Here is a 70915-nt window from a genome sequence, read left to right as displayed (position 1 = left end):
GCTGCAGCATCTGCCCCCTGCGCAGATCTTCAACTGGGACGACCTGGTCAAAGCCTTCGCCGGCGACTTCCAGGGCACATACGTGCGCCCTGGGAACTCCTGGGATCTCCAAAGCTGCCGCCAGCAGCCGAGAGAGTCCCTGCGGGACTACATCCGGCGATTTTCGAAGCAGCGCACCGAGCTGCCCAACATCACCGACTCGAATGTCATCGACGCGTTCCTCGCCGGCACCACTTGCCGCGACCTGGTGAGCAAGCTGGGTCGCAAGACTCCCACCAGGGCAAGCGAGCTGATGGACATCGCCACCAAGTTCGCCTCTAGTCAGGAGGCGGTCGAGGCCATCTTCCGGAAGGACAAGCAGCCTCAGGGGCGCCGGCCGGAAGACGTCCCCGAGGCATCCGCTCAGCGCGGCACCAAGAAGAAGGGCAAGAAGAAGTCGCAAGCGAAACGCGACGCCACCGACGCAGACCTTGTCGCCGCCGCCGAGCACAGGAACCCTCGGAAGCCTCCCGGAGGCGCCAACCTGTTCGACAAGATCCTCAAGGAGTCGTGCCTCTATCATCAGGGTCCCGTCAAGCACACCCTTCAGAAGTGCGTCATGCTTCGGCGCTACTTCCACAAGGCCGGGCCACCGGCGGAAGGTGGCAGAGCCCACAACAACGACAAGAAGGAGGATCACAAGGCAGAGGAGTTCCCCGAGGTCCACGACTGCTTCATGATCTACGGTGGGCAAGTAGCGAACGCCTCGGCTCGGCACCGCAAGCAAGAGCGCCGGAAGGTCTGCTCGGTAAAGGTGGCGGCGCCAATCTACCTAGACTGGTCCGACAAGCCCATCACCTTCGACCAGGGCGACCACCCCGACCGCGTGCCGAGCCCAGGAAAGTACCCACTCGTTGTCGATCCCGTCATCGGCAACATCAGGCTTACCAAGGTCCTCATGGACGGAGGCAGCAGCCTCAACATCTTCTACGCCGAGACCCTCGGGCTCCTGCAATCGATCTGTCCTCGATCCGGGCCGGCACAACGCCTTTTCACGGGATCATCCCCGGGAAACGCGTCCAACCCCTCGGACAACTCGATCTGCCCGTCTGCTTCGGGACTCCCTCCAACTTCTGAAAGGAAACCCTCACGTTCGAGGTGGTCGGGTTCCGAGGAACCTACCACGCAGTGCTGGGTAGGCCATGCTACGCCAAGTTCATGGCCGTCCCCAACTACACCTACCTCAAGCTCAAGATGTCGGGCCCCAACGGGGTCATCACCGTCGGCTCCATGTACCGACACGCGTACGAATGCGACGTGGAGTGCGTGGAGTACGCCGAGGCCCTCGCCGAATCTGAGGCCCTCATCGCCGACCTGGAGAGCCTCTCCAAGGAGGCGCCAGACGCGAAGCGCCACACGGGCAACTTCGAGCCAGCTGAGACGGTTAAGTCCGTCCCTCTCGACCCCAGCAACGATGCCTCCAAGCAGATCCGGATCGGCTCCGAGCTCGACCCCAAATAAGAAGCAGTGCTCGTCGACTTTCTCCGCGCGAACGCCGAGGTTTTTGCGTGGAGTCCCTCGGACATGCCTGGCATACCGAGGGATGTCGCCGAGCACTCGCTGGATATCGGAGCTGGAGCCTGACCCGTGAAGCAGCCTCTGCGCCGATTCGACGAAGAAAAGCGTAGAGCCATAGGCGAGGAGATCCACAAGCTGATGGCTGTCGGGTTCATCAAAGAGGTATTCCATCCCGAATGGCTTGCCAACCCTGTGCTTGTGAGAAAGAAAGGAGGGAAATGGCGGATGTGTGTAGACTACACTGGTCTAAACAAAGCATGTCCGAAAGTTCCCTACCCTCTGTCTTGCATCGATCAAATCGTGGATTCCACTGCTGGGTGCGAAACCCTGTCTTTCCTCGATGCCTACTCAGGGTATCACCAAATCAGGATGAAAGAGTCCGACCAGCTCACGACTTCTTTCATCACACCCTTTGGCATGTACTGCTACGTTACTATGCCATTCGGTTTGAGGAATGCGGGTGCGACATACCAAAGGTGCATGAACCACGTGTACAGAGAACACATTGGCCGAACGGTCGAGGCTTACGTCGATGACATCGTAGTCAAGACAAGGAAGGCCTCCGACCTCCTCTCCGACCTTGAAACGACATTCAAGTGTCTCAAGGCGAAAGGCATAAAACTCAATCCCGAGAAGTGTGTCTTTGGAGTCCCTCGAGGCATGCTCCTGGGGTTCGTCGTCTCCGAGCGGGGCATCGAGGCCAACCCGGAGAAAATCGCGGCCATCACCAACATGGGGCCCATCAAGGACTTGAAAGGAGTACAGAGGGTCATGGGATGCCTTGCGGCCCTGAGCCGTTTCATCTCGCACCTCGGCGAAAGAGGCCTACCTCTGTACCGCCTCTTAAGGAAGACCGAGCGCTTCACTTGGACCCCCGAGGCCGAGGAAGCCCTCGGGAACCTAAAGGCGCTCCTTACAAGCGCGCCCATCTTGGTGCCCCCCGCTGCCGGAGAAGCCCTCTTGATCTACGTCGCCGCTACCACTCAGGTGGTCAGCGCCGCGATCGTGGTTGAGAGACGAGAAGAGGGGCATGCATTGCCCGTCCAAGAGGCCGGTCTACTTCATCAGTGAAGTACTGTCCGAGACCAAAATTCGCTACCCACAAATCCAGAAGTTACTGTACACGGTAATTCTGACGCGGCGTAAGTTGCGACACTACTTCAAGTCTCATCCGGTGACTGTGGTGTCATCCTTCCCCCTGGGAGAGATCATCCAGTGCCGAGAGGCCTCGGGTAGGATTGCAAAGTGGGCAGTGGAGATCACGGGCGAGACAATCTCGTTCGCCCCTCAGAAGGCCATCAAGTCCCAAGTCTTGGCGGACTTTGTGGCTGAATGGGTCGACACCCAGCTTCCAGCAGCTCCGATCCAACCGGAACTCTGGACCATGTTTTTCGACGGGTCGTTGATGAAAACAGGAGCGGGCGCGGGCCTGCTCTTCATCTCACCCCTCGGGAAGCACCTCCGCTACGTGATGTGCCTCCATTTCCCGGTGTCCAACAATGTGGCCGAGTACGAGGCTCTGGTTAACGGGTTGCGCATCGCCATCGAGCTAGGGTCCGACGCCTCGACGCTCGTGGCGACTCGTAGCTTGTCATCGACCAAGTCATGAAGAACTCCCATTACCGCGACCCGAAGATGGAAGCCTACTGCGATGAGGTTCGGCGCTTGGAGGACAAGTTCTACTGGCTCGAGCTCAACCACATCGCCCGACGATACAACGAGACTGTGGACGAGCTGGCTAAGATAGCCTCGGGGCGGACAATGGTTCCCCTGGATGTCTTCTCCCGAGACCTACATCAACCCTCAGTCAAGACCGACGACACACCCGAGCCCGAGAAGGTCTCGGCCCTACCCGAGGCACCCTCGGCTCAGCCCGAGGCGCCCTCGGCTCAGCCCGAAGCACCCTCGGCCCCCGAGGGTGAGGCACTACGCGTCGAGGAAGAGCGGAATGGGGTCACGCCTAATCGAAACTGGCAGACCCCGTACCTGCAATATCTCCACCGAGGAGAGCTACCCCTCGACAGAGCCGAAGCTCGGCGACTGGCGCGGCGCGCCAAGTCGTTCGTCTTGCCGGGTGATGGAAAGGAGCTCTACCACCGCAGCCCCTCAGGCATCCTCCAGCGATGCATATCCATCGCCGAAGGTCAGGAGTTATTACAAGAAATACACTCAGGGGCTTGCGGTCACCATGCAGCACCTCGGGCCCTCGTTGGAAACGCCTTCCGACAAGGTTTCTACTGGCCAACCGCGGTGGCCGACGCCACTAGGATTGTACGCACCTGCCAAGGGTGTCAATTCTACACAAAGCAGACCCACCTGCCCGCTCAGGCTCTGCAGACTATACCCATCACCTGGTCGTTTGCTGTGTGGGGTCTAGACCTCGTCGGTCCCTTGCAGAAGGCATCCGGGGGCTACACGCACTTGCTGGTCGCCATCGACAAATTCTCCAAGTGGATCGAGGTCGGACCCCTAAACAGCATCAGGTCTGAACAGGCGGTGGCGTTCTTCACCAACATCATCCATCGCTTTGGGGTCCTGAACTCCATCATCACCGACAACGGCACCCAGTTCACCGGTAGAAAGTTCTTGGACTTCTGTGAGGATCACCACATCCGGGTGGACTAGGCCGCCGTAGCTCACCCCAAGACGAATGGGCAAGTAGAGCGTGCCAACGGCATGATTCTGCAAGGACTCAAGCCGCGGATCTACAACGACCTCAACAAGTTCGGCAGGCGGTGAATGAAGGAACTCCCCTCGGTGGTCTGAAGTCTGAGAACGACGCCAAGCCGAGCCACGGGCTTCACGCCGTTTTTTCTAGTCTATGGGGCCGAAGCTATCTTGCCCACAAACTTGGAATACGGATCCCCGAGGACGAGGGCGTACGACGATCGAAGCAATCGAACCAACCGAGAAGACTCACTGGACCAGCTGGAAGAGGCTCGGGACATGGCCTTACTACACTCGGCGCGGTACTAGCAGTCCCTGCGACGCTACCACGCCCGAGGGGTTCGGTCCCGAGACCTCCAAGTGGGCGACTTGGTGCTTCGGTTACGACAAGACGCCCGAGGGCGCCACAAGCTCACGCCTCCCTGGGAAGGGCCATTCATCATCGCCAAGATTCTGAAGCCCGGAACATACAAACTGGCCAACAGTCAAGGCGAGGTCTACAGCAACGCTTGGAACATCCGACAGCTACGTCGCTTCTACCCTTAAGATGTTTTCAAGTCGTTCATGTACCTCGTTTACATACACAAATAAAGTCTAACCATCAAGGAAGGGTCAGCCTTGCCTCGGCAAAGCCCGACCCTCCCTCGGGGGCTAGAAGGGGGGCACCCCCCTCTGCGTCAAAATTTTCCTCGGAAAAAGTCTTTCTGCCAGAACATCTTTCGTGCTTTTCGACTACTTCGAAAGTGGGATCCTGAAAACGACGGAGTACACGTAAGCAGGCAAGGCCGACCGAGCGGAGGGACTCCTATGCCTCCGGGATACGGATACCTCACTCATCACCTTCTGCGATAAGTAACTCACGCTCGGATAAGCGATTCCGCTGACCGAACAAGTCTTAAGGTTCGAAAGCTGTTCTGCCGAAACGATTTTTCGTGCCTTCTGGACTATATCGATAACAGAATCCAACAGACGAGTAAGAGTACACGTAAGCGGCAAGGCCAACCGAGTCGAGGGACTCCTACGCCTCTGGGATACGGATACCTCACTAATCACCTTCCGTGAAAAGTAACTCTCGCTCGGACAAATAATTCTGTTACCGACAAATAAGTCCAGATACTCGAAACAAGGGGAAAAGAATCGCAGCTTTACAACACGACGACGATATGTTTGGGCCTCGGCGGCCGCAAAAAACATACGCACACTACAGATAAACTGTTCCTGCAGGATCAGACATCAGTGGGGGAGCAGCAGCACCCTCGGCGTCGACTCCACCTTCGGCGAAATCCGACCCAGCCTCGGACGGCAACCTGGTCGGAGTATCTCCACCCCGAAGAAAGATGTCAACACCGCGCCTGGGCCATCGTCGCCGGGGTCTCCTCCAGGAACCCGGCCCGAGCAGACAGCTTGACCGGCCGCTCCGTAGCCTCAGCCAGCTGTCCCCCGAGGACATCAGCCCGGCTCGTGGCCTCGGCAACCCGACTCTGGCGTCGGTCCCGCCAGTGGACGGCCCGGCCAGGCTCCGGCCGACGAAGCTTCTTTTCAAGCCAACTCTGCCTCTATCCGTGCTGGCACCGCTGCCTCCGGCTCCAGCTCATCGCAGAGCGGCCGAGGGTTTCTTTAACTAAGCAAGAGAAGCCTCGGGCGGCAAGGCTGACCGAGCCGAGGGACTCCTACGCCTCCGGGATACGAATACCTCACTCGTCACCTTCCGCACGAGGCAACTCACACTTGGTTAAGCGGTTCAGCTAGCCGACGGGCGAGTCCTAGTGCTCGAAATGAGGAAGAAACACGGCTTTACGCCATAATACATACATGTTCAGGCCCCGACAGCCACAATGAACAGACACCGGCACTCAAGGTGCCATTACAGATGGAACTCCAGTTCCACTCCCGCAGGTACGAACAACCCCCCACATTGGAGGGCCTGCGGGACAACAAAATCCCAGGTGGCTCACCGCCGCCCGCTCCGGCAGCAGCGACAACGACCTCCGCTCCGGGCGGCCAAACAGCAGCAGCGATGACCTCAGGGCAGACGCTGCTGTGACAAGGCCCTCGCCCACGACCCCACTCGAGGGGCGAGGACAAGCTACCAAGGCCGTGGAGCCGGAGGTCAGACCACGGGAGGCACCGACTATCTCGTCGGCAGAGAAACCTCTTCCGGCTGCCTCGGTGGGAGGTGGCACCGGAAGCAGCGCCGAAGCCGCTCGGGCCGGAGAGCCAGGCACGTGGCAGCTGCTAGCGCCACGAACGACGAACGCCCTTCCCCCCGATCACTGAGGGAAGGAGCGGGCCGTTGCCTGTGCGGAGACAGACCCCAACTCGGCGCACTCCCCTCCGCCCCAGCAAGGATGATGAAGATCCTTGAAGTTGAGGGCGAGGCAGAGGCCGCAGCCCGGCTTGCTTCTCCCCACCATCGAACTGGTGGTCACCGTCTTGGGTGACCACCGGCGAGGGGATGCAGCCGGGCTGCGTAATGAAAATCCTTGAAGCCGAGCGATGGCTGAAAGGTACCAACTTCTGCGAAGTTGCATTCCTCCAACGACGACAAGACAAAAGCAACGCAGGCGCTCCCCATCCGGGGGCTCGGAAGGTGGAAGGGCGCGATGCATGAGGAGAGTGCGAAGACATGGTTGCCATCCAAGGGGGTCGCCCTCCTTTTAAAGGCGACTCTCCCCACTTGCATCCTCAGTCGTTGCAGACTGAGTCTTCACCAACATGCTCCAAGGTCCTCCCCCTACGACACGGGGGCTGGGTCCCACGCGTCATGCGAGCTGGCCCAGGACAGAAGGAGCCAAACCGCCGCGCGCGGAGCACACAACTGCCCAGCGGTTACAAGCACTCCTCCACTTTCGCCCAGACCGGTGGGTGAAAGGGCGGACCGCCATGCAGGCGGCATGCAACCGCACCAAGGGGGCGCACCCTTTCGACTCCGACGCGTCCAGCGTGGGGGCCCAGGCCCACACGTCATGTAACCGGTGCGGCGGTTACTACGTGCGGGAGACTGCACTGCCACTTGCGCCAGTACCGCGCCTTCTCGACTGCGGAACCGGTGCCGTGACTCAAGGCAACCCTGCGCATGGCCCAACAGTGCCAACCGAGCACATCGATCACGGGTCAGTCAGCCGCGGGAGAAGACGCGATGGTCGATATGGCCAAAAGTGGGCCGGCAGTAATGGCGGCGGCAGGCGGGCGGAAGCAGCGGTCAAGTCATCTGCAGGCTCACGTCCCCTCCTGGGACAGCGAGAGAGCCCTCTCCCACGGCGTGAAGACGACACGCCCGTGTCCTGTTCCTCGAACGGCTCGCGCACGCACAACGACTGCCCTGCGAACCACTCGTCCCGTCGCATTAACTCTGCGGCAGGACAGGCGGCACCTTTGGCAGGCCAAGCAGGCGACGCTTCACCTCCGCCATAATGACCGCGTCAAAAAAGGTGCGCCACGTCGTTCGATTTCGTATCCTTTTCCTCTTCCTCTTTCTCTCTCTTGCTACAGGGACCGGGAAAGGGGATACTCCGAAAGGGATCCTTCTCCGCGAAGGAAGCGGGCCCCGAGCCCTCCTACTGATCAGAGGTTCGAAGGCTGGCCCCTCAGAAGGGTTCGACAGCCGCCTCAGAGCACTCGGGCTCCGCGCCCACTACTGGTCAGAGGTTCGAAGGCTGGCCCCTCGGAAGGGTTCGACAGCCGCCTCTGGCCACTCGGGCTCCGCGCCCACTACTGATCAGGGGTTCGTAGGCTGGCCCCCGAAGGGTTCGACAGCCGCCTCAGAGCACGCAGAGCAAGGGATGACTCTGGGTACGTCCGATACATGGCCGAGGCTCGGGCTACGCTCCCGAGGTACCCTAGGACATTTCCGAGACCAGCAGGAGCGATTCTGTAACGGAATTCTATCAGAGGGAGGCATCGAGCGCTCGAACCCTATCAAACGGGACCGGGTCCGGCAAATCACCTGCAGGTACTTTTGGAGTGCGCCTCTGGGCCACTAGCCGACCCTTATCGAAAGGGGCACGAGCGTCCACTCGGATCACCCGTTAGCAACTCACTGGAGACACCATGTTCGGCGCCCTCCGAGGGCAACATGGCGCTTTCCCCCATCCTCCTTGCGGAAAGGCGACGCAGGGGCGTATGAAAAAAGCCGAGTCATTCCTTGATCGTCCTCTCGCTCTGTGCGGAGGCTCGGGGGCTGCTCTCGCAAACCTGGCTCCGGCCAAACCGTTGACAGCGTCAACATACCAGCCCGAGAACTTGGAACCTGACTATGCACCCGGGCTACGTCCAGTTCGCATGAGGGAACAACCAGACCGGCCTAAGCATCACGAAATGCGCTAAGACCTCGAAGGAGTCAAACCACTCCTCCGAGGCCTCGGGGGCTACACCCGGCGGGTGCGCTCGCGCCCACCCACAGGAATGAAACGCGACCGAGGAAGGCCGGTCCCCTTGCAAAAAAGTGCGACAAAAGCCTCCAATCGAGTATCAACACTCCCTTTGAGGCTCGGGGGCTACTGTCGGGGACCATAATTAGGGGTACCCCCAAGACTCCTAATCTAAGCTGGTAACCCCCATCAGCACAAAGCTGCAAAGGCCTTATGGGCGCGATTCAGGTCAAGGCTCCGTCCACTCAAGGGACACGGTCTCGCCTCGTCCGAGCCCAGCCTCGGGCAAAGGCAGCCGACCCAGGAGAATTCACGTCTCGCCCGAGGATCCCCTCAAGCAACGGACGCACCTTCGGCTCTCCCTAGGCCCAGGCTTCGCGGAGAAGCAACCTTGGCCAGATTGCCATGCCAACCGACTGTATCGCAGGAGCATTTAATGCAAGGATCGACTGACACCTTATCCTGGCGCGCGCTCCTCAGTCGACAGGGCCGAAGTGACCGCAGTCACTTCGCCGCTCCACTAACCGACCTGACAGGAAAACAGCGCCGCCTGCCTGCTCCGACTGCTGTGCCACTCGACAGAGTGAGGCTGACAGCAGCTAAGTCCAGCCTCGGACGCCATAGGAAGCTTCGCCTCGCCCGACCCTAGAGCTCGGGCTCAACCTTGACGCCGGACGACGGACTCTGCCTCGCCCGATCCCAGGGCTCGGACTCAGCCTCGACCTTGGACGACGGACTCCGCCTCGCCCGACCCCAGGGCTCGGACTCAGCCTCGACTCGGAAGACGGACTCCGCCTCGCCCGACCCCAGGGCTCGGACTCAGCCTCGACCTCAGACGACGGACTCCGCCTCGCCCGACCCCAGGGATCGGACTCAACCTCGACCTCGGACGACGATCTCCGCCTCGCCCGACCCCCGGGCTCGGACTCAACCTCGACCCCGGATGACGGTCTCTGCCTCGCCCGACCCCCGGGCTCGGACTCAACCTCGACCCCGAATGATGGTCTCCGCCTCGCCCGACCCCCGGGCCCGGACTCAGCCTCGACCTCGGAGGAGCCTCCACCTCGCCCGACCTCGGGCTCGGACCGACCATGTCACAGGGGGGGCATCATTACCCTACCACTAGCTAGCTCAGGCTATGGGGAACAAGACCGGCGTCCCATCCGGCTCGCCCCAGTAAACAAGTAATGATGACACCCCGCGTGCTCCATGACGACGGTGGCTCTTAGCCCCTTACGGAAGCGAGGAGACGTCAGCAAGGACCCGACAGCCCCGACAACTGTACTTCCACGGGGCTCAAGCGCTCCTCCGACGGCCACGACATCACATGAACAGGGCGCCAAAACCTCTCCGACAGCCACGACGGCACGTACATAGGGCTCTGGCTCCCTGTTGCTAGACACGTTAGCACATTGCTACACCCCCCATTGTACACCTGAGCCCTCTCCTTACACCTATAAAAGGAAGGTCCAGGGCTCTCGTACGAAAAGGTTGGCCACACGGGACAACGGGCTGGCGGACAGTCTCCCTCTTTCTCTCCCTCGCGAACGCTTGTAACCCCCTACTACAAGCGCATCCGCCCTGGGCGCAGGACAACACGAAGGCTGCGGTTTCCCCTTGCTGTTTTCCCCCCTTTGTGTTCCGTCTCGCGCCGACCCATCTGGGCTGGGACACACAGCGACAATTTACTCGTCGGTCCAGGGACCCCCGGGGTCGAAACACCGACACATGGAATCAAGAGACGTAACATTTTTGAGAATGAGTTTCCCATGAAGAATACACCTAGTGATACAAGTCATGAGACTATAATTCCCCATGAGCACGAACTGTCTATTCCTATTGATCATGCTGAGGATCTTCATGTGCACATCCCTGAGGAGGATGACATTATAGTCACTCGAAAGAGCAAGAGACAGAGGGTTGCAAAATCCTTTGGTAATGACTTTATAGTGTACCTTGTGGAAGACACACCAACTACCATTAGTGAAGCATATTCCTCTCCTGATGCTGACTTATGGAAGGAAGCAGTAAGGAGTGAGATGGAATCTATTATGTCTAATGGAACTTGGGAGGTCGTTGACCATCCTTATGGTTGTCAACCTATAGGCTGCAAATGGATCTTCAAGAAAAAGCTTAGGCCTGATGGTACAATTGAAAGGTACAAGGCAAGGCTTGTGGCCAAAGGATATACCCAAAAAGAGGGTGAAGATTTCTTTGATACCTACTCACCAGTGGCTCGATTGACTACAATTCGCACATTAATAGCTGTGGCAGCCTCTTATGGTCTTATCATTCATCAGATGGATGTTAAGACAACTTTCCTAAATGGAGAGTTGGATGAGGAGATCTACATGGATCAGCCAGAAGGGTTCATTGCGGATGGTCAAGAGAACAAGGTGTGCAGGTTGATAAAATCATTGTATGACCTAAAACAAGCACCTAAGCAATGGCATGAAAAGTTTGATAATACTCTTACAACTGCTGGTTTTGCTGTAAATGAATTTGACACGTGTGTGTATTATCGGTATGGTGGGGGTGAGTCTATTATGCTGTGCCTTTATGTTGACGACATCTTGATCTTTGAATCAAATCTCAATGTGATTGAGGAAGTTAAAAATCTTCTATCGAGCAATTTCGAAATGAAAGATTTGGGAGAAGCTGATGTCATTCTAAACATCAAGCTTGTTAGAGAAGGTGATGGTGGGGTAACTCTGTTACAATCTCACTATGTGGAAAAGGTATTGAGTCGCTTTGGTTTTAGTGACTGTGATCCTGCTCTAACACCTTATGACCCTAGCATGCTATTGAGAAAGAATCGGAGAATAGCAAGGGATCAATTGACATACTCTCAGATCATTGGCTCGCTCATGTACCTTGCAAGTGCAACAAGGCCAGACATCTCGTATGCTGTGAGTAAGCTGAGTCGGTTTGTGTCGAAACCAGGAGATGATCACTGGCGTGCTCTTGAGAGAGTGTTGCAGTATTTGAAAGGTACTATGACATACGATATTCATTATACTGGAAACCCAAAAGTGCTGGAAGGCTATTGTGATGCCAACTGAATTTCTGATGCTGATGAGCTTTATGCCACAAGCGGATATGTGTTTCTGTTTGGAGGTGGCGCTGTTTCCTGGAAGTCTTGCAAGCAGACTATCTTAACGAAGTCTACAATGGAAGCATAACTTGCAGCATTAGACACTGCTGGGGCTGAGGCCGAGTGGCTTCGTGATTTCCTATTGGATTTACCGGTAGTTGAAAAACCGATACCGGTTATTTCCATGAACTGTGACAACCAAACTGTGATTACAAAGGTTAACAGTTCTAGGAATAACATGAAGTCTTCAAGGCATATTAAGAGGAGATTGAAATCTGTCAGAAAGCTGAAAAACTCCGGATTTATAACGGTGGATTATGTCCACACATCTAATAATCTGGCAGATCAATTCACTAAGGGTCTGTCACGCAATGTGATAGAAAGTGCATCGAGAGAAATGGGTATGAGACCCATGTGAAATCTACTCTAGTGGTAACCTGCTCTATGTGATCGGAGATCCCGTGAAGTAGAGTGGAGAAACAAGCTAGGAGTAGGTTGTGAGGAAAGATCCCTTCCTTAACTCATTTCTGATGCACATCTTTCCTATCTGTAAGGCAGGATGGTTTTTACCTTAATGTATTCCAAGAGTCTTATAAAGGTGAGATGTCCTACATAACATCTTCTAAGGAATACACCTATATGAGTCAGACTGCTGGTCACAGTCTATGGGACTTGGGTAATCCCTAAATACTCATGAAAGGCACTGAAGTGTGACTTATATGCTTCTAAACAGCGGGGATGCCCTTTTGCAGCCTAGTATCAGCAAAGGATTTGAGTGAATCTCACTTCGCACAAAACTATCAATTCAAGGCTTAGTCCATTGTTCAGTTGTGAATGGGTGAAACTCTTATTCTAGATGGATGTTCAACTTAACAGTCTCCATCGAAACACTGGTATATCAAAGGATTGTGATTCTGATACTTCATCATTACAAACTCTAGAGTTTGGTGGGGATTGTTGGATCTTTTATGGGCTTGGCCCATTTATTGAATAAACTCTATGGTGTGTAATGGTGGAGAATACCAATAGTACCATATTGGAAGTCTAAGGGTCATTGGCTTGACTTATATGGTGGGAATTATTCCACTTAATTTGAGAAGTCAAGAAACGGACAAGGGCGTGCCACATGCGCGCGCGCCGCCGCCGGCCGGGGCGGGCGTGGCAGGCGGGCGGGCGGGCGGCGAGCGAGCGAGCGAGCGGGCGTGCGGGCGTGCGTGCATGGTGTGGTTGTGTTAATTTTTAGCACTCACTAACCGCGGGAGTTTCAACTCTTGGCGTGCCGCATGCGAGACCCTTACCCTTCAGCTGCCTGTCTCTTGGCGTGCCACATGCGACCCTTCTCCTTCAGCTTCCCTCCACGAGAGGTTAAGTAGGGGAGAACCCCTATCACTTGGTACATGAGAGCAGAACCATTTCAGAGTCACAACCCAACCGCAAGTGAGGGCATGTGCCTCCGAAGCCCTTGCCGTTCGAGACCTTGCACGGGAGATCAGCAATTAGGTTTTTGGGGAGCGTCTACACGACTGCCCAACGTCCGTCGTTGTCTTCATCACTGATTCCTGGCGTCATCATCACGTACGGATGACAAGAGAAGCTGTACAAGGATCAGGATCCTCGGAGCGCATAGGATGGTATGATCAATTCAGTTTCTTACTGTTTTACGTTCTGCAGTTTATATATGTTTCATATGTTCATCTCTGTTGTTTCGTATGTAGCCATAGAATTATCTAAACTGTCCTGTTATATTATATCATGACATGTCTTATGTCTATTCATGCTAGTAATATGTTATATATGTTTGTTTTAATTTTACAATCATGCTGTTTATGTTGCTATCTGTTTATTTTCAATTGTTCCGTCAGTTCACATGTTTATTATATTTATTTGATTTATATGATTCATATGCTTAATGTTCTCATGATCCATATTGTTATGGATATATTTGAGATCACGGTTTCTATGATTAATTATCTTTTATATGTCATCATCATAATGTTAATTTATGGAATTAAAATGATATGAAAAATGCCTATATTTCTAACAGAAACTTTCATTAGTAAGATTATAATCTAATTACATAATCAAGAGGCTGGTAAAATGTTAATTAAGAATTATTTATAGCTCGAGGAGAAATAATAAAAATCTCCCTTCCCACCTCCCCTTAAGGCCTTTTTTGATTGCAGAAATTTCAGAGGAATCATACAAGAATTTTATAGGAATCAGTTTATTTTCACAGAAAAAATGTAGAAAACAAGAAAAAAAATATGCAATCCAAAGAGGCCTAAATGGTAAATAATGGAGGGTGTGTAGGAATACACGCAAGAATAGTGTCCCTAATTGAATAGTCAAGAATAATGGTATAACAAAACTTTGGTTTTGAGTGTGCTCACCCGGAGAGCGGGGCAGTTGTATGCGATGACAAGGTATCTTTAAACTCGGTGCTGGTACATCACAAATAAAAAATCATGAGAACCTGTGGTTAAGATAGTTGGGCTATAAATAAAAGTTCTAGGCGGGAAATGGAAAAATTTAGTTCTAGGCGGGAACGTGAGAACCCGTGGCCAGCGTGCTACAGGTCTGTTCATGCCCTCTGCTCTCCCGTTTCAGTACCCTTATGTTCTCCTGATGCTCCTCGGCCCGTTCAATTAAGCTAGATCGCGCTAGATCATCGGGAACGCCTCTGTTCATCCATAGTTCGCGCTGTCACCGTGGACATTGTGATTAAGAGCTCAGATCGTGTAATTGATCGAGAGGAAACGATTATTAGGTGTTGAATTAGGAGTCAACCAAGTTAGAGCACTGGCCGTTGCGTATTCCGGCCAGAACGAGCTCGCCGGAGCTACTGCTCCGCCGCTCCACATCGTGGACCTGACTTTATGAAAGAATAGAAGGGGTGGGACCTTGATGCGAATGTCAGCGAGACAAAACAATAGAGTTGCGGACTCTTTATGGGTTATTTAAAAAGCCAGGGTCTTCTGTGCAAAGTCAACACCGCGGGCGCATTCCGTTGAGATTGGGCTGGATCAGTTGAATTAAGCCCAGTACTGTTGATACTTTTTCTTTTTCCTTTTCTACCAGACTTAGAAAATCCATAGAAAATTTTAGAAAAATGCTAAAAATGTGAGACCGATTTTGTTGGACCCCTAAATTTCTATAGTATTTAATAAAAATAGTTTTATGATTTTTAGTCCAAATAAGGAATTATGGAGTATTTAAAATAGCCAAAACTTATACTCCTAGAATTTTAGAAATTGATTAATAACGCCAAAAATCACTAAACTTTTTGGATAAGCTTAAAATGAAATTTAGAAGCCTTGGGTAAAGTTTGGTATGGTTTGGACAATGTTTGGTACCTAAACCCCAAAACCCTAAACTTCTAAGTAGTGCCTGCCCCATGAACTACAATACTGACTTCAAAAACCCTAGTTTTCTGGAGTCCCGTGAAGGAAAATTGTATTGAAGACCTAATATGATGTACTTTTATTACCATTGCATTTTCATAAGCATTACATGAGCATTCATGATTATATATGATATATAGAAAACGAAGAAGAAGTAGAAGTTGAAGAAGGAAGAGCTACACCACCACCTGAAGACCCACCTGCCGGGAACAGCTTTTATTTTGATATTTGTGGAGCAGAGCCCGACTCTCCTATAATACAAGGCAAGCCCCGGTGCATTTGCCACCTCCTTGCTATTTTAAAATCTTTCTCACTTGCTTGATGCATTAGGTGATAGAAGTTGTGTGCTAAACACTTGCTGCATTTCCTTCCTTGGAAGATTGACTACCTTTCCTTGATCACCTGTTTTATGAAAAGATTTTTCTGATGCTTAGTCTTGCTCTAGAAAAAAACAAAATGTTTTGTTTTAACAAAAGGATGATGCTTCAAGTGGGATGGGATGTTTTCAAAAATAAAACTTGATGATGGATCCATCATGGTCGTGATGGGTTCAACATCAGAAAAGATGTACCTCTGCCAGGTACCAAACATTGGGTTTGAAATGATAAAGCTGAGACCGGGCGGGTGACTTCCACGAGAAGAGTCTCGGTGTAGTGTCTCCTTCTGAGTCGATTAAGGACCGTCTCGATGTAGGCTTGATGATCGAGGACCTTTTAACTGGTCACATGCCTTATCATGGGTAAGTTTTGCCTCGGGCAGACTAATACCAGAATAAGATAACATGCAATGGGAGTGGAGAGATGGTGAGAGTAGCGTGTACCCTCCGTGGCAAGAGGCTGGATGGTGGTGTATCTGTGCTCTCGGTTGGCGTGAACCTGATCTGGTCTTAAGAACCCCAGTGGCGAGTTGACATATGCAAGGGTTAAGTGCTACATATGTCGTGTGATTGGAGATCCTCATCTGAGTATTAATCGATTCGGATCGCCGTTACTTCTCGGACATGAAGACTTGGTCACTGCCCTACACGTAGCAATCCAGTGAACTAAAGGGATGATGAAAAGACGGCTAGTATAGGCCAAGTGCGTGAACTAGGGTAGAAAGAACTCTAGATTCAGGTAATGACTTAACTTGCTAATAAAACTAGATTTTTAAGGATCCACTCTTAGTAAGCATTTTTGCAAACAGTGTCTTGATTCTTGATTAAGCCTTACCTTGACTCCCTCCAGCCAGCATATCCTTGAGAGTCTTTTATTTTGACGGGTAAGACTTGCGAAAGTACACTTCGTACTCAGGGTTTTCGAACCCATGTTGTTGTAGGTGAGGAAGCAGCAAACTTTTGTTGCTTTTGCTCTAAGGTGGTGTCGAAGGAAGAAGCTCAAGAATGAAGTCGCGGGAGGATGTTGTCCTCCCTTTTAAAAACACTTTACTGTCAAACGGGAGGGGTTTTTGCCTCCCGGGTTTGTAATAATATTACTTATGCACTCCTATATTACTGGTCTGTAATAACAATACTCTTCCTATATTTTAATGTAAATTAAGTTACTATAATTGCCTCCGCTTATTCGTTCCTTCGATGTGTTGTAATATCTGCGTGACGGGTGAAACGCTCTTGGGAAAGGTAAAGAATACAGATGCCAAACTTGTCAAGTGATCAGGTGCATCTATGGGGTTGTCTGAGGTCCGTTGGACAAGGACAACTGTAGGTGGGCCTAATAACTTGGGAAGTTCTGTCACATGCATCAAATCAAACAATAATTTAGGCTCAGCATGATGCAACATCTCATGACTCAAATAATTTTGACAAAATAAATAATTAATCCCTAACCTAATTAACTTAACTCTAAACAAAAAATGAGACATGAAGCCTAGAGAAAGAGACAAGTGGTAACACCTGAATTTTGTAGGCATTTAGAGAAGAAATTTTATACCCCCAAATTCAGGGTGTTACTTCTTCCTCCTTGTCTTCTTGTTCATGCGCTCCCCCTTGACCCATGTCATCGTATTGAGGTACATGTTCCTCATCTTGACTTAGAGGTTGCACCATCGTTGAGGAAAAAGGTTGATCTTGAACTTGTTCCTGCGGTCGCACATCGCCTATTGCCATAGTCCTCATGGCGGCCGTTGGAACCTCGTTCTCATCTATGTTATCAAGATCAAGTTGCTCTCTTGGAGAGCCATTAGTTTCATCAAATACAACGTCATTAGTTACTTCAACTAAACCAGATGATTTGTTGAAGACCCTATATGCCTTTGTATTTGAATCATAACCAAGTAAAAATCCATTGACATCTTTGGGAGCAAACTTTGAATGCCTATCTCTCTAAACCAAAATGTAGCATTTGCTCCCAAATACATGAAAGTAAGAAACATTAGGTTTGTTACTAGTTAGGAGCTCATATGTTGTCTTATTGAGGAGGCGATGAAGATAGAGGCGGTTTATGGCATGGCAAGCCGTATTCACGGCTTCTGACCAAAACCGCTCTTGCGTCTTGTACTCTCCCAACATAGTTCTTGCCATATCGATGAGTGTCCTATTCTTCATCTCCACTAGCCCATTTTGTTGTGGAGTGTAGGGGTAGAGAACTCATACTTGATGTCTTCCTCCTCAATGTACTCTTCTACTTGAAGGTTCTTGCATTCCGATCCGTTGTCACTTCTTATGATCTTCACCTTTAGCTCAAACTCATTTTGAGGTCGCCTTATGAAGCGCTTGAGAGTTCCTTGGGTTTCAAATTTATCCTGCAAAAAGAATACCCAAGTGAAGTGGGAATAGTCATCAACAATAACGAGACCGTACTTACTTCCCCCGATGCTAAGATAAGTAACAGGCCCGAAGAGATCCATATGTAGTAACTCCAGTGGTCTTAATGTCATCATTATGTTCTTGCTCGTATGACTTGTTCCACCTATTTTCCTGCTTGACATGCTGCACAATGTCTGTCTTTCTCAAAATAGACATTGGTTAGTCCTAACACATGTTCTCCCTTTAGAAGGATATAAAGGTTCTTCATCCCAACATGTGCTAGACGATGATGTCAGAGCCAGACCATGTTAGTCTTAGCAAGTAAACATGCATCTAGATCAACATTCTCTTTGGTAAAATCAACCAAGTAAAACTTGTCATCAGATATACCTTTAAATGCTAATGAACCATCACTCCTTCTAAAGACAATTACATCAACATTTGTAAATAAGCAATTATAACCCATATGACATAACTGACTTATAGAAAGCAAATTGTAACCAAGCGAATCTACCAAAAACACATTTGAAATGGAATGCTCGGTAGTAATTGCTATTTTACCTATCCCCTTTATCTTGCCTTGGTTCCCATCTCCAAAGATGACCGTGTCATGTGATTACTTATTCTTGACATAGGAAGTGAACATCTTCTTCTCCCCTGTCATATGGTTCGTGCATCCGCTATCAATAATCCAACTTGAACCCCTAGATGAATAAACCTGCAAGAATTTTAGGCTTGGGGTATAGGTCCCCAACTTGTGTTGGATCCTGTTAGGTTAGTTACATAGGATTTTGGAATCCAAATGCAAGTCTTACCTCTCTTGCATTTTGGTCTCACATTGGTAGCAACAATTCTATCATTCTTATGATAAATTACATAGGAAGCATCAAAAGTACGAAATAGAATAGAAGTACCATGAGATGCATTCCTATCCATAGGCGTGTGAGAAACAACATGAGATGTATGATGCCTAGGTATACTCCTACTATGAGCATAAGAACCACTAGATGAAGCAATTATAGTGCGAGGAGTAAAAAACAACACCATGACACTTTGGTAAAGCGGAACGATCATTACAAGTATCATGATGAACATTATTGGCATTTTCAACATGAGTATAAATATAAGCATGGTTCTTCTTATCATGAAAAGAATGCGAGCTACTAGCCATAGGAGCTTTCCCTTTTTCCATAGTGAAGCTGGGGGCCGTATGACTCTTTATGTTCTTGGCTTCCCCATGGAAACCAAGACCATCCTTAATGGAGGGATGTCTACCAATGATGAAGGCATCCCTAGCAAATTTAACTTTTTCTACTTCATTCTTGCAAGTTTCAAGTTGAACATTTAATTGAACAATTTCATCATTAAACTTTGCAATAGTAGAAGCATGATCAATACAAGCATAAAAATCATGATATTTACATTTAGTACAAATTGAAACAGGCTCCAAAGAAGAACCATTCAACTTTTATATTCTAGCATTTAAATCATCATTTATATTTTTGAGGCTAGAAATAGAAGCATGACATGAAGATAAATCACAAGCAAGCCTTTTATTCTTCTTCACTTCTAAAGCAAGGGATTTTTCAACTTCTACAACTTTATCATGTTCCTCATAAAGCAAATCCTCTTGCTTTTCTAGCAATCTATCCTTTTCATTAAGAGCATAAACTAATTCATTAATTTTGTCTACTTTAGATCTGCCCAAGCCCTTAAAAAGATCGCTATAATCTACATCATCATCGGATTCCTCATCACTAGAAGTGTACTTAGGAGTGTCACGTGTACGTACCTTATTTTCCTTAGCCATGAGGCATAAGTGTCGCTCGTTGGGGAAGAGAGAAGACTTGTTGAAGGCAGAGGCGGTAAGTCCTTCGTCGTTAGAGTCGGATGAAGAGCAGTCCGAGTCCTATTCCTTTTCGATGTGCGCCTCACCCTTCTTCTTTCTATAGATATTTTTCTCATTCTCCCCTTTCTTGTCTTCGTCCTGGTCATTTTCATTATCGGGACATTGAGCAATAAAATGATCGGACTTATCACACTTGAAGCATGAACACTTTCCTTTTGATTTGTTCATATTGGGGTATTCCTTGTGTCCCTTCAAAAAGGTCTTGAAACACTTGATCACAAGTGCCATTTTGTCCTCATTAAGGTCGGTTGCCTTAACTTGCGCCACCTTGTTGGGGAGCGCCTCCTTGTCGGTCGTCGCTTTGAGGGCAACAAGTTGTGGCTCGTAGTGACGAAGAGGTTCGTTAGCGATGTCATCGATGTACCTCGCCTCCTTTACCATCATGCGACCTCACAAATTTTCCAAGAATTTCTTTGGGCGACATTTTGGTGTACCTAGGGTTCTCACGAATAAGATTTACAAGATTAGGATCAATAACAGTAAATGATCTTAGCATTAGCCGCATGACGTCATGATCCGTCCATCTTGTGCTTCCATAGCTTCGGACTTATTCACCAGGGTCTTGAGCCTGTTGTACGTTTAGGTTGGCTCTTCACCCCTCTTCATGGCGAACCTCTCGAGCTCGCCTTCCACCAACTCCATCTTGGTGATCATTGTGATGTCGTTCCCTTCATGAGCAATTTTTAGGGTGCCCCATATCTCCTTGGTGTTGTCTAAGCCACCGACCTTGTTATATTCATCCCTGCATAGAGATGCTAAAAGCACAGTATTAGATTGAACATTTCTATGAATTTGCTCATGAATATGAATAGCATCATCATTGTTATCATAATGCATTCTATTTTCTACTATGTCCTAAATGCTAGGGTGGAGTGAAAATAAATGACTACGCATCTTATGACACCACCATGAATAGTCTTCCCTTTAAAGTGAGGAGGCTTGCCAAGCAGAATGGACAATAAATGAACATTTGAACCATAAGGATGCGAGAGTAATTAAAAGACGTCTTAGAGTAATTTTGTTTGATTGTCTTTTTCTTGATGTCGTCGTCGTTGTTCTTTAGTGAAGATGAAGAAGCATCGTTGTCGTAATACACTATCTTCTTGATGCGCTTCTTCTTCTTGTCCTTTTTGTTCTTGCTGGATCCGGAGTCGACAGTCTCTCCTCCCTTGGGTGTATCGCCGGAGAGGACTTCCTTCTCCTTCTCGTCGGTAATCTTCCCCTTGTCTTTAGGATCCATCTCTTCGGTCGATTAGTCCCTTGATGAAGAGAATGACTCCGATACCAATTGAGAGCACCTAGAGAGGGTAAATAGGTGATCTTGCAAAACTTGAATAAAACAACACAAACTTGGTCCAATTTATGGGGTAGAGATACTAAAAACCAATTTCGGATGAGAAGAGGATAGAAAGAAAGAATTTTCACTTGATTGCTCACTTGAGATGTGTATTAAACTAGGAGCAATATGTAAGTGAAGCTTATGCTCAAGGAAGATAGAAATCGCAATAAAGTAAATGGACAAGAGACACAACATTTTTTCCCGTGGTTCGTCCAAAGCCTACTCCACGTTGTGGTGACCTCCTTCGGTCAAGGGTTGCACTCAACCTCTCTCAAGTGATCCAAAGATCAAACTTGAGTGCCACATTATTCTTCCTTATATCAATCTCGTTTGTGAGAAATCTCCACAAATTGGATTCCCTCATGCCTTACACAAGTGATCAATATCAAAATCGGAGTAAGGGGAGAGTAAGAACACACACACAAGAGCGCAATCACAGCAACAACATGCACACAAGCGAAGAAAAGAGCGCAAGGACAAGAACGAGAGAGTTACAGGTTAGAAATGTGCTCAAATGTCTCAAACACTTCAAACAATGTGGTTGCAGAGTCTCAGAGTTGTAGTGTGCTCTTAGAATGCTTGTTTTTTGCTCTATGCGCCTAGGATTCCTTTTATAGCCCCAAGGGGCCTAGGAGCCGTTGGAGCTTCATTTGGAAGCTTCCAGCCTTCCCTGTCTGCGGGCGCATCGGACTATTCGGTGACGCATTGGACCATCCACAGTACAACGGTTAGAAGATCACTAATTGGACACTTTCCTTCTCAGACTGGCACCAGACTGTCTAGTGCGCCATATGACCCTTGGAGTCTACTGACATGGCTGATAGCCGTTAGCTGAATACCACATTGGACTGTCTGGCGCTCTATGCAGACCGTCCGGTGAATTATAGCTGAGGAGGCCCGGCTGAACCCGAGAGTGTCCTCTTCACCCGTACAATCGCCGGACTATCCCGTGCACACTGGACTGTCCAGTGGGTGGCATCGGACTATCCAGTGCTACCTAGACCAGCCCATCTTATCCTTTTTGTGCCAAATTCCTTTGGCTTCTTTGGGTTCATCTTTAGATGATCCCTAACACTTGGACAAACATGATTAGCACTTAAAACAATTGACTAAGTCTTGGAACTATACCGTTTCCACCCATTTCCTCTAAGATTTGCGATATGCCCCAAACTCAATCCCCAAAAGTGCTCATAATTATACCATATCTCATAAAGTTGCTTTTTAGATTCATATTTATGCTTTTTTGGACTTGACATCTTCAATTTGCTTGATTACAACATGTGTTCATGCTCATATGAAAAGTGCTAGTTTATAGTAGTGTATTGAGCAGTTAATCACCAAAACACTTAGACATGGCCCAAAGGTACATTTCCCTTTCAGTTATGGAAGCAATACGTGCTTTTTATGACCTTCGCTATTGAGAGCACTTAGAGGGGGTGAATAGGTGATTCTGCAAAAAATTAACTAAAAACAACAAACTTGACTTATAAATGGGGTTAGTGAAATATAAAACCAAGTTCAATTGAGAATAGAAGGAGGATTTCTTCACTTAAATGCTCTCACAAGATGTGTATTGAATCTAGAGTAATAATGAAAGTGAAGTGGAGAGCTCGGAAGAAAAAATCACAATGAAAGTAAGTAGACAATGAGACACAACGATTTATCCCGTGGTTCGACCGAGGGCCTACCTCCATGTTGTGGCGTTCCAATGGATGAGGGTCACACTCAACCCCTCTCAAGTGATCCAGAGATCAAACTTGAGTACCACAGTTGTCTTCCTTATAGTATATTCCCGTTTGTGAGGAATCTCCACAAGTTGGAGTCTCTCATACCTTACACAATATGATCACAATCAAGAACAAGAGTAAGGGAGGGAGTACCAACACACAAAAGAGCACAAATGCAACAATACCAGGCACACAAGTGAAGAAAAGAGTGCACGAAGGAAAACCGATAGAGGCTCAACTCAAAAAGTGCTCAAATCTCTCTCTAATGAACTAAAGTGTGATCATGGAGTTTCGGAGTTGTTGTATGTCCTTGTGTTGTTTCGATGTGTTACCCGGTTACTGCTCCATGGCGCCTAGGGTGTCCATTTTATAGCCTCATGGAGCCTAGAATCTGTTGGTTCTTCATTTGGGAAGCAATCATCCTTTCCTATCTGTGATTTGCTTCCTTCTTCGGCTGATCGACCGTTGTGTGCCTTTAGTCTCATGGTACACTAGACAAGGCACGAGGGACCTAAGTCACGACTCGCCCGAAGCCACACCACGCCCAACGTAGTAATGACTCGCTCGAGGACAATCGCCCGACGCATTCACGACTTGCCCAAGGCCAATCGTCCAACGCATTCACGACTCGCCCAAGGTAGTCACGACTTTCCCGAGGTAATCACGACTTGCACAGTGCAATCATGACTCGCCTGAGGTAATCACGACTCGCCCAAGGCAGTCATGACTCGCCCGAGGTAGTCACGACTCGCCCGAGGCAGTCATGACTCACCTAAGGCCAACTTCGGTGGGAGACGCGGTTCTGATTCGCCCGAGCGCAGTCTCGAGTGACTGCCCGGTGAGGCCTAGAGTGGCCCAAGTTTGGTCAAACTTAGCCAAACATCTTCACTCTATTTTGGCTTGACTTGAGAAGTTCCCTAGCACTTAGATGAACATTGTTAGCACCTAAAACAAATGAGTATACCTTTATCTTTTTGATTCATAGAGGTTTGCAATATGCTCAACTTCAAGCCCAAAAGTGCTTTTCTTATTTTCCTCAAATTTTTAGACTTGATTGATTCAATTTGCTTTGTAGCCACATGTGCTCATGCTCATAAGAGGAGTGTTAGTTCATAGTAATGCGTTGAGCATTTTATCACCAAAACAACTAGAAATGGCCTAGGGCACATTTCCCTTTTAGGGCTGGTTTGGCAGCCCAAAATCCCACCAGTTTTCCGGCCTTTTCTCTGGGGATAAAGCCCACCTGAATATTTTCCTTGGTTTTATCTATTTGTGTGTTTGGAAGCCCATCTTTCGACAAACATTTGTCCAGGGAAAAGCCTTTTTCCGGTTGGAAACTGCCCCGGCCTCGGGAGGCCAGGCGATTTTCGTTCTCCCGATGCCATCCCCGCGACGACCCGACTCCCAGCGACTCCAACCCTAGCCAACTCCTCCGCCGTCGCTCGTCTCCAACGCCTAGCCAGCTCCTCTCCAACGCCATCGCTCGTCTGTCGTCGCCACGAGCTCCTCCGCCGTCGCACCTGATCCACACCGAGCTCTCTGACGCTGTCCCCTTCCCCTCCACAAGGTAAGATCTCGCTCTAGAGATGTAGGAGGAGGACCGTACCTTTGAATCTGAGGAAATCTTGAACTGTGTCGAGCTAGCTCTCGCGTCGCCCTAGCCTGTCTGCTGTCTAGCTTTCTTCCCGGTCGTTCTCCCCGTTGCAGGAGACCTCTACTCTCCTCTCCTCTCATAGATAGCGGCCACGCCCATGGTGCGTGCTGTCCAGCTTGGGCTTCTCAACAGACCCAGACCATGGTGCGTACTGCTTTTCACATGGCTGCTTCTTCCTTTCTCTCTCTCCCGTGCTTTTCATTAGATAGAATTACAACAACGAAAAAGACAGGGAGGTTGTTCCTTCCTCTCTCTTCTTTCTTTTCCCCTCAAAAGAAGCAGAAAAATAAATGAAAATTAAGGAAAGGGTGCATCGTGGTTCATGGCGTGCCTAGCTTGAATCTCCAGTGCACCTGCCCACTTGCAAATTGCTTCTCTTTTTTTCATTTATATGGTGTCACTGTGTCAGCATAAGGATTGCAGAGCTCAACTTTAAAATAATAAAGCCCACAACTGACTTCAACAGCGATCAGTGATCTCAATCAAATAGATATGTGACTCTCTATGGACATGAAGACCCAGTATAAGTAATAAAAACTAAGCATCTGAGCCTCACGAATCAGAATTCAGAAATGTGGTTTGTGATAACTTGCCTTTTGTTCTCAGTTCCATGAGTCAAATAGATCTGTATATAATAGCTATCTCCATGTTTTGCATGCTTAAGATCCTTATAAGAGCTATCTCCACTTCTATAGATATGGGTTCTTGGGAGGAGCAAGTTAGACAATTTTTGTTAGATGAGGAAGAAGACGACGATGAGTTGTTCTTTGTTATTCTGCCTGCTATAATTCCATACCTCTCAGAAGAGAAAGAGCCCATCCACACCTCCTCACTCACTGGTGCTAAAAAAGGTTAGAGAAATCCTTGAAGGACATGAGAGTTGGTGCAAATCCGAGTTCCGAATGGAGCCAGCAATATTCAGAACCACAACAAATTTTCTTAGAAGAGAGAATTTACTATGAGACACACGAGGAGTTACCATTGAGGAGCAGCTTGGGATGTTCATGTACAAGATCTCCCACAATGCTAGTAACCAAATGCTACAAAAGGCTTTTCAACATAGTGGAGAGACTATCCATAGAAAAATATCCGAAGTATTTGATATTGTTCCCACACTAACTCAGCGTTTTGTGAAGCTTCCTAGCTCTATCCAAACTCATACCAAAATTGCAACAGATTCTAGGTTCATGCCATTTTTTCAGGTGTGCTATCAATATCTTTCCTTATTCTTTTCCTTTCATTGCCAATTTGCCACATGGCCTCAATCTCTTTCCTTATTCTTTTCCTTGCAGAACTGCATTGGTGCAATCGACGGCACACATATACCCATCACCATATCAGAACATAGGGCTGCTCCATATAGAAATAGGAAAGGAACTCTTTCACATAATGTTATGGTAGCCTGCGACTTTGACCTTGAAAGCTCTCTTGTGAGTTTTGGTGTTTGGATGACAACTCAATTAAAGGACTAACAAGTGTACTAAGTGTTGAACAGGTGCTTAAGGTAAAGCCTACAGGGTTCAACACAAGTGAACAAATGTGATGGTCCAAGAACTGGATTATGGATACATAATGGACATCACAAGTAAGTTGGACATTGCAAAAGTGATACTCGGGTGCGTAGCTCGGAGACAACTGATCAAGCCAAGGACGGAGGCAAGAAGAGCTTCGAGGTACCAAGTGCACGGGAGAAGGTCAAGGAGGCTGAGGAACCCAAAGCCAAGGGTGAAGAAGAAGGCTTGCAAAGTCAAGGGTGATCGAGTTGAGAACAGCTACGGCACATCAAGGATCACTACATAAGAACGTGACTTACAACCAATGAGGTAACAGCTACAGTTATGTGGTGTAAGTCATAAGGCTCAAGACCAAGCTCTAAGAAGGAGATCAAGGTCACTAGAAGGAGAACAAGTGTCAAAACCAGAACTGGAAGCAGCCCAAAAGAGCTAAGTTCATCTTGATCTTTAGTTTGGGTTGTTCCTATGTTTGGAAATGTTCCATATGACCTTTGCAGGATGTTGGAGCTAAGAAATGTCAATCCAGATCAAGTCAAGCTGACTTGATGATTTATGAGTCCAACATCAAAGCTCAAGCATGTGAAATGCTATGGATGTAATAATCAAGTTAAGGTATGTTTCTAAGCCTTAGTACATTGGTTTTGTGTACTAATATTTGTGTCTAAGTGTTAGAAACAGAAAGAAGAAGAGAAGAGAAGACTTGGCTGTGTACAGCCAAGAGGCTGGTTCGGTCTGGGGCACCGGACTGTCCGGTGGTGCACCGGACAGTGTCCGGTGCGCCAGGCTGCCCCAGCCGAAGAGGCCGCTCTCGGGTTTTTCTCCGGCGACTTCGGCTAAAATTCACCGGACTGTCCGGTGTGCACCGGACTGTCCGGTGAGCCAACGGTCGGCCGGGCCAACGGTCGACCGCGCGATCGGCGCGCGACACGTGGCCGAGCCAACGGTCGGAAGGAAGCACCGGACTGTCCGGTGTGCACCGGACTGTCCGGTGCGCCAGATCTGCAACGGTCGGCTTCGCTGTTTATGGAAATAAATCGGGCACCGGACAGTGTCCGGTGTGCACTGGACTGTCCGGTGCGCCACCCGACAGAAGGCAAGATTTGCCTTCCTGGATTGCTTCCAACGGCTCCTAGGCTCCTTGTGCCTATAAAAGGGACCCCTAGGCGCCTCAAGCAAGACAATAAGCGCAGCCAACAAGTATAGACTTCACTCGAATCAATTCTCGCTCTCCCTCTTGTGTGTAACTCTATAGTTTGTGTAGAAGGCACAACTATAAGCCTTTAGAGAGTGGAGAAGAGCTGCTAAGAGCTAGAGCAAGGTCTTGAGCGTATCGTTACTCTACCGAGGTGCTGCCGAGAAGTTTGTAAGCAGCCACGGTGTTGTTGTAACCCATCTCAATAGTGAAAGGCTCTATCTGTCATACTGACAGATCTGAGCAAACGGAGGAAGGAGTTGAAATAGACTCCAAGCCCAGGTGTGGCTAACTCCAACGAGGACTAGGCAAGCATTTCAGGCTTGGCCGAACCTCGGGATAAATCCTTGCGTCTGTGTGCTCTGTTCTGACATTTTGAGACAGGATCTTCTATTCCGCTGCAACCTACTCGAAGAGTCTTCTCACTCCACTGCGTACTAAGTCTTCGAGTAGAGTAAGAATTTAAGTTTTAAAGTAAAAAGTTTTATTCGCCTATTCACCCCCCCTCTAGGCGACATCCAGATCCTGTTCCCGGGTCAAAGGGAACTTTCAATTGGTATCAGAGCTAGGCCTCTCCAGTGTGGGCTTAGCCGTCCGGAGATGACGATGTCGTCACAAGAGGTAACTGTAGAACTTCTTTTAGGCGATGGTTCTAATTACAAGTCTTGGTCTGTCTCTATTTATAATGCTTTCATGAGTGTTGATCCTGAAATGAGACAGGTCTTTAGTAGAAGTATTTTTCCTTCTAATGTTAGTAAAAATCCTTCTAATGAAGAACTAAGATGTCTAACTCTAAATCACCATGCTTGCAACATCTTAGTTGATTCTCTATCTAGAGGTGCCTATTTTGCCATCTTGAGTAGTAATAGTGACTTAATTTTTGATGCTCATGATCTATGGACTAAACTTAAGTTGAAATTTTTTAAGTCCATATGCACTTCCAATGCTCCCTCTGTTGTTGGTACTAACTTGCACAAGGGAGAAGAACAAGAACGATGGGCACCAAACGATGAATCCACCTCGTCGACAGGTTTGTTTTCCACTAATAATAAGTGTTTTATTGCTAACAATGATGATGGAGACAAAAGCCAGGATGAGGAAGAAAATAAGGATGATAGCGAGGATGAATCCTCATCACCACAAGGTACATTTTCCTATATTGCTTCCACTGACGTTAATGACAAGGAAAATGAGACCGATGATGTGGAAGAAGAGGAGATTCGCCGTTTCTACACCCATCTCAACAAAGAAGACAAAGCGCTCTTGATTAAGCTGTTGAGAAGGAACAAGGAACAAAGCGAGATGCTTCTCAGGCTAGAGGAGACTCTCATCAAAACAAACAACAGCCTGGAGAAGATGACCAAAGAACATGAGGAGCTAAAGTGCTCTCATGATGTCTTGGTCCAACGGTATGATTCAATTTTAATTGAGCAAAATAGTAATGATGATGCTATATCTTGTGTTGCTCAACTTAAAATGGAAAATGCCATGCTTGAGAGAGAAGTAGAAATTCTAAATTTAGAAAAGCTTGCTCTAGGTGAAGAGTACGACGTGTTGTCATATTCTCATAATAAAATGATTGATGACCATATCATGCTTAATGTTGCTCATGAGGTTATAATTGCGAACTTAAATTCATGTGAACCTCACTCTCGCACGAGTGCACATTTGAATTGTATATCACCATGTGCTAACCCCTGCTGTTCAAAAGAAAGCCAATGTTTGAATAAGCATCAAGATGCAGGGTCACAAAAGAAATTGTGTGGGAACAAGAAGCAAAGACAACTAAGGAGAAGACGCATTGCTCAACTCTCTCAAGATATCCACGGGCGCGTGGTGAAGAAGCTTGAGAAAGGAAAAACTGCAGCAAGTGTTGAGCTTCATAAAAAGATTGTTCCTAAAGATGAAGAAATCAACATGAGCTTGGAAAAAGGTAAAGATTTATTTAATCATGTTGTTTGCACTGACCTTTTCTCTATGTCATCAAAGAGCAAAAAGAGAAGAGGAAAAAGGAGGTGTTTCAAGTGCAAGAAGCTAGGCCACCTTGTCGCATCTTGTCCATACAAAGACAAGGATGAAGGGACAAGGAGTTGTTTTGGATGCAACAATAAGGACCACATGATCACGTCTTGTCCGCTATTGATGAACCAAGCACGTGCACTCTCCAAGATGACCCCCACTAAGGAAAATAACAAACAGCAAGTGTCATGTCAAGTTGAGCGACGCTTTTGCTACAAGTGTGGCGAGCAGGGTCATCTATCCAGGGTATGTAATAAAGGTAAGGCTCCTAAACGAGTAAAGTTGTCTCAATCTCATTTGCTTAGGAGACCCAAATCATATACTTGTGCTAGATCTACAACGAGCTCACCTAGAACTAGCACAAAGACTATTTGGATACCCAAGGCACTTTTAGTTGATCGTTATGGACCCATCCCGAGGTGGGTACCAAACTGTGCTAACTAGACCATGCAAGTGCCTTGAGATGGACTGGAGACCATGGGAGAGCTTAAGACGGTTATCTAAAACTCCATACTTAAGCTGTTAATTGTTTTGGTGTTTATTGACCCAAGGTTGAATTATTGTGAAACACTAATCCCATGTTCATCTCAAGTGAAATAAGGTGTATAGGTCCTGAATCATTATTGGTGAATCAAGTAAAGGACTTTGATGAGAATCTACAACGTGCTCTCCAAAGGACGGTACCCGTGTATTTTAAGTACATAACTGCAATTTAGTGTTGCTCTTAAGTTAGCTTGTCGTGCTACCTGTCTTTGGAGTAGTGACGCTTTATGATTGCCTGTGCTAAATGAATCATAATGATGTTTGTTTAATCATGACTAGTGCACTAAAGGATATATCTTTTGAATCATTCATGGGTAGCTCTTTCATTCGTTATATCCACAGCGATTAACCCTCTTGGTGTATATGGATAAAACATGTAACTGTGTGTAAGTCATGCTATGTGCAAACATGACATTTTGTTTAGTCCATGTTCACATGATTTCCCTGGTTTGGTATTGTGAGAATTTCAAATCCATGTCGTGCCCTTTTTGAGCTATGAGATGCGTAAGGAGCCCTGAATTGGTGATAACAAATACTCTCAAAAGGGCAAAGGTATGGAAAATGGAACTGTGCAATTTTATTGAATATCTTGAGGTTCCATTGATAGTGATCATAGCTGTGTTCTTGCATTTCATTGGTAGCATCGTGTCTTAGAAGACTTATGCCTTAAAATGTTGTTTCTTTTGGTGTACCTAAAAATCTTCTTAACTATGATGTGCTTAGACATGATCATGTTGTTTATCAATTAGTATATGTGATACAATGATAGTTAAGTATGAAGCATGACTAAGTTGCGTGTAAATGTTATACTTCCTGTGAGTATTCAATTGGCTTAGGTGCCACTGAGGCATGCATTATTGTATTTAGTCAACCTTTCATTTAGCCTTCAATTGGTGTTAAGTGGCTTTTCATTTGATATTCAAATTGGCATCCTTGTGTGATGAAAATGATAGAGTATGCCTTGACAAATGTATGTTGTGATCCCCTCTAGTTCTAAGGAAGCTAGAATGTGCAAAGTGCAAGTCATTCAAATACTTGATGCACATCTTGAGGGGGAGCACACATAACTTGTGTCCTTTGAGACTAACTGTTTCTTGAGCGATCTTGTATAGTCTCTAGGTGAAAAAAAAAGATAAGCAAGAAATGGAGCAATCAGGACTTGGGTACCTCTGTAAGTCAAGAAATTGGTATCTCAAGTTGTGAGTAAGTGCACATCTTTAAATTGCTCATGCTCTATAATATCTGGTGATAATAGATGCTTATTCTTAAATATCATGGAGCCATGATAATAAATGAATTTTGCAATTGGTATCTTTCAAATTGATAGCCGTAAAAGTTCGCTTCAGTTGATATCTTTTGATAATCATGAGAATAGAAGTTTCTTCTTGTGCCCAATACTATAACTTGTTCTAAGTTTGGTGTCTTAGCAACAAGAAAAAGTTAGGAAAATGAATCAGGCACAAGTGTGGAGAAGCTCTCAAGAGATTAAATACTTTCAAGATGAGAAGTACACTACAACATGGTAAAGGTACAAACGGAAGTATTAATCTTTTTGCATATATGTATCTCTCCTTAATGTTGATAGTGCATATGCTCAATAAGTAAGGGGGAGTTTTGATAGTCGTTTTCCTCCTTAACACCCTGCTGTCCCTTGACATCATCATATGTTCTTGCTTGAGTATGGTTTTTGGTGTTTGATGTCAAAGGGGGAGAATTTGTGTATTAAAGCTTATCTCAACCTGAGAGGAAAGCTTATTCTAATGGGTGATGTGTTAGTTTGAGCTTTGCCAAGTGTGATGTTCATATGTTTCTTGGACTAGTGTTTCCGCTGCGATGAATTATTTGGCTTCTATAGTGTTATAGATAGTCATGTGGTTAATGGTGCTTTAAGATTGTCTTAAATTAGTGTCTTAGTTTGAATTGGTATCTTAAAGGTGAATAGTGGTAGGTTGATATTCCTGTGATATATCCACTAATTTGAACGGTGTTTAACTCTGATTATGTGCATGTGTGTGTTATAGCATCATGGTTTGATTCTTGACACAATGCATCCTAAAAAGTGCTAAGATGTAGAAATGTTTCGAATTGCCTAAGTATGTGCAAATTGGAGTCTGAGGACAAAATTATGTTTTTGAAGTAAGCACATATTTAGGAGGAGCATTCTATAATCTTAGAATTCAAATTTGTGCTTCAAATCTTATTCGTATGTAAGCTTTAATTGTGTTGCCATCAATCACCAAAAAGGGGGAGATTGAAAGCTCTCTTGTGAGTTTTGGTGTTTGGATGACAACTCAATTAAAGGACTAACAAGTGTACTAAGTGTTGAACAGGTGCTTAAGGTAAAGCCTACATGGTTCAACACAAGTGAACAAATGTGATGGTCCAAGAACTGGATTATGGATACATAATGGACATCACAAGTAAGTTGGACATTGCAAAAGTGATACTCGGGTGCGTAGCTCGGAGACAACTGATCAAGCCAAGGACGGAGGCAAGAAGAGCTTCGAGGTACCAAGTGCACGGGAGAAGGTCAAGGAGGCTGAGGAACCCAAAGCCAAGGGTGAAGAAGAAGGCTTGCAAAGTCAAGGGTGATCGAGTTGAGAACAGCTACGGCACATCAAGGATCACTACATAAGAACGTGACTTACAGCCAATGAGGTAACAGCTACAGTTATGTGGTGTAAGTCATAAGGCTCAAGACCAAGCTCTAAGAAGGAGATCAAGGTCACTAGAAGGAGAACAAGTGTCAAAACCAGAACTGGAAGCAGCCCAAAAGAGCTAAGTTCATCTTGATCTTTAGTTTGGGTTGTTCCTATGTTTGGAAATGTTCCATATGACCTTTGCAGGATGTTGGAGCTAAGAAATGTCAATCCAGATCAAGTCAAGCTGACTTGATGATTTATGAGTCCAACATCAAAGCTCAAGCATGTGAAATGCTATGGATGTAATAATCAAGTTAAGGTATGTTTCTAAGCCTTAGTACATTGGTTTTGTGTACTAATATTTGTGTCTAAGTGTTAGAAACAGAAAGAAGAAGAGAAGAGAAGACTTGGCTGTGTACAGCCAAGAGGCTGGTTCGGTCTGGGGCACCGGACTGTCCGGTGGTGCACCGGACAGTGTCCGGTGCGCCAGGCTGCCCCAGCCGAAGAGGCCGCTCTCGGGTTTTTCTCCGGCGACTTCGGCTAAAATTCACCGGACTGTCCGGTGTGCACCGGACTGTCCGGTGAGCCAACGGTCGGCCGGGCCAACGGTCGGCCGCGCGATCGGCGCGCGACACGTGGCCGAGCCAACGGTCGGAAGGAAGCACCGGACTGTCCGGTGTGCACCGGACTGTCCGGTGCGCCAGATCTGCAACGGTCGGCTTCACTGTTTATGGAAATAAATCGGGCACCGGACAGTGTCCGGTGTGCACCGGACTGTCCGGTGCGCCACCCGACAGAAGGCAAGATTTGCCTTCCTGGATTGCTTCCAACGGCTCCTAGGCTCCTTGTGCCTATAAAAGGGACCCCTAGGCGCCTCAAGCAAGACAATAAGCGCAGCCAACAAGTATAGACTTCACTCGAATCAATTCTCGCTCTCCCTCTTGTGTGTAACTCTATAGTTTGTGTAGAAGGCACAACTATAAGCCTTTAGAGAGTGGAGAAGAGCTGCTAAGAGCTAGAGCAAGGTCTTGAGCGTATCGTTACTCTACCGAGGTGCTGCCGAGAAGTTTGTAAGCAGCCACGGTGTTGTTGTAACCCATCTCAATAGTGAAAGGCTCTATCTGTCATACTGACAGATCTGAGCAAACGGAGGAAGGAGTTGAAATAGACTCCAAGCCCAGGTGTGGCTAACTCCAACGAGGACTAGGCAAGCATTTCAGGCTTGGCCGAACCTCGGGATAAATCCTTGCGTCTGTGTGCTCTGTTCTGACATTTTGAGACAGGATCTTCTATTCCGCTGCAACCTACTCGAAGAGTCTTCTCACTCCACTGCGTACTAAGTCTTCGAGTAGAGTAAGAATTTAAGTTTTAAAGTAAAAAGTTTTATTCGCCTATTCACCCCCCCCCTCTAGGCGACATCCAGATCCTGTTCCCGGGTCAAAGGGAACTTTCAGACCTTAATTTCACATTTGTTTCATGTGGATGGGAGGGGTCAGCCTCAGATGCAGGGGTGCTTCGATCTGCTATTAGCAAAGGATTTAGTGTGCCAGAAGGAAAGTTTTATCTAGTAGATGGTGGTTATGCAAATACATCATCCTTCATTGCACCATATAGAGGGGTTCGATACCATCTCAACGAGTTTAGGAGGCGTCGTTCATCACAAAGTGGTTATGCGAAATACAGAGAGTTGTTCAACCACCGCCATGCAATTCTCTGTAACCATATAGAGAGGGCCATCAGTGTTCTAAAGAAAAGGTTCTCGATTCTAAAAGTAGGCACATTTCATCCCATAGAGAACAAATTAAGATCGCAGCTGCAACTGTTGCATTTCACAACATAATTAGAGGGCAAAATGGAGACGAAAGATGGCTTGACAACCAACCGGATTACATCTCTCCAAGTCAATATGTTGATGTTCCAGAGGGAGATATCAACTATCTCAATGACACAGAATCAAGTGATGGAAGTGCTCTAAGAGATCAGATCGCACTTCAGATGTGGGCTGCCTACAATAGCTAGATGTTATAATAGGATGCCTACAATAGCTAGATGTGGGCTGCCTACTATTATTACTTATGAAGTCTTTATGGTTTGTAGTTTGTCATGTAGGTAGTTGCCAAGTTATGAACTTAAAGTTGCTTAGTTATGTACTATTATTTCCACAATTTCAGTTTTGAATAAAGGATGATTTGGAACAATGTGTACGAGAAAGGCTTAGTCGATGTGATGCATGATCACAAAGATAATCCAAAATTCAAAGGTCAAAATGGTTGGAATCATGATGGATGGAACAGTATCACTACCAAGTTCAATGAAAAGTTCCCTCTAGCTCATTTCTCTAAACAACAACTGCAAGAGAAGGAGAGAGAGCTTAAAGGATACTACAAGACAATAAGGGATTCAAGAAAAGAAAGCAGGGTTGGTTGGAATGACACCCTATGCATGGTACTAGCTGAACCAGAAGTTTGGCCAAGCTGATTCGCGTAAGCAAACTTTCTTTGTACAATTCTATCTTTGTGCATTCAATATGTTCACTTTTGATACTAATAATATATTTCATGTTGCATTTAATAGGCTCACCCAAAGGTATCAAAGTTTCGCAACAGGCCATTCCCTCTTTTTTACAGTTTAGAAGGGCTATATGAAGGTGCGTGTGTGTATACTTCTGCATTTTGTTTATTTTTTGGCCTGCTTCATTATAACTGTACCCATTTTTATTATAAATTGTACCCATGTTTATTATAAACTGTACATCCTCGCTGTTTGTGTTGGCATCATCTGAAAGCTCGCAGAAAACTGTTGAAAATGCCTTACACCATTTTATATAAAATGTTTCTGAAAACTGTTTTCAGAAAACTGTACCCATGTTTCTGAATTATATTTTTGCTTCAGTTATCGCAGAAAATGCCTTACACTATTTTTGTTTCTGAAAACTGTTGATACTAATTATACTTTTGTTTCTGAAAATGCCTTACACTATTTTTCGCAGAAAACTGTACCCATGTTTTCATCCTCGCTGTTTATTTTTTGTTCTTAATTTCTTGATCAGTAGTTTTGCTACATTTTGTATAGGTAGTGTGGCTACCGGAGAGTTAAATTTCACATCAACCTTTGTTGATCTTCCTCCACCTTCAGCTCCATCCAGGAGTGTGTCTGGACAAAGTCTCAATCCCTTGAGTACTAATTCACTTGATTTGGATGGACAAGAAACCACAAGTGTCTTCAATCTATCTTCTGATGCTCAATCTGTCCCAGTCAATACTAATGAACCCACTGAAGCTCAATTTGTCCCATCTAATCAAGAATCAAGCCAGAGAGAAGGTGGCAGTGGGAGAAAGCGTAAGCAAAGCCATGTTGGATTAGCTCTTGAAAATTATGTGGAGTTTAAAAAGATCCAAAATACAGAAACACTTGAAACTCTTAAAGAACATAAGAGGCAAGAGGATCAATTTTCTATTAGCAAGTGTCAGGCTGAATTGAAAGGAATGGATGGATTAACAGCCGAGGACAAATCATACGCTTTGGTGCTTTTTGAATATGCGATAAATAGAGAGGTTTTCTTAACAACAACGGAGCATGATGTTAGAGAAATTTGGCTCAAGCGCAAAATTAGGTTTGTCCCTACTCTAATACCATTGCCCTTATTAATCCGGTAATTGTGGTACATTGGAGTACAAACATCTGATTTATTCTTTGGTGCTAATTGTAGGTTGCTTAGAAGCAGTGTGCAGTGATGCGAGACATGGATGCGAGGTATGGATGTATTTTTTATTATTATTTCACTATCCCTAGCTATAGTAGTAGAGAGGTTGCCTGACTCAGTGATAAATAGAGAGGTTGCCTGACTCAGTGTTTTGTTGGGCATGGTTTACATGAATGCCATCTTGTTGAATACTATAGTTGCTTACATTAGAAACAAATCATGACCATGCAAGATGTTATAATACTTGGTTTGTGTAACCCTTTAAACTAAACATGTGTCAATTGGTGTTACTTGTAGAGTGCAAAGTGGAAGCAACACATGAAGTCGACATGGAGAAGGAAAATGCAATGACAGTCCACATGAAACTTGTGAAAAAAGAATTAAATCCCAAAGTTCCTAATGAAGAGACTTGTATTACAGTTTTATGTTATATTGTCTATCTATTTGTGTGAATGGAGATGACCTTGATGGATGGATTAGCTTCGCTAATGCTTTAGTTTGCTGCTGCTGCTTAAGTTTGCTACTGATGATGCTTCTACTGTAATTTACTACTTTATTTTGCTCGACAAACTATTGTGATGATGGATAAAGTGTGATGTGATGATGGATGAACCCGTTTATTATACTCCAGTTTACTTTGTTTGATTTTTTTCTAATTTTTTGAAGTATTATTTATAGCATCACATAGCTATGACTGAACCATTTTTTGATGATGGATAAAGTTCTCATCCAATATAGTAGTATAGAGTTGCTGATGGCTATGTTTTGAGACTAAAATAGCTTTGGATTAAATCCTTGGTTGCCAAAGGGTGGTAGGAAATTATATCCTAGTGGGGAAAATCCTCTATAGAAATCGAGGTACCATTTAAATCCCATTGGTGGATTTTTTCCATGGGTTTTTTTATCTATTGCTGCCAAACCAGCCCTTAGCTATCAAAACCTAAAACCAATCAACTCAGCAAACATCATTTTTCTTCCTAAAAAGGACGGGGCTGAGGCGAGGGAGCATTACAGGATGATTAGCCTCATGCACTCCTTCATTAAGGGCATTACAAAGACATTAGCCCTCTGGCTAGCGCCTCATATGAATGAGATCGTTTCAACTTGCCAAAGCGCCTTCATCAAGAAAAGGAGCATACAAGACAACTTCATGGTTGTGCGTAGCGCGGTAAGGTGTTATCAGCATAATAAATCACACACTCTCCTCCTCAAATTGGATATCACAAAAGCTTTCAACTATGTCCGGTAGGAATACCTCCTTTTGCTGCTTCAACACCTTAGTTTTCCACCATGCTGGAGGGACTGGATCACAATTATCCTCTCCACCTCCACTTCGAGGGTGTTCGTTAACGGGGTGCCTAACCCGCCATTGTCTCATGGCCGAGGTTTGCATCAGGAGGATACGATTTCACCATTCCTCTTTGTGCTCACAATTGACCCCTTGCAAAAAAATTACAAGTGGCAATGGAGATCGGGCTTCTAAGCAAAATCAGGGGAAATGCGCCCTGCCTCTGTCTCTCTTTGTACGTGGACGGCGCAACCCATTTTATCAAGCCAAATAAGGCAGAGGTGCAATCCCTAGTTAGACTACTGAGCTTGTTTGGAGAGACTTCGGGGTTGATGACCAACTTCCAGAAATCTACTACCATCCCTATTCAGTGCGGAGGAATGGACCTTAATGATGTTCGCGAGAATCTGCCTGCTATGAGGGTAGCTTTCCTAGTGAGGTACCTTGGCCTCCCGATATCTGCTTCTAGGCTCCAAAAGTCAGATTTTCAATTTTTGGCGGGCAAAATCACGAGCAAGCTTAGCAATTGGAATGGCAAAAATATGACGGTGGCTAGCCGGTTGACTCTTGTTAAGTCAGTGATTACCTCTCAAGCTATTTACCTTCTTTTTGCTCTCTGTGCGCCTAAAGACATCTTGCACTTCATTTACTCGAAGAGGAAGCAATTCCTATCGGTTGGCTTGGAGAGACTTATAGGAGGGAAGTGCAAGGTTAACTGGTTACGCTTGGTAAGGCCGAATGTGTGTGGTGGTTTGGGTGTCCTCCATTTGAGAAAATTTGCACGAGCCCTAAGATTGCTAGCTATTGTAAGATTGAACTTCGAGAGATAAAAACCTGGGCAGCTGTAATACCCAAATTTGTAAATCATATGATAGGAGATGACTTTCTTGAGTATTTTGCCTCTATTTAATTGAGCATGTGAATAACCACCTTTAAAGTTAATAAATAGCTAATGACACTTAAATAAAATATGCACCATGCTGAGGTTTTATTTGTGTGTGCATTTAATAACAAAAAAATAATAATTATAGAAAGACATTGGTATCCAAATTGAATTGAGACCCAATTTACAATTCTAGTATTTGAGAAAAGAGAAGAAAATACTATACAAATAAAACAAAATAAATATATAAATGAATTAAAATTCGGTTCATATTGTTATGTAACTGTAGACATTTAACCTAAATATGAACTTCACAAATTCAAATTTAAAATCTAAATTTGAAATCTAGAAATAAAAAAGAGAAAACAAATCAGAAAATAAAACGAAAGAGAGAAACATGGCGCTTGGGTCGGTTCTGCCACTGTTCGGCCCATTCCTACTCGTGGCCCAGTTCCTTGCGTCATGCGCCGACGTGCCAACTTTTTTGCAATTTGGCCCTTTTCCGGTTTTTTTCCCACAATTATGCCCCTGGCAGCTTCATTTCAAAAAATGGACCCTATGCTCGGCGCCATCATCATTGGCGCCGAGCATGTGTGTGCCGGCGCCAATACTATTGGCGCTTATACGTCAGACGCGGGTGTGACCTGGATCTACGTGGCCCGTACCTCGGCGCCATAGATCTTGGCGCCGAGGTAGGCGCCCGGTCAACGACGCCTACCTCGGCGCCAAGATCTGTGGCGCCGAGGTACGGGCCTATAAATAGCACCCTACGTCTGGCTTGTTGCTACGTCTGGCTTGTTGCTGCGCTCATTTCAATTCTTCTAAACTAGAGATGTCTAGGCGTGGTAAATATGCTAAACAAAGGTAAGTTTTGGATCTGCCTCTTATTTTGTGAGTCTATTATATTTCTGATTGTTATAGAGTTTATGGAAATTTAGGAAGGGTCCTTTGACCGGAACTGCCTTCGACCCGCTGCCTTTGCCAAGTGGTGTTCCAGTGCCTATGTGTTTTTGTGGTGATCCTTGTAAGGTCGATAAGTCTGAAGATCATGACACCTATCGACAGAGGTATTGGATGTGTGCTAACTTTGCATTTGAGCCAACTATTGTTCAACGTCGGATGAATTTAATGGTGAGAATAGTCTTGTAATATGTTTACATTTGTGAATGTTTTTGTAAATGTTTTTTTGCGTACTAATAATTGAACATTTTGTAGACTCCTCCACCGCTATGTGATTTTGAGCAGTGGATTGACACAGAAATATCAGAGAAAGATAAGAAGTGGCTGGAGAATCTTCAAAAGTGGGATGCAGAGGACAAAGAGAGGATGAAAAAAAGACGAGAGGAGCTTGCTGCCGAGCAACAACGTGAAGACGAAGAGAAAATGAGGCGTGTTGCTGAATGCAGGGAAGATAAGGAGAAGAAGCTTGAGCGTGCACGTCGTGCAAAGGAAGCAATGGAGGAGAACCCTGATGCATTTCGCAAAGGCAAATGGCCCCGTTGTACTCAGTAGTATTGGTGTTTTATTTGAAGTTATGTAATAATGAACTTATTATTCGGTAATATGTATTGTTGAACAATGATATTTCGTAATGAATTACCTTCAAATTGATGAAAAATTACATAAATACATAATTGATGAAAAGTAGATTTAAAGCAATTCTTGAAGGCGACTTGAAGCAATTGAAATAGATAATCAACACGCTGAAAGCAATTGATACATAAGAGTTTTCTAGTAGTGCTCCCACATTCCAAATTGAGTTGACCCTTCCCCATAGTATCCTCCCATTGTTGGTGTCTGCTGTGGGTGCGGTGGAGACGACGGAGGACCAACATTCTTGTTGTGACAAGGGCAGCAACAATATGGATCTGGGCATACTTGCACCTGTGAAGCACCACCATTGTTTGTGTCTCTTTCTTCCTCATCATTTTTGTTGCTTACTTCTCTCTCTAGATCAAATATCCTATTCTGTAGGTAGGATATGTATTCCGCATGAGGAAAAATTGGACGAGGATCTACCCAACGAGTGAACCCACAATTCTCCTTGACCAATGAATGCTGCATAAATGTTTATAGTTAGTTTCACTGAACAACAAAAGTATTTAGAAAAAAGGACTAGAAATTAATTTGTACATAAGCATAAGGACATCTGAAGAAACGCCGGCCTCCATCAATTCCACCCTCAACGAACATCTGCACCAAGCAATCCTCGCCATGCATGCACTTCGACCAATCTTCTCTCCTATTATCGTAGGACCTAAGTCTAACCTCTTTGTTGAAATCTTTTTTACTTTGAACTGGAAAGTTAAAAACCGCCTCTTCAAAAAAATCTGGACCAAGAGGGCCATCAAAACACATTGGAGTTAACTTCCCTCCATCCTTTCGTCTCTCATTTACCGCACCCTTGCCCCTAGAAGACCCTGAAGCCATTCTATTGCACAATGAAGCAAATGTACAAAGGATCGTGTATATATAGGCTAAAGGATAGATAGTGTAATAGATTATAAACATCAGATATGTACAAAAACTCTGAAAAGGCTATGTTCTTGTTCTGAAAAGGCTACATGTCGTACGCTATGTTCTTTTTCTGAAAAGGCTATATATACAATCCTGAAAAGGCTATTTTTACACTCTGAAAAGGCTATATAAGCACTCCTGAAAAGGCTACGAAATGGATCTGAAAAGTATAGATGCTAGTCCAAAAATTAATGCTTCTGAAAAGGCTATGTAATAGTTATGTAAAGGCTACATGACATAACCAACAATTTCACAAAATTTCGGCAGAGTTTTCTCTGTTTTTTGTCAATCCAAGATATACTCATAGATAAGCATAACATACAAGTGCATACAATTGTAAACAATTCCAAGCAAGCTCATAAAAGTCTAAACAAGTTCATTACAAGTCCATAGAATTCATACAAGTCCATTAAAATGTCATACAAGCCCATAGAGGCCAAATGAGTCCATTACAAGTCTATATAATTCATACGTTACATAACAAGTCCATAGAGTCCAAACCAATTCAACGTCTCCTAGTCTTACCCTTGCCTAAAGCGTCGGTGCCTGGAGTGTAACGTTGTGGAGAGCGGTGTCGCCTACGATCTTGTGGTTGTAATGGCTGTGTCGAAGGAGCCCCCTCAAGCTGTGAAGGTCCTATCTCGTCGTGATCGTAGTCGAAGCCAGCACCAAGACCTGTGGAGGGCGTTGCTGTGTCGGTACACGATGGTACATGGACGTCATGTGCAACAGTAGTCCTGCAGCCACAGCGAGCAGCAGCTCCACGTAGGCGCCTAGATAAACGCTGCATGCCAAAGACATATTAGTTTACAACATATTCATAACACGCTAAAGGCTATAAACGATGCATGTGGGCTTACCTGCAAGAAGCTGCGCATGCTGCTGTCGCCCGTAGTCAAAAGTTGGCGATCAATGTCCTCTACCGACCGTCGCAATGTGTTACCTTGTACAACACAATTTGCATCACACATACAATTTATACATGTCGAGTATTAAAATCGAGTAAAACTTACCACTCGATCTAATATGGGTGCCGCCTCCACTTGGGTTCCCAGTCTAGTGGACAGGTCATACTCCGTTTCCTCATCGTCAGAAGAATCAATGTCGGCGTAGTCTTCCGCTGTCCACTGCTGACGAAGCTTACAACGAGTCGCACCCTGGTACCAAGCTTGGTACCGCCTGTAATCACTGTTGTTGTGCAACTCATCGTTGGAATATACATTCTCAGCACCCGATTCCCAATCATTTACTAATATCAGATGATGTTGACGAAAGTCCGTTATCTTCTTTTGCTTCCGCCGGTCAAATCTACACACAAATCATATCATATATAGAAGACAAAGTTAAGAATGATTTATGTTATAAATTGCAAACTGGATTTATAGATTGCGAACTTACTTGTGTAGCTCCTTTGAAGTAGGAACATCTTCAACCGGCCATAGCTGGTTCCTACCAAACTGTCTCTGAACCCTGTGAGGTAGGTGCCACTCAACACACCAGAAACAGATCAAAGGACATTGCATCATATAGAGTTCATCTTCACTGCTGCATACTACACTAAAGATCATCCCAGCATACTCAGGTGCGTTGTATGGCTGCCATGTGACCTAAAACAAAAATGAAGCAATCTATGTTAAGTATAATAAAACAAATTTCATAACGATAAGATATACATGTTGAGTACTTACGCTAGAGGCAGAAAGGGTGTCAAACTCGTTAACATACTCCATGTATGCCCTCTTAGCTCTCGCAAAAGGAGCTGCCACTTGGTCCCAAATATAAGCATACGTCGGTCGAAGACGTTCATTTCCATGAATCATCCATGGCCAGGGTCTAGGCTGGAAAACACGTGGTCGACCAACTGGTATGCGAAACCTGCAAAATGAAATTTATTTTAGTAAGTAATATAGCCTTATTAAATAAAATTGTGAAGACGTCGGTCCAAGACGTACCACATCCATATCTGCAGGAGGTAGACGCAACCGCCTATAGACGAAGAGGAGGACGTACGACGGCAAGCTTCACAAAGCTGCCGGTACAAAAAAGAAAGCACAGCGGAGCCCCAACTGTACTGTCCAGCTGTATCCCAGTCGGTTAGACATGGGATGTACATCCAGGACGCGCAGTCTCCTGTGGCGTCTGGGAAGAGGACACAACCAAACATGTGCAAGATCCAAGCTCGACAATAGAACTGGACTGTAGCCTCATCAGCATCAGCAGGGCACACACCAAAAGACTGACGGAGCCATGTGATGCCTACTCCAGCAGTCCTTTCAACGCCCTCAGCAGGAAGCTCCCTACCAAGAAAGGCCTCAACTCTAGCCCTCCAACCGTCAGAGTCACATTGGCCTGTCACTGCTCTGCCACCAACATTGAGTCCAAGTATCTTCTGTGCATCCTCTAATGTGACTGTCATCTCACCAAAAGGTAGATGAAAACTATGTGTCTCAGGCCGCCACCTACATAATTTAAAAAAATAGTGTAAACGAGCTCAATGATTCCAGAATATTTTTATAAAATCATAACAATACCTGTCCACAAGTGCAGTAATGGCCGCCGAATCAATAGTAGGCAACCCGCGTCGTAACTGGTAAGATATTACATCTAGACCTGCTCGTCTGAGGTAATTAGTGTACCTGTCGTCGAACACCATGTCTAGGAACCCATTGTGTGTCCTAGAACGAAGCGTTGCTAGGTCCTACACGGAAAAATATTATATAAGCAACACCATTTGTACAACAACAAATCTACAAAAGATATTTACAATTAAATACCTGGCCTTCCGACAGAAGGCGCCCCCGGTGGCTCTCGTCGTAGAACGGGTCGAGGAGGTGGAACTGTGCCATCCTACAAAATGAAATTAATGTTAGTAAGTAATATAGCCTTATTAAATAAAATTAAGGTAGTATCATTAAACTAAAAATACAAACCTCGCTAATCTGCCAACGACAAGTGCGTGAATTATGACCAAGTCTACCGCACTTGCCACACTCATACTGCTCGGGGTCGGTAAGAAATGGTGTTCTCCTTCCCCTTCTACTCCTACCACCAACCTGATCCATAACCATCTTGTGCCTCGTCCTCTTCCTGGATCCACGCTTGGTCCAACGACTACTTGGATCAGCGACATACTTTGGGCCATCGTACGGAGGCCACTCACCCGCGTCACGATAAGGAATAAATCTTGGACTCCAAGTCAACACTAGTTTATCAATAGTAAACTCTTGAGGTATCCTCCTCTCTAAGTCAAAGTTACGAGCTCGAGCAGCTGCGATTAGATGAGAACATGGAAAATGGTATTGCCTGGGTGCGCCACAAGTACATGACAAGTCATTAAGGACAACCACATGCTTCCTCGACTCTTGTGACTCGCCGTCAGAAGTAGTACCAGCTTGAAGGAATACCTCATATGTCCCTGACTGTAAGTCAAAACAATCAACAGTGTGTGTGTTTGCCCTTTCCTTTGCCTTCTCTAGAAAGGTCTTAGGCTTTGGAGCCCATCTCTCTCCCTCATTCTGCAATCCAACTGCGTGGGTGTGTCTATCATTAAACCATGCCACAAGCTTGTAAAAGGTAAATGTCACTATAGCAGTGACCGGCATACCACGTATGCCCAACAATAATTTGTTGAATGACTCGGCCATGTTACTACACTGGAACTCATATCTCCATCCACCTAAGTCGTGAGCTCTCGTCCACTTCTCCAAATCCGGCATCAATCCATTCAACCAATCTCTACCTTCGGCATTTGTTGCGACTTTGAGCTTTTCTAACTTTTCTCTAAAGAACTTGTCTTCCAGCTGTCGACATGTCTCCTGGAAAAGCTCAAAGTTATCCTTGACACCATCCTTACGCAGAAGATTCTCAGCAAGGTGTCGAGTACACCACCTGTGATGCAAAGGAGGGTACCCATCGATCTGCTCACGGACCGCGTTGAGTATTCCCTGGTGCCGATCTGATATTACACCAACTTCCCGTCCTGGGCCAACCACATGTATCCGGACCAGTCGCAGGAACCAGCCCCAACTGTCTTTGTTCTCTTTCTCAACCAGAGCAAATGCTAGGGGAACTAGCTTGTTGTTTGCATCAACGGATATGGCAATTAGAAGAGTGCCCTGGTACTTGCCGAGAAGAAACGTGCCGTCAATTGAAAAGACAGGACGACAATGCCGGAAGGCATCCACACACTGGGGAAAGCACCAGAACGCACGGAAGAATATTTGTCTCCCATCAATCCATGCATTTGGTTTAGGGATGTACTCATAATGCATGCCTGGATTGACCGCCTTCATTGCATTTAAAAGAACAGGTAGCTGCTCGTACCCAGACTCCCAGTCCTCCAAGCTTTACCATATGTTATCTTGTACCCATCAAACACATTCTCCACAATCCTCATGATTGTCCTAACCTTCATATTTGGTTCCGACTGCAGTATTCCCATAAGTCGCTTCCCAATGAGGGTTGATGTCAATTGGCGATGTTTCATCGTTAACTCATGTTCAGCACAAGTGTGTGGCCCCACTACTTTTGTTATCTTCCACTTTGCGGTGATCTTTTGTATCCTAGCACAAACCCTCCATGAACAGTTATCCTTGTCGCATACAACCGTGTAACGACGTTTCTCGTAAGAATGAAGTACTCTATACGGCCTCTTACGTAAGACTGCGTAATGCTGCAACCACCTCTTCAAGGCAGTTAGGTCCTTGAAGACCCTACCCTTTTCAATCATCATGCTAGGACCGGCCTCAGGAGCGTCAAGCAGCTCATCATCCCTTCCCTCTGCATTTGCCTGATGAGAAAGACTAAGATCGCTGAACTCATGCACTCTCGGATCCCGACCGTCTGGAAAAACACGTTGCAACATCTCAATGTCACTCTCTGTGAGTTCACCAACCGGGCGATCATCATCTGAATCAGCAGCCATAGCAAAGGCATATGGCTCCTCTTCATTCCTAAACTCAGGACTGTTGGAGGCAATAAAACCATCACCGAAGCAGCCACGTGCCTCGGTATGAGGATCAACCCCAAGAGTAGGAATCTCTCCTGCAACATGTACAAGATGATCAGTCCCACGTCAAATGGAATGAGCAAAGTGCTCATGGTCCAAAATGAAGATGTAATGCCAATAAGACTTACTGCAATTGGTTTGTGCCAAAGGGATACACGCAGCTAAATCTTTCTGCAGACCATCTCCTGGCTGACTTAATGGGATCAAATTAGGGCCAGATTGAGCATCAGGAACAGTTGGCACGTCATCGATAGCACGATCAAAGTCTTCATGGGGACGGTCTACGACAACCGGACGCACCACAACCTCCATAAGTTGCAAATGGGTCTTCATAGCCGAAGTAACATAATTATCCCAATCCAGTTGACAATCAATTGGAATGACTCGTCTTATGACATTTGGTGGATGACCAATATTAAGCACTCCGTCAACCGCAATGTCATCATCTTCATGGTAACCGAGCTTTTGTTTAGCCTTTGTAAACAAATCACTCAAGGAGGGTCTACCATCGAATAGTACCGGCACGTGTCGCATGTCAATGAACTTGGCATTTCCATACGGATCTTGTTCCACATTGCCTCCATGATATAAGCTCAAAAAATTGTCCATCTATTTGAAACACCAATTAAACATTCAATATAAAATGTGGATGGTTATTACCTAACCACAACACACTAATTACTAGCTACATAACTATAAATATAACCACAACCCACTAATATACTAATCACCTTATAAATTACTCCTATATAATAATTAAAAATTTTGACAGCATCTCCCCTACACGGGAAGGATAAAAAACATGCACATTTGACTCACTTTCATAATATTCAATCAAATTAGCATTTATCACAATAACTAACATTCATCACATTCAAAAAAGAACAATTTATAGCAAAACTATCTAACATATTTAACACAAAATGCTTAAACAATAAAAAAATATATAACTTACCTAGACGGTCGGGGTCGGCGATGGGCGACGACGACGCGGGCGAGGAGCGGGGCGGCGTGTCGATGGCCGGTGGCGAGCCGCTGCCGCCGGGAGGGGACGGGGTTAGGCGGGGTGGTCCTCACTTCGCGCGGCCGTGGGACGGGCGATGCCGGGAGTGGGCGGCGGCGCTTGTGAGGACGGCCGGGGCGCGGGCTCCGGCAGCTTGGTGTGGGCGGGGCGGGGCGGGCACCGTCGGCGCGGTGTGAGGCCGGCCGTGGGCGGGGCGGCGCGGGCTCCGGCCGCGCGGAGTGAGGACGGGCGGGGGCGGGGCGGCGAGGCCGGCCGTGGGCGGGGCGGCGCGGGCTCCGGCCGCGCGGAGTGAGGACGGGCGGGGGCGGGTGGGCGAGGCCGGCCGTGGGCGGGTGCGGGGCGGCGATGCCGGCCGGGCGCGTAGTAGAGGGCGGCGCGGGGGAGGGCGGCCGGGCGCGGTTGATGGCGGCGCGGGGGAGGCCGGCGGGGGAGTCCGGCGTGGGCTCCGGTGGCGCCGTAGAGGGCGGCGCGGTGGAGGCCGGCGTGGGCTCCGGCTCCGGCGGCGCGGACGGGCGGTGTAGGTTCAGCTCGGTTTTGGCAAACAGAGAGCGTGCTCGGGTCAAAATCAGAGGGTCGGCGCCAAGATCCATGGCGCCGACCCCTGACATGTGGACTGCCGCGCTCAGGGGGGTCGGCGCCAAGATCTATGGCGCCGACCCCCTGACACGTCACGGCCAGCCGACCATCCACGTCAGGCAGACAGGCGCCAAAACTTTTGGCGCCAGTACACCTTAGCTAGGCGCCAATGATGATGGCGCCGAGCATAGGGTCCATTTTTTGAAATGAAACTGCCAGGGGCATACTTGTGCAAAAAAAAACAATAAAAAGGCTAATTTTCAAAAAAGTTGGCACTGGTCAGTCACGGTGCGCATCCGCTTTGGCTCCTCGCGCCACCGTCAGGAAGACCCGCCTCGGCAGTCGCTGCGTCTCACTTATTTGGCTGACTGGTGGGCCAGGGCTCGGAGCTCATCCCTCTCCAACGAACACCGTGAATGGCGGGATCGCGGTGGAGTTCGCAGCACGGGTGTGGAGGTTCCGCGCGCTCCGGGTTGTTGAGATCGTGCGGAAGCTTCATCCCTCCCACGTTGGCTATAACACCTCGCGCCCTGTTCCTTTGCCCACTAGCGCCGCCAGAGACACCATTGCCGCCGCCAAGCCAAATCGTGTGGGGAGAGACGGGATTTCTGTTCCCGTCGCTGTCTAGTGCCGGGGATAGACTCAGGAACCTTCGTCGGGTTGCTGCGTGGGAGACCGAAGCACTTGTGGGCCGAATCGACGGGCAGAGCGACCTCAATTCGTTGTCGGAGTGCGCGGACTGCACGACACCGTGGGCAAAGTCTTCTTCTCCACCGAGGCTGGTGAGTATCCACTGCGCCATGTTCACTAGCTCCCTATGATTGCGTAGCACCCCGTAGAGTTGAGGATTGTGCACGTGATCGCTGGATCTAGATGTCCGGCGATGGCGTCTGCCGCGGCTGGGTTGCACAGATGCGCTCGGTCATTGGAGGTGGAAGATGACCGCAGGAACGTGCGATCAGCGATGGGCGACCCAGATCGAATTGAGGATTTAATCCACAAACCTTGGTCTGGCGAACTCGTGGCCGTTGATCGGGCAAGGAACGGTCCCGATTAGGACGAGATGCCGATTCAGGGAAATATATCTGGGTCGTTGATCGAATCTCGGACGAGTGAGGATGAGTTGATGGATTTTAAATCTGGACCGTTGGTCGAGTAATGGTTGACCTAGATTAGGCCGAGCTTACCCCTTCGTGCGATCTAATCCAAGTTGTACAACTCGGATCGGACAGCCTCGTAAAGTTGTTATGGAGTCCCTAAACTCTTTGAGAATGAACCCGCAGTCCATGTCGACTGTGTAGCTGAGTCTTAATACATTTTGCACCAGAGCCCCTGTCCTTTCCTGTATTTAACGTGCGGACCAGACATTTAATAAAACCAAGAAATCCATTTAGAAAATGATTTTCAGTATAAAATTAATTGCATGAACTTGTTAAATTCCTAGAAAATTCAAATTAAGTCCAAATTGATCCATTCCAGTTTCTATAATTTTGTAATATTATTGTTTATCAATTAATGCCACTGTTTTAACATGAAAGCCACACTAAAATTGATATATTAATTAATCTTATACCAAGCACATAAAACCTTCATAAATTCATAACTTAAAATCCATAACTCCAAAATTAATGATTCCTGCTCCTATGATCTTATTTTAATATGTAGATTATTAATATGTATTTTGTATACATGTTTGGTGTGATGTTAATTTCCTCTTTATACTATTCTTGTTTGTATTGTGGCGAGTAGAAGAGCCCGTGGCCGAAGATCCCGGTGTTCAGAAGGTAGAAGTTGCTGAGCACGAGCTCATTGAAGGCAAGTTGTGCCCTTGACCACTTTTATTACCTAATAATGTTCTTTATTATCACTTATTCATGCATATGTTTTGTCGGCGTTTCGAGACCAGGGGGTCCCTGGGCCGACGAGTAAACTGTCGCCGCGTGCCCCAGCCCAGATGGGTCGGCGCGAGACGGAGCGCGAAGGGGGAGGCAGCCGGAGAGAGAGAGGTGGGAATCCCGCGGCCTTCGTGTTCGTCCCGCGCCCCGGTCGGGTGCGCTTGCAGTAGGGGGTTACAAGCGTCCACGCGGGAGGGAGCGAGCGGCCTCACGCGAGCGCCTGTCCCGTCCTCTTCCCCGCGCGGCCAATCCTCTGTAAGAGGGCCCTAGTCCTTCTTTTTATAGGCATAAGGAGAGGATCCAGGTGTACAATCGGGGGTGTAGCAGAGTGCTAACGTGTCTAGCGGAGGAGAGCTAGCGCCCTAAGTACATGCCATCGTGGCAGCCGGAGAGGTTTTGGCACCCGGTTCGTGTGGTGTCGTGGCCGTCGGATGAGCGCTGGAGCCTGGCGGAAGGACAGCTGTCGGAGCTGTCGAGTCCTTGCTGACGTCCTCTTGCTTTCGTAAGGGGGCTGAGAGCCGCCGTCGTCATAGAGCGTGCGGGGCGCCATCATTGCTTGTCTGGCGGAGCGAGCCAGAGGGGACGCCGGTCCTGTTTCCCGTAGCTTGAGTCAGCTTGGGGTAGGGTAATGATGGCGCCTCCTGTTGACGTGGTCGGTCCGTGCCCTAGGTTGGGCGATGTGGAGGCTCCTTCCGAGGTCGAGGTCGAGTCCGAGCCCCTGGGTCGGGCGAGGCGGAGACCGTCGGCTGAGGCCAGGGCTGAGTCCGAGCCCTGGGGTCGGGCGAAACGGAGTTCGTCGTCTTCCGGGGTTGAGCCTGAGTCCGAGCCCTGGGTCGGGCGGAGCGGAGTTCGCCGTCTTCCAGGGCTGAGCCCGAGTCCGAGCCCTGGGTCGAGCGGAGCGGAGTTCGCCGTCTTCCGGGGCTGAGCCCGAGTCCGAGCCCTGAGTCGGGTGGAGCGGAGTTCGCCGTCTTTCGGGGCTGAGCCCGAGTCCGAGCCCTGAGTCGGGCGGAGCGGAGTTCGCCGTCTTCCGGGGCTGAGCCCGAGTCCGAGCCCTGGGTCGGGCGAAGCGGAGTTTCCTATGGTGCCTGAGGCCAGGCCTGGCTGCATGTCAGCCTCACTCTATCGAGTGGCACAGCAGTCGGAGCGGCGCAGACGACGCTGTCCTTCTGTCAGGCCGGTCAGTGGAGCGGCGAAGTGACTGCGGTCACTTCGGCTCTGTCGACCGGAGGACGTGCGTCAGGATAAAGGTGTCAGGCCACCTTTGCATTAAATGCCCCTGTGATTTGGTCGGTTGGCGTGGCGATTTGGCCAGGGTTGCTTCTTGGCGAAGACTGGGCCTCGGGCGAGCCGGAAGTATGTTCGTCGCTGGAGGGGGGCCTCGGGCGAGACGTAGATCCTCCAGGGTCGGCTGGCCTTGCCCGAGGCTGGGCTCAGGCGAGGCGTGATCGAGTCCCTCGAATGGACCGATCCTTGACTTAGTCGCACCCATCAGGCCTTTGCAGCTTTGTGCTGATGGGGGTTACCAGCTGAGAATTAGGAGTCTTGAGGGTACCCCTAATTATGGTCCCCGACAGTAGCCCCCGAGCCTCGAAGGGAGTGTTAACACTCGCTTGGAGGCTTTTGTCGCACTTTTTTGCAAGGGGACCAGCCTTTCTCGGTTGCGTTTTGTTCCGGTGGGTGCGCGCAAGCGCACCCGCCGGGTGTAGCCCCCGAGGCCTCGGAGGAGTGGTTTGACTCCTCCGAGGTCTTAATGCCTCGCGCAATGCTTCGGCTGGTCTGGTCGTTCCCTCATGCGAGCTGGCCGTAGCCCGGGTGCACGGTCGGGTCCCAAGTTCTCGGGCTGGTATGTTGACGCTGTCAACGGTTTGGCCGGAGCCGGGTTTGCGAGAGCAGCCCCCGAGCCTCTGCACAGGGCGAGAGGACGGTCAAGGACAGACTCGACTTTTTTACATATGCCCCTGCATCGCCTTTCTGCAAGGAGGAGGGGGGGAAAGTGCCATGTTGCCCTCGGAGGGCGCCGAACATGGTGTCTCCGGTGAGCTGCTGGCGGGTAATCCGAGCTCAAAAGTACCTGCGGGTGATCTACCGGACCCGGTCCCCTTTCGACGGGGTCCGAGGGCTCGATGCCTCCCTCTGATGGGATTCCGTTACAAGATCGTTCCCGCTGGTCTCGGAAATGTCCTAGGGTACCTCGGGAGCATAGCCCGAGCCTTGGTTATGTATCGAACGTACCCAGGGTCATCCCTCGCTCTGTGTCTGAGGCGGCTGTGAACCCTTCGAGGGCCAGCCTACGAACCCCTGATCAGTAGTGGGCGCGGAGCCCGAGTAGCCTGAGGCGGCCGTTGAACCCTTCCGAGGGGCCGGCCTTCGAACCTCTGACCAGTAGTGGGCGCGGAGCCCGAGTAGCCTGAGGCGGCCGTTGAACCCTTCCGAGGGGCCGGCCTTCGAACCTCTGACCAGTAGTGGGTACGGGGCCCACGCGCTCTGAGGCGGCTGTTAAACCCCTCCGAGGGGCCAGACTTTGAACCTCTGATCAGTAGGGAGGCTCGGAGCCTGTTTCCTTCACGGAGAAGGATCCTTTTCGGGGTATCCCCCTTTCCCGGCCCCTGTTGTAAGAGAGAGAAAGAGGAAAAGGATACAAAATCGAATGACGTGGCGTACCTCTTTGGACGCGGTCATTATGGCGAAGGCGAAGCGTCGCTTGCTTCTCCTGCCTGAGGCGCCGCCGGTCCCGCCGCGGAGTTAATGCGATGGGGCGAGTGGTTCGCGAGGCGGCCGTTGCGCGTGCGCGAGTCGTTCGAGGAACGAAACGCGGGCGCGCCGTCTTCACGCCGTGAGAGAGGGTTCTCTCGCTGCCCCTGGACGGGACGTGAGCTTGGCTGACGACGTGACCGCTGCTCCTGCCCGCCTGCCACCGCCATTACTGCCGACCCATTTTTGGCCGTATTGACCGTCGCGCCTGGCTGGCACTGCTGGGCCGTACGCAGGGTTGCCTCAAGTCGCAGTACTGGTTCTGCAGTCGAGGAGGCGTGGTAGTGGTGTGAGTGGCGGTGCAGTTGCTTGCACGTAGCGACCGGCGCGCCGGTTGCATGACGCGTGGGCGTGGGCCCCCATGCTGGGTGCGCTGGAAGTCGGAGGGGCGCACCCACTTGGCACGGTTGCATGCCGCCTGCATGGCTGCCCGCCCTTTTGCCCGCTGGCCTGGGCCAAAGTGGAGGAATGCTCGTAACCGCTGGGCGGTTGCATGCACCGTGCGCGGCGGTTTGGCTTCTTCTGCTCTGGGCCAGCTTTGCATGACGCGTGGGACCCAGCCCCCGCGCCGTAGGGGGAGGACCTTGGAGCGTGTTGGAGAAGACTCAGCCCACGACGGCTGGAGACGCAAGTAGGGAGAGTCGCCTTTAAAAGGAGGGTGATCCCCTTAAAAGGCGACCATGTCTTCGCGCTCCCTTATGCATCGTGTCTTTCCACCTTCCGAGCCCCCGGATGGGGGACACCCGCAATCCTTCCGCCTTGTCGTTGGAGGAACGCAACTCTGTGGGAGTTGGTACCTTTCAGCCATCGTTCGGCTTCAAGGATTTTCATCAGTCAGCCCGGCTGCATCCCCTCGCCGGTGGTCACCCAAGACGGTGACCACCAGCCCCTGGGTGGGGAGAAGCAAGCCGGGCTGCGATCTTGGTCCCGCCCTCAGCTTCAAGGATGTTCATCATCCTCGCTGGGGCGAAGGCCGGGCTGAGCCGGAGCTCTACCTCCCGCGCGAGTTCGTGGGTCAGCCTCTCCTTCAGCATTCAAGGGAGAGGGCGCTCACTGGCCCTGCGAGCGGGGCGGACTTCGATAACGCGTGGCTGGCCGACGGCGGGCGTCGTCAGCTTCAGCGCGTTGGGCTCGCCGGCTTGGCTCCTGGTGCCCCCTCCTGCCGCGAGGGCGGTTGTCGCGCCGCGCGCACGGGAGGACCGCCCAAGACGTCGCGCGCTGCTAGGGCGGCGTTCGTGTTCTGGGGTGGTCCTGCCTTTGCACCGGTACAGCGCCTCCGCGCGGAGGTCGGTGCTCCACTCGTCCGGGAGGATCTGAGTGGGGACCTGCCGGAGGGCTGACGGCTCCTATCGTTGGTGCCGAGGTGGGGGCGGCTCGAGAAGTCCCCGTCGCCGACGGGATCACCGCCACCATCCGCGCTTCGGGCCTCCGGCTCTTTGTACTTGTCCTCGCCCCTCGAGCGTCGGCGTGGGCGAGGGCAAGGTTGCAGCAGCGTCCGCCCTGAGGCCATCGCTGCTGCAGTTCGGCCACCCGGAGCGGGGGTCGTTGTCGCTGCTGCCGGAACGGGCGACGGCGAGCCACCCGTCGGTCTTCTGTTGCTCCGCAGGCCCCCCAATCGTGTGGGGTTGTTCGTACCTGCGGAGGTGGAACCGGAGTTCCGTTTGTAATGGCACCTTGAATGCCGGTCTTTTGTTCATTGTGGCTATCGGGGCCTGAACGTGTATATATTTTTGGCGTGGAGCCGTGTTTTTTCCTCATTTTCGAGCACTAAGACTCGCCTGTTGGTTGTCTGAACCGCTTCACCAAGCGTGAGTCGCCCCGTGTAAAGGTGACGAGTGAGGTATCCGTATCCCGGAGGCGTAGGAGTCCCTCGGCTCGGTCGGCCTTGCTATCCAAGGCTTCTCTTGCTTAGTTAAAGGAACCCCTCGGCCGCTCTTCGATGAGCCAAAGCCAGGGGTAGCGGTGTCAGCACGGACAGAGGCAGAGTTGGCTCAAAAAGAAGACTTGGTCGGCCGGAGCCTGGCCGGGTCGTCCGTTAGCGGGACCGACGCCAGAGTTGATCTGCCGAGGCCTCAGGCCGGGCTGATGTCTTCGGGGGACAGCTGGCCGAGGCCTCGGGGTGACCAGTCGAGCCGCCTGCTAGAGCCGGATTCTTGGAGAAGACCCTGGCGACGATGGACCGGGCGTGATGATGACGTCGTCCTTCAGAGTGGAGATCCTCGGACCGCGTCGTCGTACGAGGCTAGGTCGGACCTCGCCGAAGGTGTAGTCGACGCCGAGGGTGCTGCTCCTCCCTTCAACTGTCAAGATCCGAGCCTGCAGGATCGGATTATCTTGTAGTGTGTGTTTTCTGCGGCCGCCGAGGCCCAAACACACCATCGCCGTGTTGTAAAGCTGCATTTCTTTTCCTCTTGTTTCGAGTATCTGGACCTTTTCGTCGGTAACAGAATTGTCTGTGCGAGCGAGAGTTGCTTTTCACGGGAGGCGATGAGTGAGGTATCCGTATCCCGGAGGCGTAGGAATCCCTCGGCTCGGTCGGCCTTGCCGCTTACGCGCGCTCTTGCCCGTCCATGGGGTTCTGTCACCGACGCAGTCGAGAAGGCCCGAAGAATCGCTTCGGCAGAGGAGCTTTCGAGCGTGAAGACTTGTTCGGTCCGCGGAATCACTTATCCGAACGCGAGTTACTTATCGCAGAAGGTGATGAGTGAGGTATCCGTATCCCAGAGGCGTAGGAGTCCCTCGGCTCGGTCAGCCTTGGCTGCTTACGTGTACTCCGTCGTTTTCAGGATCCACTTTCGAAGTAGTCGAAAAGCACGAAAGACATTCTGGCAGAAAAGATCTTTTTTCGAGGAAAAATTTCGACGCAGAGGGGGTTCCCCCCTTTTAGCCCCCGAGGGAGGGTCGGGCTTTGCCGAGGCAAGGCTGACCCTTCCTTGATGACTAAACTTTGCGTGGGAATGAGGTATACGAACAACTTGAAAGCATCTTAAGGGTAGAAGCGACGTAGCTGTTGGATGTTCCAAGTGTTGCTGTAGACCTCGCCTTGACTGTTGGCCAGCTTGTACGTTCCGGGCTTCAGAACTTTGGCGATGACGAACGACCCTTCCCAGGGAGGCGTGAGCTTGTGCCGCCCTCGGGCGTCCTGTCGCAGCCGAAGCACCAGGTCGCCCACCTAGAGGTCTCGGGACTGGACCCCTCGGGCGTGATAGCGTCGCAGGGACTGCTGGTACCGCGCCGAGTGTAGTAAGGCCATGTCCCGAGCCTCTTCCAGCTGGTCCAGCGAGTCTTCTCGACTAGCTTGGTTGCTTTGGTCGGCGTAGGCCCTCGTCCTCGGGGAACCGTATTCTAAGTCTGTGGGCAAGATGGCCTCGGCCCCATAGACTAGAAAGAACGGCGTGAAGCCCGTGGCTCGGCTCGGCGTTGTCCTCAGACTCCAGACCACCGAGGGGAGTTCCTTCATCCATCGCTTGTCGAACTTGTTGAGGTCGTTGTAGATCCGAGGCTTGAGTCCTTGTAGAATCATGCCGTTGGCACACTCTACTTGCCCATTCGTCATGGGGTGAGCCACGGCGGCACAGTCCACCCGGATGTGGTGATCCTCGCAGAAGTCCAAGAACTTTCTGCCGGTGAACTAGGTGCCGTTGTCGGTGATGATGGAGTTCGGGACCCCAAAACGATGGATGATGTTGGTGAAGAACGCCACCGCCTGTTCGGACCTGATGCTGTTTAGGGGTCGGACCTCGATCCACTTGGAGAATTTGTCGATGGCGACCAACAGGTGCGTGTAGCCCCTAGGTGCCTTCTGTAAGGGGCCGACGAGGTCCAGACCCCACACAGCAAAAGGCCAGGTGATGGGTATCGTCTGCAGAGCCTGAGCGGGCAGGTGGGTCTGCCTCGCGTAGAACTGACACCCTTCGCAGGTGCGGACAATTCTAGTGGCGTCGGCCACCGCCGTCGGCCAGTAGAAACCTTGTCGGAAGGCGTTTCCAACAAGGGCTCGAGGTGCTACGTGATGGCCGCAAGCCTCCGAGTGTATCTCTCGTAGGAGCTCCTGACCTTCGGCGATGGGGATGCATCGCTGGAGGATGCCTGAGGGGCTACGGTGGTAGAGCTCCTTCCCATCTCCCAGCAAGACGAACGACTTGGCGCGTCGCGCCAACCGCCGAGCTTCGGCTCGGTCGAGGGGTAGCTCTCCTCGGTGGAGATATTGCAGGTACGGGGTCTGCCAGTTTCGATTAGGCGTGACCCCGCTTCGCTCCTCCTCGACGCGCAGTGCCTCACCCTCGGGGGCCGAGGGTACCTCGGGCTGAACCGAGGGTGCCTCGGGTCGAGCTGAGGGTGCCTCGGGCCGAGCCGAGGATGCCTCGGACTGAGCCGAGGGTACCTCGGGCTGGGCCGAGGGTGCCTTGGGCTTGGGCGTGTCATCGATCTTGACGGAGGGTTGATGCAGGTCTCGGGAGAAGACGTCCCGGGGAACCGTTGTTCGCCCCGAGGCTATTTTAGCCAGCTCGTCCGCAGTCTCGTTGTAGCGCCGGGCGATGTGGTTGAGCTCGAGCCCGTAGAACTTGTCTTCCAGGCGCCGAACCTCATCGCAGTAGGCCTCCATCTTCGGGTCGCAGCAGTGGGAGTTCTTCATGACTTGGTCGATGACGAGCTGCGAGTCACCGCGAGCGTCGAGGCGTCGGACCCCTAGCTCGATTGCGATGCGCAACCCGTTGACCAGAGCCTCGTACTCAGCCACATTGTTGGACGCCGGGAAATGGAGGCGTAGCACGTAGCGTAGGTGCTTCCCGAGGGGCGAGATGAAGAGTAGGCCTGCGCCGGCTCCTGTCTTCATCAGCGACCCGTCGAAGAACATGGTCCAGAGTTCCGGCTGGATCGGAACTGTTGGGAGCTAGGTGTCGACCCATTCAGCCACGAAGTCCGCAAGACCTGGGACTTGATGGCCTTCCGAGGGGCGAACGAGATTGTTTCGCCCATGATTTCCACCGCCCACTTTGCGATTCTACCCGAGGCCTCTCGGCACTGGATGATCTCCCCCAGGGGGAAGGATGACACCACAGTTACCGGATGAGACTCGAAGTAGTGTCGCAACTTTCGCCGCGTCAGGATCACCGCGTATAGCAGCTTCTGAACTTGTGGGTAGCGGATCTTGGTCTCGGACAGTACCTCGCTGATGAAGTAGACTGGCCTCTGGACGGGCAATGCATGCCCCTCTTCTCGTCTCTCAACCACAATCGCGGCGCTAACCACCTGAGTGGTCGTGGCGACGTAGATCAAGAGGGTTTCTCCGGCAGCGGGGGCACCAAGATGGGCGCGTTCGTGAGGAGCGCCTTCAGGTTCCCGAGGGCTTCCTCGGCCTCAGGGGTCCAAGTGAAGCACTCGGCCTTCCTTAAGAGGCGGTATAGAGACAGACCTCTTTCGCCGAGGCGCGAGATGAAGCGGCTCAGAGCCGCAAGACATCCCGTGACTCTCTGTACGCCTTTCAAGTCCTTGATGGGCCCCATGCTGGTGAAGGCCGCGATCTTCTCCAATTTGGCTTCGATGCCCCGCTCGGAGACGATGAACCCCAAGAGCATGCCTCGGGGTACCCCGAAGACACACTTTTCGGGATTGAGCTTCACGCCTTTCGCCTTGAGACATCAGAATGTCACTTCAAGGTCGGAAAGGAGGTCGGAGGCTTTCCTCGTCTTGACTACGATGTCATCGACGTAGGCCTCGACCGTCCGGCCAATGTGTTCGCCGAACACATGGTTCATGCACCGCTGGTACGTCGCACCCGCATTCCTCAAGCCGAACGGCATGGTGACATAGCAGACATGCCGAAGGGTGTGATGAAAGAAGTCGCGAGCTGGTCGGACTCTTTCATCCTGATTTGGTGATACCCTGAGTAGGCATCGAGGAAAGACAGGGTTTCGCACCTAGCAGTGGAATCCACGATTTGATCAATGCGAGGCAGAGGGTAGGGAACCTTCGGACATGCTTTGTTTAGACTAGTGAGTCTACACACATCCGCCATTTCCCTCCTTTCTTTCTCACAAGCACAGGGTTGGCAAGCCATTCGGGATGGAATACCTCTTTGATGAACCCTGCCGCCATTAGCTTGTGGATCTCCTCGCCTATGGCTCTGCGCTTTTCTTCGTCGAATCGGCGCAGAGGCTGCTTCACGGGTCGGCTCCAGCTCGGATATCCAGCGAGTGCTCGGCGACATCCCTCGGTATGTCGGGCATGTCCGAGAGACTCCACGCGAAAACGTCGGTGTTTGCATAGAGAAAGTTGACGAGCACTGCTTCCTATTTGGGATCGAGCTCGGAGCCAATCCGGATCTGCTTGGAGGCGTCGCTGCTGGGGTCGAGGGGGACGGACTTAACCGTCTCCGCTGGCTCGAAGTTGTCGGCGTGGCGCTTTACGTCTGGCACCTCCTTAGAGAGGCTCTCCAGGTCGGTGATGAGGGCCTCGGATTCGGCGAGGGCCTCGGCGTACTCCACGCACTCCATGTCACATTCGAACGCGTGTCGGTACGTGAGGCCGACGGTGATGACCCCGTTGGGGCCCAGCATCTTGAGCTTGAGGTAGGCGTAGTTGGGGACGGCCATGAACTTCGCGTAGCATGGCCTCCCCAATACTGCGTGGTAGGTTCCTCGGAACCCGACCACCTCGAACGTGAGGGTCTCCCTTCGGAAGTTGGAGGGTGTTCCGAAGCAGACGGGAAGGTTGAGTTGTCCGAGGGGCTGGACACGCTTCCCGGGGATGATCCCGTGGAAAGGCGCAGCGCCTGCCTGGACCGAGGATAGATCAACATGCAGGAGCCCGAGGGTCTCGGCGTAGATGATGTTGAGGCTGCTGCCTCCGTCCATGAGGACCTTGGTGAGCCTGACGTCACCGATGATGGGGTCGACAACGAGCGGGTATTTCCCCGGGCTCGACACGTGGTCGGGTGGTCGGCTTGGTCAAAGGTGATGGGCTTGTCGGACCAGTCTAGGTAGACTGGCGCCGCCACCTTTACCGAACAGACGTCCCAACGCTCTTGCTTGCGGTGCCGAGCCGAGGCGTTCGCCGCTTGCCCACCGTAGATCATGAAGCAGTCGTGGACCTCGGGGAACTCTCCTGCCTGGTGATCTTCCTTCTTGTCGTCGCCGCGAGCCCTGCCACCCTCCGCGGGTGGCCCGACCCTGTGGAAGTGGCGCCGAAGCATGGCGCACTCCTCAAGGGTGTGCTTGACGGGCCCCTGATGATAGGGGCACGGCTCCTTGAGAATCTTATCGAAAAGGTTGGCACCTCCGGGGGGTTTCCGAGGGTTCTTGTACTCGGCGGCGGCGACAAGGTCCGCGTTGGCGGCGTCGCGTTTCGCTTGCGACTTCTTCTTGCCTTTCTTCTCGGCGCCGCGCTGAGTTGACGCCTCGGGGGCATCTTCCTGTGGGCGGCCTTGGGGCTGCTTTTCCTTCCGGAAGATAGCCTCAACCGCCTCCTGGCCAGAGGCGAACTTGGTGGCGATGTCCATCAGCTCGCTCGCCCTGGTGGGGGTCTTGCTACCCAGCTTGTTCACCAGGTCGCGGCAGGTGGTGCCGGCGAGGAACGCACCGATGACATCCGAATCGGTGATGTTGGGCAGCTCGGTGCGCTGCTTCGAGAATCGTCGGATGTAGTCCCGGAGAGACTCTCCCGACTGCTGTCGGCAGCTCCAGAGATCCTAGGAGTTCCTAGGGCGCACGTACGTGCCCTGGAAATTGCCGGCGAAGGCTTGGACCATGTCGTCCCAGTTGGAGATCTACCCCGGAGGCAGGTGCTCCAACCAGGCGCGAGCGGTGTCGGAGAGGAACAGGGGGAGGTTGCGGATGATGAGGTTGTCGTCGTCCGTTCCACCCAGTCGGCAGGCCAGCCGGTAGTCCGCGAGCCACAGTTCCGGTCTCGTCTCCCCCGAGTACTTTGTGATAGTAGTCGGGGGTCAGAATCGGGTCGGGAACGGCGCCCGTCGTATGGCGCGGCTGAAAGCCTGCGGACCGGGTGGTTCGGGCGAGGGACTCCGATCCTCCCCGCTGTCGTAGCGTCCCCCACGCCTGGGGTGGTAGCCTCGGCGCACCCTCTCGTCGAGGTGGGTCCGACGGTCGCGGTGATGGTGCTCGTTGCCGAGGCAACCCGGGGCCGCAGGCGCTGTGTTGCGTGCGCGCCCGGTGTGGACCGAGGCTTCCCGCATGAATCGGGAAGTCGCGGCGCGATGTTCCGAGGGGTACCCCTGCCTTCGGGAGGCGGAGCTTTTGGCCCGTCGGACCGCGGCGCCCTCCAGGAGATTCTTGTGCTCTCCCTGGATTCGCCGCCCCTCGGTGGTTGATGGCTCCGGCATCGCACGGAGAAGCATTGCTGCTGCAGCCAGGTTCTGACCGACTCCACTGGAAACGGGTGGCGGCCTCACCCTGACATCGTCGGCGATGCGGTGCTGGAAGCCCTAGGGTAGATGACGCACTTCCTCGGCCGGAGGTTGGCCCGCCCATTCCTGCCCGACGTCCCGGCGGATCGGCTCAAGTGTTCCTGCTCCCTCGTCGAGCCTGGCCTGCACCCCGCGGATTTGCTCGAGCTGTGGGTCATGACCCCCCGCCTGAACGGGGACCACAGCTAGCTCCCGTAGGATGTCAACGCGAGGCACATGCCTAGGGAGATCACCGTTCTCCGGCATACCAAGATGGTTGCCTTCGGAGGGACCCCCTAGGTCGACGTGGAAACATTCACGACTTGGGCCGCAGTCCTCGTCGCCGAGGCTGCGACTACCGTCGGAACAGTCGGAAAGGCAGTAGTCGCATGCGGTCATGAAGTCCCGCATGGCACTGGGGTTACCAAGTCCAGAGAAATCCCAACAGAAGTCGGGCACGTCATCTTCCTCGGACCCCGAGGGCCCATAGGTCGAGGCGTCCGTCAGCCGGTCCTAGGGCGACCGCATACGATACCCCAGAGGGTTTGGATTCGCCTCTACGAGAGCGCCCGCCAAAGCGAAGTCGCTTGGCGGGTCGAGGCTGAATCCAAAAGGTGTGAGATGGAAATCGGTGGGTACCTCTTGGTCGACGGGCGGTGACAAAGTCATGTCAGGGACGGACTGCACCGTCGTCTCAGGTACGAGGGTGACGCCCAGCAAGTCCTTCGCGAGCGTGCTAGCGTCGTCCGTCTGCTTGGGATTGGCGTGTTGCGGGGAGACGGTGCTCGTCTTCGTCTCAGATGCGAGGTCGAGGCCCGACGTGCCCCCCGTTGGGGCGTCGGCGCCGTCGACTCGCTCGACAGCCGACGAGGCGCTGCCTCCTGCTTGGCCTTGGTTGCCCCGCCTCCTCCTCCGTCGGCGGGGGAGAGGGCGGGGTGAGCTCGAATGTTGTTCTTCCACGCGCGGGGAAGACGTCGTCGATTCCGCCGCCGGCGGGCGGGCTGTCGGCCGCCATTGTCGTTGTCGCACGGCGGGGGAAGGAGTATCATGGCGTAGCTGCCGTCGAGGGACATGAACTCAAGACTCCCGAAACGAAGCACCATCCCGGGCTGGAAAGGTTGCTGAAGACTGCCCATCTGGAGCTTGACAGGAAGCTGTTCGTCAACACGCAGCAGGCCCCTACCTGGCGCGCCAACTATCGGCGTTTCGAGACCGGGGGGTCCCTGGGCCGACGAGTAAACTGTCGCCGCGTGCCCCAGCCCAGATGGGTCGGCGCGAGACGGAGCGCGAAGGGGGGAGGAAGCCGGAGAGAGAGAGAGGTGGGAATCCCGCTGCCTTCGTGTTTGTCCCGCGCCCAGGTCGGGTGCGCTTGCAGTAGGGGGTTACAAGCGTCCACGCGGGAGGGAGCGAGCGGCCTCACGCGAGCGCCTGTCTCGTCCTCTTCCCCGCGCGGCCAACCCTCTGTAAGAGGGCCCTGGTCCTTCCTTTTATAGGCGTAAGGAGAGGATCCAGATGTACAATGGGGGGTGTAGCAGAGTGCTAACGTGTCTAGCGGAGGAGAGCTAGCGCCCTAAGTACATGCCATCGTGGCAGCTGGAGAGGTTTTGGCACCCAGTTCGTGTGGTGTCGTGGCCGTCGGAGGAGCGCTGGAGCCTGGCGGAAGGACAACTGTCGGAGCTGTCGAGTCCTTGCTGACGTCCTCTTGCTTCCGTAAGGGGGCTGAGAGCCACCGTCGTCATAGAGCGTGCGGGGCGCCATCATTGCTTGTCTGGTGGAGCGAGCCAGAGGGGACGCCGGTCCTGTTTCCCGTAGCCTGAGTCAGCTTGGGGTAGGGTAATGATGGCGCCTCCTGTTGACGTGGTCGGTCCGTGCCCTAGGTTGGGCGATGTGGAGGCTCCTCCGAGGTCGAGGTCGAGTCTGTCTTCCGAGGCCGAGGTCGAGTCCGAGCCCCTGGGTCGGGCGAGGCGGAGACCGTCGGCTGAGGCCAGGGCTGAGTCCGAGCCCTGGGGTCGGGCGAAACGGAGTTCGTCGTCTTCCGGGGTTGAGCCCGAGTCCGAGCCCTGGGTCGAGCGGAGCGGAGTTCGCCGTCTTCCGGGGCTGAGCTCGAGTCCGAGCCCTGGGTCGGGCGGAGCGGAGTTCGCCATCTTCCGGGGCTGAGCCTGAGTCCGAGCCCTGGGTCAGGCGGAGCGGAGTTCGCCATCTTCCGGGGCTGAGCCAGAGTCCGAGCCCTGAGTCAGGCAGAGCGGAGTTCGCCGTCTTCCGGGGCTGAGCCCGAGTCCGAGCCCTAGGTCGGGCGGAGCGGAGTTCGCCGTCTTCCGGGGCTGAGCCCGAGTCTGAGCCCTGAGTCGGGCGGAGCGGGGTTCGCCGTCTTCCGGGGCTGAGCCCGAGTCCGAGCCCTGGGTCGGGCGAAGCGGAGTTTCCTATGGTGCCTGAGGCCGGGCCTGGCTGCCTGTCAGCCTCACTCTGTCGAGTGGCACAGCAGTCGGAGCGGCGCAGGCGGCGCTGTCCTTCTGTCAGGCCGGTCAGTGGAGCGGCGAAGTGACTGCGGTCACTTCGGCTCTATCGACTGGAGGACGTGCGTCAGGATAAAGGTGTCAGGCCACCTTTGCATTAAATGCCCCTGTGATTTGGTCGGTTGGCGTGGCGATTTGGCCAGGGTTGCTTCTTGGCGAAGACTGGGCCTCAGGCGAGCCGGAAGTATGTTCGTCGCTGGAGGGGGGCCTCGGGCGAGACGTAGATCCTCCGGGGTCGGCTGCCCTTGCCCGAGGCTGGGCTCGGGCGAGGCGTGATCGAGTCCCTCGAATGGACCGATCCCTGACTTAGTCGCACCCATCAGGCCTTTGCAGCTTTGTGCTGATGGGGGTTACCAGCTGAGAATTAGGAGTCTTGAGGGTACCCCTAATTATGGTCCCCGACAATTACCTACTCACCTTACTCTGATTCTTCTACACTTATCCTGATCCTGTCTCACCTTTTGTTGTTTTACTCTGATTACTCTTATCTTTTATACTCTAAGACAAGATGGATTTGACACCTTGGAATCCTACATTTATGACCCCTGTTAAAGAGATAGGAGACCTAAGATAAAAAATTTAAATTATTTTCTCTATTTAAAAATGTTGGTTGATTGTTCTGATGATAAATGCCTGATTTGCTTCTTTGATTGATTGAAATATTATAGTTGGGCATCTTAGCATGTACCACCCTAAGGTAATGTATTAGCTTTAGTAGGTGGCACACTAATCTACTTAGCTAATAAAACCCCCAAAGTAACATGTCTCGTAACTACTTGCCTTGTCTACAATTCTTTCTTTCTTACCATATGTTTCTAACTCAGATGGTCAATACTAGGAAGGGAGGTAGAATTGATCTACCTGCCAACCCATTCAACCGGAGGGTACTTAGACAGCAACAACATCAAGCCGAGATGAATCCTTCGAATCCTCCAAATCCTCCACCAACCGGAGCTGATCCAGTAGTTGTAGCCCAGATGCAGATGATGCAATAGATGGCTGATACTATGGCAGATATGCATGGGCAGATGCGACCAGAGCGTCAGGAGATGCGCCAAGAGAGGGAGGAGATGCGCCAAGAGCGAAGGGTGCAACAGCAGCAAGCACCATTGCCTCCTCCACCACCACCAGTTCCACCCCGGGACAAGCACCGGGAGTTCATGAGCCACAAGCCACTGACGTTCGCCAACTCTCCAAATCCTCTGCACGCTGATGATTGGTTGAAGTCTGTGGAGAAGATGTTGATTATTACACAGTGCTCTGACCGGGAGAAGGTTCTATATGCTTCGGGTCGTCTGACTGGTCCTGCTGCTGATTGGTGGGATTCCTACACTACAACCCACGAAGTACCACGACAGATTCATTCAGCTATCCAGATATGCACCAGATGAAGTGGCTGAAGATGAGAGGAAGTAGGAACACTTCATAGACGGACTCAGTGGGCCACTACAATATGTACTGGTTGCTCATACATTTCCATCATTCTAGAGGCTACTTAACAAGGTCCTAGCTATTGAACACAAGCGTGTTCAGCTGGGGGACATGAAGAGGAAGGCGATATCCCAGGGTCAGGGGAGCAGCAGCGTTTGCCCTTGCTATGTTCCACCCCAGGCGGGTACACCAGTTCGCACTGGAGGAGGCTAGTGCCTAGCTCAGTACACACCACAGGGGACTCCACCGACTCGTCAGGCTGCCCCCACTGGCACCCCGGCGAAATTCTCAGGACAGAGTGCAGACACCACATGCTACAAGTGTGGTAAGACAGGGCATTATGCTAATGTTTGTCCGCAGAGGATTGCTACTACCCCCGTTCAGAACAAGCAGCAGATTCCAGGATCTGGCAAGGGATTCACTATTGCTAGAGTTAATCAAGTCAATGCTGATGGTACTGCTGAAGGAGCTGACATTGCAATTGGTATGTTTTATATTAATGCACTTCCTGCAACAATATTATTTGATTCTGGTGCTACACATTCATTTATGTCTGCTCGATATGCCAACACAAATGAGTTACCACTGCAAAATATGAAAACACCAATGGTAGTAATTACACCTAAAGGGTCTGTTGAGGCAAATTATATGACACATAGATTGACATTGACAATTATGGGAAGAGAATTTTGGGCTACCCTATAGTATTAGAGGAAAGCAGTATAGATCTGATCCTTGGTATGTCATGGTTAATAAAGGCAAAGGCTGTTATACGTTATGCTAGGGGTACTGTAGAACTCACCAGCTCTAAAGGAGAAAGATTTGAAGTTGAAATTACCGTAACTGCCTCTACTAGACCTGTTGTGTTCTTAGTAGATGGGAAGTTTGTTGGTGACAACATCCGTGTGGTTAGGGATTTCCCCGATGTCTTTCCAGAGGAGTTACCCGTTATGCCACTAGATAGGGAAGTTGAGTTTGTCATTGATCTCTTGCCTAGGACTGCTCCTATTTCTAAACGGCTATACAGGATGTCCGTAGAAGAGTTAAAAGAACTTAAGAAGTAGTTAACGGAGTTACAGGAGGCTAGGTACATTCGTCCGAGTTCCTCACCTTGGGGAGCACCGGTTCTGTTTGTACAGAAGAAGGATGGATCACAGAGGATGTGTGTGGATTATAAATCCCTTAATGATGTTACTGTGAAGAATAAGTATCCGTTACCCCGCATTGAGGATTTATTTGATCAAATGAGAGGTGCTAGGGTATTCTCGAAGATTGATCTCCGATCATGTTACCACCAAATGAAGATTAGGTCATCTGATATTCCTAAGATGGCTTTCTCAACCCGATATGTTTTATATGAATTCACAGTTATGTCATTTGGACTAACTAATGCACCAGCTTATTTTATGAATCTGATGAATAAGGTGTTCATGGAGTATCTTGACAGATTCGTCGTGGTATTCATCGACGATATTCTTATTTATTCCAAGGGTGATAGTGATCATGAGGAACTTCTAAGATTGGTGCTACAAAAGCTACGGGATAATCAACTCTACGCCAAGTATAGCAAATGCGAGTTCTAGATTGACGAAGTACCATTCCTTGGACATATCATTGCTAATGGTGGGATATTAGTGGATCCTGCTAAAGTCAAGGAAATAGTGGCGTGAGCACACCCAGTACAGTTATTGAGGTCCGGAGTTTCTTGGGATTTGCATGTTACTACCGACGATTTATTGAAGGTTTTTCTAAGATTGCTAAGCCTATGAACTCACTTCTAGAGAAGGGGAGAGAGTTTAAGTGGGACTGGAAGTGCCAAGATAGCTTTAATCAACTAAAGTTGAGATTGATGTCACCCCTAGTGTTGGTTATGCCAGATCTACAGAAGGGATTTGATATCTATTGTGATGTGTGTAGCCAAGGCTTGGGATGTGTGCTTATGCAAGAAGGACACGTGATTGCCTACACGTGTCATCAGTTGTGGAAACATGAGTTGAACTATCCCATCATGGCTTAGAACTGGTAGCCGTAGTGCATGCGCTCAAAATATGGAGATATTATATTATGGGAACCATGTGCCAAGTGTACACCGATCACAAGAGTTTGAAGTACATATTCACTCAGAAGGATCTCAAGCTTAGGCAACGCCGATGGTTGGAGCTCATTAAGGATTATGATTTAGAGATTTACTATCACCCGGGCAAGGCGAATCTGCTTGCGGATGCCTTGAGTCAGAAGGAACACGTCCATGCTGCTATTGTTGCCCAGCTACCCGATGAGATTGTTGAGGATTTTAGAAGACTCAACATGGGAATAGTTGCACACACTGAAGGATTCACTATTGAAGTGGAACCTACCTTAGAGCAAGAAATCCGTAAGGGTTAGATTGGTGATGCTAAAATCCAAGAGATCAAGGATCTGATTACTGAAGGTAGAGGTCCAAAATTCATGGAGGATGAGCAAGGCACAGTATGGTTTAAGAACCGGATATGTGTTCCTGATATTGATAGCCTTCGTGAGACTATACTTAAGGAAGCCCATGACTCTGATTATTCTATTCATCCTGGTAGCACCAAGATGTATCAGGATCTGAAGCAGAAGTACTGGTGGTATGGGCTGAAAAGAGATGTGGCTGCACATGTGGCTATGTGTGATGTGTGACAAAGAGTCAAGGCTGAACATCAAAGACCAGCTGGACTATTGCACCCGTTAAAGATACCCGAATGAAAGTGGGAAGAGATTGGTATGGACTTCATTGTTGGGTTGCCTCGCACCCCGAAAGGATATGATTCCATATGGGTGATTGTGGATAGGCTAACTAAAGTAGCTCACTTCATTCTGGTCAAGACTACTTACAAGGGATCTCAGTTGGCGGAGTTGTATATGGCTTGGATTGCGTGTTTACATGGAGTACCGAAGAAGATCGTTTCGGATAGAGGCTCACAATTTACCTCAATATTCTGGAAAAGCTTTCATGAGAATATGGATATGAAGTTGAGCTTCAGTTCGGCTTATCATCCTCAAACTGATGGCCAGACTGAAAGGACTAATCAAGTACTTGAGGATATGTTGAGAGCTTGTCCCCTTCAACATGGAGGCAGTTGGGACAAGAGTCTACCATATGCTGAGTTCTCATACAATAATAGTTACCAGGCCAGCCTAAAGATGTCACCATTTGAAGCTTTATATGGCAGGAAGTGTAGGACTCCTCTATATTGGGATCAGACTGGAGAAAGACAATTCTTTGGGCCTGAACTTATTCAAAAGGCAGAAGAACAAGTCCGTATAATCTAGGAGAACTTGAGGGTGGCTCGGACCAGGCAAAAGAGCTATGCTGATAATAGAAGAAGACCACTGGAGTTTGAGGAAGGTGATCAGGTGTACCTCAAGGTGTCACCACTTCGTGGAATGAGGAGATTCAAAGTTAAAGGCAAATTATCCCCTCACTTTATTGGACCCTTCAGAATCTTTAGGCGAGTTGGGGAGATGGCCTATCAACTCGAGTTACCTGATCATCTATCTGATGTGCACGATGTATTCCACGTGTTTCATCTTAAGAAGTGTCTCCGTGTCCTCGAGGAACAGTTACCAATGGAAGAGCTTAGTGTTCAGGGTGATCTAACTTACACGGAATATCCTATCAAGATTTTTGACACTTTGACTCGTGTTACAAGAAATAAGGAGATAAAAATGTGTAAAATGCAATGGAGTCACCATGGTGAAGATGAAGCTACTTGGGAGAGAGAAGAAGAGATTCGAATATATTTTCCCCATCTTTTCCCTAGTCCTTCCTAAATCTCGAGGACAAGATTCTTGTTAATGGGGGTAGGATTTGTAATACCCAAATTTGTAAAACATATGATAGGAGATGAATTCCTTAAGTATTTTGCCTCTATTTAATTGAGCATGTGAATAACCACCTTTAAAGTTAATAAATAGCTAATGACACTTAAATAAAATATGCATCATGCTGAGGTTTTATTTGTGTGTGCATTTAATAACAAAAAAAATAATTATAGAAAGACATTGGTATCCAAATTGAATTGAGACCCAATTTACAATTCTAGGATTTGAGAAAAGAGAAGAAAATACTATACAAATAGAACAAAATAAATATATAAATAAATTAAAATTCGGTTCATATTGTTATGTAAATGTAGACATTTAAAATAAGTATGAACTTCACAAATACAAATTCAAATTTAAAATCTAAATTTGAAATCTAGAAATAAAAAAGGGGAAAAGAAATCAGAAAATAAAAAGAAAGAGAGAAACATGGCGCTTGGGCCGGTTCTACCACTGTTCGACCCATTCCTACGCGCGGCCTAGTTCCTGGCGTCATGCACTGACGTGCGAGGGCCACTGGTCAGTCACGGTGCGCATCCGTTTCGGCTCCTCATGCCACTGTCAGGAGGACCCGCCTCGGCAGTCGCTACGTCTCACTTATTTGGCTGACTGGTGGCCTGGGGTTCGCAGCTCATCCCTCTCCAACGAACACCGCGTATGGCGGGATCGCGGCGGAGTTCACGGCACGGGTGTGGAGGTTCCGCGCGATCCGGTTTGTTGAGATCGTGCGGAAGCTTCATCCCTCCCACGTTGGCTATAACACCTCGCGCCCTGTTCCTTTGCCCACTAGCGCCGCCAGAGACACCATTGCCGCCGCCAAGCAAATCGTGTGGGGAGAGACGGGATTTCCGTTCCCGCCGCCGTCCAGTGTCGGGGATAGACTCAGGAACCTTCGCCGGGTTGTTGCATGGGAGAACGAAGCACTTGCGGGCTGAATCGACGGGCAGAGCGACCTCAATTCATCGTCGGAGTGCGCGGACTGCGCGGCACCGTGGGCGAAGTATTCTTCGCTACCGAGGCTGGTGAGTATCCCCTGTGCCATGTTCACTAGCTCCCTATGATTGCGTAGCACCCCGTAGAGTTGAGGATTGTGTGCTTGATCGCTGGATCTGGATGTCCAGCGATGGCGTCCGCCGCGGCTAGGTTACGCGGATGAGCTTGGTCATCGGAGGTGGTGAAAGGGAAATGTGCCCTTGGGCCATTTCTAAGTATTTTGGTGATTTAGTGTCCAACACAAGTGCCTAAGTGTTAAATGGTGGACAAAGTACAAATCAAGTATAAAGGTATGTTTCTAAGACTTAGTATATTGTTTTGGAGACTAATGTATTATGTCTAAGTGCTAGAAACAGGAAAAATCAAGTTGGAACTAAAGATAGCTTTGTTCAGCCAAAGTCAGCTCAGTCTGGGTGCACCAGACTGTCCGGTGGTGCATCGGACAGTGTCCGGTGCGCCAGGCTGACTCAGGCGAACTTGCCGCTCTCGGGAAATCGTCGGCGACGTACGACTATAAATCACCGGACTGTCCGATGGCGCACCGGGCTGTCCGGTGAGCCAACACTCAGCCGGGCCAACGGTCGACCGCAGAATCCGCGCGCGACGCGTGGCAAGTGCCAACGGTCGGATGGGGCACCGGACTGTCCGGTGTGCACCGGACAGTGTCCGGTGCGCCAACGGCTCCAAGACTGCAACGGTCGGCTTCGCCAAATAAGGAAAGAGATCCGCACCGGACAGTGTCCGGTGGTGCACCGGACTGTCCGGTGCGCTAGGCGACAGAAGGCAAGAATTGCCTTCTTGAATTGCTCTCAACGGCTCCTAGCTACCTTGGGGCTATAAAAGGGACCCCTAGGCGCATGGAGGAACACACCAAGCATTCTCTAAGCATTCCTAAGCACCAAGACTTCGATTCCGCGCATTTGATTCTTTGTGATAGCAACTAGAGCTCCATTTGAGTTGTGAACTCGCTGGGTTGTGTTGTGAGCTTTTGTTGTGACTTGTGTGCGTGTTGATACTCTGATTTCATGTCTTGTGTGACTAGAGGCATCAAGTTGTGGAGATTCCTCGCAAGCGGGATATAGTAAAGTGAAAGCAAAACACCGTGGTATTCAAGTGGGTCTTTGGACCGCTTGAAAGGGGTTGATTGCAACCCTCGTCCGTTGGGACGCCACAACGTGGAGTAGGCAAGTGTTGGACTTGGCCGAACCACGAGATAAACCACTGTGTCATCTCTGTGTTGATCTCTTTGTGGTTATCGTGTTGTGCAAGTTCTCCTCTCTAGCCACTTGGCTTAATTTTGCTAACTCCTAATCAAGTTTTGTGGACTAAGTTTCAAGTTTTTACAGGATCACCTATTCACCCCCCTCTAGGTGCTCTCAATTGGTATCAGAGCCGTTCTCTTCAAGAAACGGACTAATCGCCCGAAGAGATGGATCCTAAGGGCAAGGGGATGGTGGTCAATGATAAGGAGAAGGAGTCCTTTGTCAATGATCCAAAGGAGGACAAGCCTACTGACTCGGGCTCGAGCCACAAAAGAAAAGATGGGAGGAAGAAGAAAACAAGGCGCATCAAAGAGGTAGTCTACTACGACAGCGACGGATCCTCTTCTTCCCAAAAGGATGACGACAACGTCTACGAGAATAAGAAGACGATTAATTCAAACTTCTCTTTTGATTATTCTCGTATTCCTCAAAGTACCAATGCTCATTTAC

General features: G+C 49.7%; 2 protein-coding genes, 1 long non-coding RNA gene and 1 pseudogene across 4 annotated transcripts; 3 read left to right on the top strand and 1 right to left on the bottom strand.

The window, feature by feature from the left end:
* The first annotated feature begins 24106 nt into the window (after positions 1 to 24106).
* On the top strand, positions 24107 to 25930 carry LOC103653734 (uncharacterized). The gene is made up of 3 exons (XR_565680.4): positions 24107 to 24374; positions 25157 to 25663; positions 25754 to 25930. It is a non-coding gene; the product is annotated as an uncharacterized lncRNA (long non-coding RNA).
* Positions 25931 to 33834: 7904 nt separating this feature from the next.
* Positions 33835 to 36688, top strand: LOC103653733 (uncharacterized; annotated as a pseudogene). Its single transcript, XR_004857826.1, has 5 exons — positions 33835 to 34854; positions 34958 to 35018; positions 35444 to 35984; positions 36081 to 36124; positions 36372 to 36688. The product of XR_004857826.1 is annotated as an uncharacterized protein (transcript).
* Positions 36689 to 39052: 2364 nt separating this feature from the next.
* On the top strand, positions 39053 to 39806 carry LOC109945557 (uncharacterized). Its single transcript, XM_020551877.1, has 3 exons — positions 39053 to 39109; positions 39184 to 39376; positions 39461 to 39806. The coding sequence occupies exons 1-3, from the start codon at positions 39078 to 39080 to the stop codon at positions 39755 to 39757; spliced, it is 522 nt and encodes a 173-aa protein (XP_020407466.1). The 5' UTR covers positions 39053 to 39077; the 3' UTR covers positions 39758 to 39806.
* Positions 39807 to 41754: 1948 nt separating this feature from the next.
* Positions 41755 to 46480, bottom strand: LOC109945820 (serine/threonine-protein phosphatase 7 long form homolog). The gene is made up of 5 exons (XM_020552178.1): positions 46328 to 46480; positions 42715 to 43178; positions 42451 to 42637; positions 42161 to 42369; positions 41755 to 42070 (listed from the first exon to the last, which is right to left on the bottom strand). Exons 1-5 carry the CDS (start codon positions 46352 to 46354, stop codon positions 41755 to 41757), a joined length of 1203 nt encoding a protein of 400 aa, XP_020407767.1. The 5' UTR covers positions 46355 to 46480.
* Between the last annotated feature and the right edge of the window lie 24435 nt (positions 46481 to 70915).

This window comes from Zea mays, chromosome 4 (genome assembly GCF_902167145.1).
Source record: "Zea mays cultivar B73 chromosome 4, Zm-B73-REFERENCE-NAM-5.0, whole genome shotgun sequence".
NCBI lineage: Eukaryota > Viridiplantae > Streptophyta > Magnoliopsida > Poales > Poaceae > Zea > Zea mays.
This window is presented reverse-complemented; position numbering and strand designations above follow the sequence as displayed.

Excerpts from the sequence above, each read along its gene's own strand:
- LOC109945557 (XM_020551877.1), top strand. The coding sequence starts at position 39,078 with ATGTCTAGGCGTGGTAAATATGCTAAACAAAG. Across the intron at positions 39,110-39,183 it reads GGTAAATATGCTAAACAAAG|GAAGGGTCCTTTGACCGGAA; the intron begins GTAAGTTTTGGA and ends ATGGAAATTTAG. Across the intron at positions 39,377-39,460 it reads AACGTCGGATGAATTTAATG|ACTCCTCCACCGCTATGTGA; the intron begins GTGAGAATAGTC and ends AACATTTTGTAG.
- LOC109945820 (XM_020552178.1), bottom strand. The coding sequence starts at position 46,354 with ATGGAGGCAATGTGGAACAAGATCCGT. Across the intron at positions 43,179-46,327 it reads CAATGTGGAACAAGATCCGT|ATGACAGTCACATTAGAGGA; the intron begins ATGGAAATGCCA and ends CCTTTTGGTGAG. Across the intron at positions 42,370-42,450 it reads ACACCCTTTCTGCCTCTAGC|GTCACATGGCAGCCATACAA; the intron begins GTAAGTACTCAA and ends TTTTTGTTTTAG.